Below are 72,089 nucleotides of genomic sequence, written 5' to 3' on the forward strand. Positions count from 1 at the left end.
TCGAACGGATGTCACTGCATTTGCTGTATGTAGATGATGCTGCTGAACCGTGAGCATAATCAAGAGGAGAAAACAGAAAGAAAAAAACTCTAAGAAATTATGGAGAATCGATCATTTGGAGGAAGTATGTTTTTCGGAGGAGGAGGAAGACAGAAGTGAACGCAAGTGAGACTAGTTTTTGAAAGGGTCTGGAGATGAGAGCGTAAGGTTGGTTGGCATAATGAAGAACTGGAAGTCGTCAATGAATATTAGATATTGGTGATTAACGTTGAGCGAGGGGCGGCAGTGAGAGAGTCTTGAAGATGAAAGTAGGGTCATTCATGAAGGGCGAATTCGCAAGTGCATTGAAAGGCCCTGGTAAATATGGTGATATAGGGGGGGAAATGTGCGTATGTTGTACCAAAAATTCTTTGTGGAAGAAGTGTCCGTATGTTGTACCAAAAATTCTTTTGTGGAACGATACTTGTCCAAAAACTAATGGGTGGATACGCAGCACATGCGTATGTAGTTCAGGGTAAGTCAGTGGCAATAGCACTAAGGATGGCTACCTTGCGTAATGTAGGTGGAAGTAGAAGAGACAAGGAAAGCAAATTCTTGTGAAAGGACATTTGGCGTACGGAAATCATTACGGAGGCGTACGAGTTAAATTCTCATAAGAGTAATATGGCCATGTACACCGTATGACAGAGGATAGTTTCTGGATATGGGGCTGTGGCTTCAGTGCATTGCACATGGCAGCAAGACAATGGCTGTGAGGGAATACGGCCTCTCTTCGTTTGCTTCTGGAGCTCCCTCGTCAACGCAGGAAACGGCCGGCAGACATGACAGTAATGTGTGGTAAGACGCTCGTGCAAAAGGATGACGTCAGTCACTTGGTGAACCAGAAGATGTACCACAATAAGTCTTTTTCTACGAAGGTGAGTCGTGTACGACCAGATGTTCGCGGAAAAAGAAAATATAATTCCAATTACATTTTGCCTCATATTTTTCCCGACAGATGAGGTTGAAATACCTTATCATTTATGGAGGACTTTGACATCTACGTGACCCACATGGTAGAAGGAGATGGGAAGACCTTAAACGTTCGCGAATTCGAGTGTGAATAAGAGTTCTTAGAAGAAGACAAGACAGAAGAATGGCGTACCCTTTCGGATGTTCCAGGTACTGCGTCTGTGACCCCCAGCTGTTGGCTGCTGGTGGAGGTGAGATGTCACTGGGAGTCACCGGGACTTGGCCTGCCAGACAGACCAGCGAGTGACCTCTGCCGCAGCGGGACACTAGGCCAACAGCTCCTCCTCCCGTACCCTCTACCTAGGCGGAGTCCCTGTTGACATGTCCGTATAAGACCTATACAAGCTTCAAGTACATCGTCCATGCCTTCTCTAGCATCCAATAGCATCTGTATATATGGGATCGCCAATTAACAAAAGATGAACGACACCGATATTGATTTCAGATACTCTATTTGCAGCCTACAGGGAAGTGCAGATGAGGCATCCCTTTACAAATGACCTCCAGCACCTCACACTTGAAGATTCCGGTGCATAGATTGAACGCAAATCCAGAGCCTCCGATACTCTTCACCTCGAAACACGAATCCCATTCTCTTATGGCGAAATCCAATCCTAACTATGAATAAGCATTAAAAGTGTAAAAGTAGATTTAAGTGACAAAAAGAGTAATGGAAACAACGTTTACCAAAGCGGTTCGTAAAAGTGTAAAACTTGTTTTCCAAGTAAGAACCACATATCTAAATGTCACACCAAAAATAACAAAAGGTATTAATTTTCTCAGTCGTCTCATACAGGTCGATCGAACTTTTACTGTGCTTTGCGTAGCGCAGCAAAGTTGGCCAGTTTGGTCATAAGATAACATTTATCTTCAATGTGGAAACTGAAGATGACACGATACCTTGGAATGTGTCGATAAATGGACAATATTTACGCTATTTTTTTTATTTTCTTAAGACACATCTGCAAATACACATACACACTACCTAGGCCGGGGTCGGATCCGCATGGGTTCGAATCCTGAGCGTGGAAGTCGGCCTACTCCCAATCCAGATGTTCATGATCCCCTTAGGGGCTGGTCGAGAAATGGGTACCTGGCTTGAGCTGGTAGTGTGTGTGTGTGTGTGTGTGTGTGTGTGTGTGTGTGTGTGTGTCCATACATAGGAATAAAGCTATGGTACACATTTACAGGTTATGAGTCGAAGCAAAATGAGGTAAAACACTCTCCCCGTAACACACAAATAGTAGTCACAACTAGTAGTTATACACGGATTTCGGGGCCTAAACATGCAGGAGGGTAAAAAACGTGCATGGGATAGAGTGAATTGGAACTATGTGGTATATAGGGGTCGACGTAGGTTAATAGACCGAATCAGGGCATGTGAGGCGGCTCCGGGAAACCATGGAAAGGTTTGCGGGGCCTCTTATGGACTGAGCAGTCTGGAGGCGCTGGGGGCTCGTGAAATAAGGGTGGGAGGAGGGACGTGGATGGATACAAGGCTGACGTGTATAACCTCAGTCCTCGTCTCGTTGATGGTGACGTTGTTGGTGATGGTCCATTGCAGGCTGTTGCTAAGGGTATTGTGGAATGCGATGAAGTCGAGAGTGCTTTTCTTTTCGTCACTACTGACGCCAATGGCAGTCTTCGACATACTTTTATAGGGCGGGTTCTTCCATCACCTTTTCACTCGTGAGGATGCAGGAACGCGACGGTTCCGCCTCTGGGAGCTGTGGGACGCGACTGGTGAAGGGACCTGGAAGGTGGAGAAGATGGGTCTCTCGTAAGCGCCCTCCCTGACGCCATTCAAGTGAGGGTCGTCTGGAAGGCGTGGAAGGAGACATCTCCCACATCCCAAGGTCACCGGCTTTGTTGAGTAAGTTATGGCTGACTGGGTCGAAAGCCTTGACGAAGTCAGTGAAGGTGAGAGTCACCCAGATAAAGGTTAACAAAGTCAAGGAAGCTGAGGAGACAATGGGTTTTACAGAAGGTCCTCACGTGACCAAGCTGCTGATGGGTCTACGGAGATCGCAGTGCTCGTTTAAACCCAGTTAGACATGTCCCTCACAGAGCAGATTGGGGGTAATGGCACTGGGTCGTGACTACGAGCTTTTGACTTTGGTATTTCTGGATATACTTGAAGTCTCTCAATGTGCGGGGAGTGTTGGTGATGGAACATGAAAGATCTGGCTAGTTCAGGGAGACAAAACCATGTAGAGTTTCACCATAAAGTCGACGAAATATAACGTGCGTGAGAGAAGCAGAAGCGAGAGTTAACATGAACAAAAGTAAGGTTATTAAGTTTAGCAAGGGAGAGGAACGGGTTTGTTGCAGGTTAAGTTTGAATGGAGAATGGAAGGAGTGCATTGTTAAAGCTACCTGGTAGTGGACATGGCAACGAATGGATCTACGGGAGCGGAAGTAAGCCAGAAGATGGGTGGGTGAGCGGGCTAAGGTACTGGATGCATTGGGGAATGTTTGGAAAAAGAAGTCACCTGTCTGTGAGGGCAAAGATACGTGTGTTTAACAGTGTGGTAGTCCTTATGGTGCTGCATGTATGCGTGACCCTCATATGATAATGATCCCGTTAAAGAACAAGTACCCACTTCGCCTCATTGGAGGTAAAGCGTTTGCTGACGAGTTTGTTGTCATTAATACGAATGGAATAAGATGTGTGGTGAAGAGCAAGCCGAGGACTGAAGTTCAGGATCTCTTAATTCCTGGTAGAGCGAGGCAGCGTATGTCTCTCGTCTTTCCCGTCGTCTTTCAACCTTTTTCCCATCTTCACGAGTCAGGTCTTCCAGCACCCGAGCAGTTCTTCTCAAACGTACCATCTTAGCTTTCGTACGAGATACGTAGCTTTTGACCGAACTATGTCAGCTACCATATATATATTTTACACATGACAGCTGTAGAGTGGATGTGAGTGGATGTGGCCTTTCTTTGTTCCTTGCGTTATCTCGCTGACCTGGGAGAGGGCGTTTAAGTAAAGGGAGGTGGAAAAAGAATATATATATATATATATATATATATATATATATATATATATATATATATATATATATATATATATATATATATATATATATATATGTATAGTGAATAGTTCGCTTTCACTCTTCGACTGCTAAGGAAACAGAGGGAAAGAACTGTTCAATGAAAGCGAGCAATACCCACAAAATAAGTTGTTTTAACTCGTGGAGGAAGAGAAACACACACACACACACACACACACACACACACACACACACACACACACACACACACACACAGAGGCATCAGGTTATATTGGAAAAACCTGTGGAATATGAAGACCCGGATGATAAACGAATAAGACCAGAAAGCTTTCCAAACTGGACATGGATCACTTTCTCCACTTTCAGGTAAACCAGTTTGCAAAAAAGAGGCAGTTTACGGCACGGAGCCTAAGGTCTCTTGCAGCTCCCAGTGTCAGTCACCCTGGGTACAGAGGCCAGATACAGCAACGGTACAGTTGTATGTGTAGTATACCATCATGGTATATGTATGTATTGTCCTCTCTTCGTCTAAGCTGTAATCACTGAAGATGGCGTCCACTGTATGCTCTATACGGTCACACAGAGGGTGAAAAGTGTGTCTGTTTGATACGTCATGAGGTGGTCATGCACTGTAGGGGATGTGGCTGTATGGGATTTTGCATAATGGCCAGATTAAGCCATGGAGCGAATGGGTTCAGAGCCCACCTTTAAGTTTCCTAAATCTGCCAAAGAAAATGGGAGATACGCTTCTTTTGTGAGGCGCGCGCTCGCACACACACACACACACACACACACACACACACACACACACACACACACACACACACACCTCAGTTAGAGATCTTGTACCATTTAGTACCATCCACCTCAGTAGTATGCAGGTCAGGGACTTACTTTCATTATTCTGTGATAATAGAATAAAACTGAATACCTAATTTCATCCTTTTTTTCTTCCGGGGTCAGAGGGCCGTCTGGCTCGCTATTAGCCTCCCCATAACTGCGTGGGGGTTCACACACACACACACACACACACCCTTACTCGTGACGTTCCTGAAGGAGGTGTCTGGGGCATGTGAGGTGTTACTGGTCTTGCGAGGTGAGGATGGGTCGTGCAGGACGAGGCAACCTTCCGTGGTGTTATCCTGCTTTGCAGGTCCTCGTCTGAGACGCAGCCTTGCTGTGAAGCTAAACACACACACACACACACACACACACACACACACACACAGAGAGTGAACAGTCGTTTCAAAGAGATGTAGAGACAGAGCAACCAGAGGACATGGCATGGAATTAAGCAAGAAACTTGTGATGATAGACGTAAAGAAGTACTTTCATAGTATAAGAGTGGTGGAAGAATGGAACAGAATGACTGAGGACGTAGGTAAAGCTGACAGTACATATATAATAATGTTCAAGATATGGTCCCCCACACGAGTGTAAAACTCCCTCCCAGTGCAGTACAAATATGTAATAACAAATAGGTTATTACTATTACACACACACACACACACACACACACACACGGGTATGATGACACAGTGATAGACACATGGAAATATCTACGCTGTCACGAATATACATGCGTAAATCTATCGATCTGACGTGACATACGCAGACGATGGTGCCACACAGTCTGAAGGGGAGTCTGACATGTGCTTGGCTGACGCCAACGATGCCTCACATTTGTAAACATATCTTGCCTTTGGTGACCCGACTCTTGCCGGTGATGAGTCCATTTCTTACTCAACTTTCCCGTCTGACCTCTCACTTGATAAGGTCATTAGCCTACCATGTCATACACGTCTGTAGAACCTACAGTAGTTCGTTGTCTCTGTAACCCGGAAGATGTGACTGGTCACGAAAACACTCGGGGTCTTCGAGTTTTCATTTTCCTTGTGGCTACATTGACACAGCTACATTGACATATCAATTTCCTTTTTGATAACTATTGTGTGTCTTTGAGTTTTGCAACACATTTCCAAGAAGGTAAGACGTGTTTCCGCTCCTCGCAAATCTCATTTGACCACCGGATCTATTTCTAAATCGTGTCATGAAAGAAGGTTAGTTGAATACTGGAGGAGTCAGACTGCTGGTCTCCCGTTCATTGAGGTTATACGTTATCTGCCGTTGAGGAATATGATGCTGTTGAACCCTGAAAACAAGTTACTTGTGGATAAGCGCAAAATTGCTCGTATTTTATTGAGTAACAACTAACTTGCGGTTACTATATGCAATCATGTTAAATTATTATAGCACTACCAGTAAACTATGAGCAATAATGTTCAATTTACTAAAGCTGCTTACTTGTGAATATCGTATGTTTTACTGTTAAACTATCGACGTAGATCCCGTACAACGTAACATCTACGTCACCGGGGAAGCCCGTAGCACTATACTACCTCCTCACCCATCTTTGTAACGCTCGCCAAACGTTATTCATTTCGGAAATCTGAGAATTCAGTGGAGTGGGAGGGTTCAGGTATGTGGAGGGGGGCATACGCTTCGTGAAGGCGCTGCGGCACTCGTCTTCCCCCGAAGACACGCGTGCTCTTCGGTTGCTTAATCAGCTCACAACAAAATATCCCGCTTCGAGCAGGCTGGAGTGGATGTATTCATACGTTAAGTTCACTCCCTTTCCCTCGTCTGATGGAGCATGGGGCAACCACCCTGCTTTTTCAGTCATAAAAGCCTCGATTTTATCGATTCTATATATATATATATATATATATATATATATATATATATATATATATATATATATATATATATATATATCAGTCTCACCCTCGTTTATTTCTTGCATTCTTCCTTGGAACAGTTCATCAAAATGTTGAACTCCCTCCGCAACTGAGCTTGCAAAAGGTATGGATGGCTTCACAGCTGCACGCACCCACCTATTCCCAAGGTAATCTCACGTGTTAATCAAAGCACGAGAAGATCAGCTCCGGAAACATTACGCACAATCCTGAGGTGTTGGTTGGCTGGCTGAGTTAGGCCCGTTCACCCACTCCTGTACACACACACACACACACACACACACACACACACACACGCACACAAACCTCTCAACCAGTTTGCAAGTTTCGCCTTGGGGAAATAACCGGCAGGGAAAGTGGAGATGATGATGCCATGAACCACACGCTCTCCGGGTGGGTGTGTGTGTGTGTCTTGGACGCGGGATGATTCGCGCCGAAGCTCTTCAGTTTGCGCAGCCAAAGGGGCACCTTCCCTGGTGGTGCCGGAGTGTCCCGTCCTCCAAGCGGGTTTGCGGCAGGCCAGCCGTGCTAATGAGGGTCCTCTGTCCATCCCCCCCACCTCCTCACCACCCCCAACATCATCATCTAGGCTTGGCCCTGACACCAAGCCTGCGTCATTGTCTGGTGAAAACGTCCTTGTTTCACACTTCTTTTTTTTTTTCTCTTTGAGGTCATTATGATATCAAAAATCTTGCCTAACAACCCCATTTCACGACGGCGCGACCTTTGGGTGCGAAGATCTCCGGCCTTCAACATGACGCGAAAGGGTCTACTTACATGGGCCAGTCCAGTCCATCACGCTCAAGGGTCGTGTCGTCGTGTTCAAGGTCCTGACGTCGGCTGGATTATCCAGTACATCACATGTGGTGCGAGGTGAGTCATGGGGCGATACCCCTGACCCTCCTGGATAACGTATCATTATCCATCGGTCTGCTGTTCTCTTCGGCACCAGCAGATATAACACACAGTTTCCAGGAACTCGCTGGTAGTGTAGTGCGCAACACTGCCGCCGAACACCACCTGGTTGTTGGATGAGTGTATGATGAACGTAAGGCAAAGGCGGCAGACGTAAGGTATAGGCGGCGGGAACTCCACACACACGCCTACATCGTACTGCAGTTGCTGTGTTGGCTTCGTGAAGCATGGTAATCAGCGTGTAAGGAGGATATGAGATAACCTTTGCTCTTCGGTTCTGACCTCTTTGTCGTCTTGTGGCTGACGACCAGCAGAGTGCCTCCAACAGATCCACACCGCCTCACAGATAGCCACACTGTTTGTCCCTTTTCTTTTTTTGTTTTTGGCTCATCTTTGTGCCTCCCTTTGCGTCTCTTATCTTCACGATTGTTCGTATCCATGACAGAGGTTCCAGTGTGAGTCGTGACCACTTTATTGATCTCCACACAACCTTGTTAAAGATGAATAGCCCTTGTGTTGTACGCTCTGTGGCAATCATTATAGTGGCATTATGTCATTGCATATCGATGTTATCGAGATATGTTGTAAGTACGCAGATAATTTTCTACCCCAGTATTTGTGCTGAGATTTAGTGAGAGGACTTTGCCTGTAAATCATATATGTGTGTGTGTGTGTGTGGGTGTGTGTTTATATATTGTACTTTACGTCATTAGAATATCATTCATTTTCTATTTTAATTCTCAACACTGTCTACTTTCAAAGAGAAATATTCTTAAGGCTTCCTCCCTCTCATTTCCTAACCATATCCTCGTTTTCTTCTCAACCACTTACTCGCCGTTCTTGATGGCGATGCAAGTCCAAAAGCGGGAGTTCTTCAAGCACACAGAACGCGTGTTCTATTCTGACCGTCGGGAAAAGTCTTGCCCACCTTGATGAAATAAGAACATGTTTGATTCTGTACAGGGTACAGAATGAAGTGGAACACCTCCACTGTTGCAGAGACACACCACAACTCCTTACTGTTGCATCAATGTTGGGTTGGCATTGAGACACATTGCATAGAAAATATGGAACACAAGTCATCTATAAAGACCATTTTAATTATCTTAGACTACTATAAATAAATATATGTATAACAATAGATTAGAACACTGATAGCCATCTATTCTCGCCACACAGGTTGGTTACAGTAACTGACGTCGCTCCGTCGTGATACAAATTGAAGTATCTGATGTCAGTGCGTCCTTCCTCCTCCCGTTGCTGCTGGATAACCCATCAGTGACGTCTCGATGTCTGCTGCTTCCAGGTTGGTCACGTGTTCTCCTAGTCTGTTGTCAAGTACGATGATACGCAAATTGTCGATCAGGTCAAAGGTTAGGGGCCGTCATATCCAAAGGGTCATACCGTCGTGGTTGTGGTTGTGGGTCGTACAAGTGTCGTACTCAAGGGTGTCGTACCGTCGTGCGTCAGGGTCGTATGGGATCTGAAAGAGGGTCTTTCCAGTTCTCGTGTGTGTGTGTGTGTGTGTGTGTGTAGCAGTCCTTAGTCCTGTCGTATATTTCCGCGTGGGTGTCAGCCACGACACCGGACGCCGTCACCGCTGCCACGCCTGGAGGAGGCGTGGGTCACGAAGCAGTGGATCAGTCACCAGCCATCTCCCTATAAGCTTCGAAGTCGTACCCGAACAACTCGAAGTCCAGCCGGTACTTGGCGTACAGCAGCTCCATCTGTGAGGGAGATGGTTAAGTCTTGGTTCATGATTCGTGATTAATGACTTCCAGTCTGTGACTCTTTCCCCACAAAGGAGCATTAATAGTGCAATTAAGTCACTTAAAACTACTACTACTACTGTTACTGCTACTACTACTATCACTTCTGCTTTATGCTACTACTACTACTACTGTTTCTACTCTTCTGATGATGATGATAATGATAATAATGATAATGATAGTAATAATAATAATGATAATAGTAATGATAATAATAATGATAATAATGATAATAATAATAATAATAATAATAATAATGATTGATGATAATAATAATAATAATAATAATGATAATGATAATAATAGTGATAATAATAATACTTCTGCTACTGGTAATAAGATAATAGTCATGATATTAATGATAATAATAATGATAATGATAGTAAGTTACTTGTGAAAAGACTTCATCATGCAGTCTTTCGGTGCATGATATAGATACCAGCTAAATGGCAACATGTCTGTTCATAGTCACCAGATACAAGAACAGACAGAAGACTGTGTGTTATAACCCAGCACCACCACCACCTACTGCTGGTCCTACCCCTCCACCAACCGGGGCCCTACCTTGTTCCCCTCCATGATGATCTGGAACAGATGTTCAAGCACTTAAGACGAGTTCCATATCCGTCATGATCCCTTTCCCACCACACTTGACTTTTCCTTCCGGACCCTCCTGCTGTTGGTATATCATGTTCATCCCCCCTGAGATCCACCGACCAAGATCATATCTCTCTAACTTCTGATTGTGTTCGCCCATCCCCTTTGTTGTCCCCTCTTCCTCTGGCACTCTGGGAGCGTTCATCGGTCATCCCAGCGGGTCATCATGACTGACTGACCGTCTCCCCCGTGACCTGGTGGTGGTCTATTTGGCTAGGATGCCTCATGCTGTGCTGACAGTATAGCGGAGGTTAGCTTGGCCGGGAGATACAGTCCTACATCCCCCCATCTTCTACGAGATCTCTTCCCTTCCACTTTATCAAGCTGTCTTTGCTCTTGCTCCGATGCCTATCAGAACGTAAACACGACCTAACCATGCCATGAAGCTCTCCATTTCGCCTTGGAACCTAACCTTGCCTTCATTTCTGCTCGGAATCACTGCAAAACCGTGACTTATAAAGTCAGGCGAGTCCTTAGAAAAAAGAAGACAGAGTGCTGATTTGACTTCATTTCTCTACTATCCTGCTTGTACTCCTTTCCCTCATTCTGATATCCGTTCTCGGTCTCGCATTTAGAAACTCTTATATCATATCAAGGTTACAATGTCTGTTTTCCGAATCGTAGCGCTTCAAACATTGCTTCGGATCCGTTCTCTGTCTCGCATTTAGAAACTCTTATACCATATCAACGTAACAGTATCTATTTTCCGAATCATAGCGCTTCAAACAGTGCTTCGGATCCCCTTACCACTACTGGTTCTTTCCATACGCTAGGACCGTTCCTCATGCCTCTGGTTATGGTACAAGGGCATCGTCACTTTTGTTTACCTGGTTGACGGTGAGTTGCGAGAAGTACTTGTTGGCGATGTCTGACGTCCTTGTTCCATCCGTCTTGTGTATCCACTCTACGTGCAGGCGATCCTCCAGTCCCAGCTGATTGATGACGTATTGGGTGTCCTGGGTAGTGACGTCAGAGGGTGGTTGAGGGCCGGCAGGAGGAACAAGAAATGGAACAGTTGGATTAAGCGGAATATCATGGAGGAAAACAGGACGTTCATTTTTTTTTATTTCGTCTCAATATTGGCCATTTTAAGACACTTACAGACAGAGTGTGTGTGTGTGTGTGTGGGTGTGTGTGTCAATGCAGTGAAAGAGATATGACATATGAAATTCAAACACCACTGCTGAGTCTGTTACCTTAACACCAATCTAGTAAATGATGTGTTCTGAGAGTGTGACGAAAGTTATGACATGGTTGAGATGTTATATCATCAACATATGTACCATTATTCCCGTGATTAAGTTTACTCTCATTACACTGACTAGTATCTCTCGATGATCATATCTATTTCTAGTATTTATCTTTTTATGTAAGTCTTTCTTTTTTGAAAAATGATAGTAACTTTATAAGTGGAGTTTAGACCTTTTTTTTTTTATCTCTCTCTGACACTTTACTGTTACTTGGACGTTCAGGCATTGTACCATCCTATGAAACAGCGTAGGTCAGCTGTATCTTACATGACCGAATGCAGCTGCATAATGCAGGCCAGCTGCATGAATAATGCCAGGTCAGCTGCATGTACAGGATCGTACACAGCTGCTTCCACTTGTCGTTGCAATCGGGTGTAAGCTGTGCCTTGTTTTCCACAGTGGAAACTGTTAAGAACTTTGAAAATCAAATGGAGATTTAAAGTTGCCTTTCCCTTTATAGAAATGGTGCACCAACTCCCAGTTCTGGATGGGTGATGGTGATGATTTTTGCTGAGAATTGTGACTTAAAGCCAAGGAGATGTGGATGGCTTGCTGGGTGAAGGGTACGTGGACGAATGCAGGTGGTGAGTGAGTGGACTGGACTGAGGAACGATCACTAGTGCCAAATATAAAGAAAAAAAAGGGAATGATGAATAAAAAAAAAAAATGTTTTGACCTGATGGAAGAGAAAGCTAATTAAAAAAAAAAGAATGTTCGAAAAAAGAGAGATAATGTAGATCAAGAACCATCAGCAGATGGAAAGAAAAAGAAAAAGAAGAAGAGGGGGGAATGAATATATTCAGTGATGATGCATTTCTTACGACATGGCTTGAAAGATGTATGTTTTGAGGATGGCTTAAGAAACCTGGTGGTGGCCTGGTGAATAATGACTGGGCCAATGTGGTGCTGGAGGTTGGTGGTGAGCCACATAATGAACAAGCTGTCACCACCATCCATGTGGGTCAGAATGACTTGTATCTTCAGTTTGTTGTTCAAGATTCTCCACTGACTTCTAGCTGCCATATATGAGGTAAAATCTCTTCCCTTACAACGAGAGAAAATGTTCCTTGGCGCACAGAATCCCTTCCCTTTTATGAATAATGAAATTTACAGTGTAATTACTTGTTATAAGATGAATCAGTTTCGTTTGGTCGGTTCTATGAAACGCTGGGCTTAACCTAATCATATATCTCTACACTCGTGGTGTGGGTAAACAGTACTAAGGTTTATAACCGAAATAAACACGACGGAAACGAACACCAGTTCCTTCTTACCTCGCTGAAAGTCTCCATCTTGGCGATGACGTTGTATTTGACGACGCACGGGGAGCACAGCGTATAGATGGGCTTCCAGTGTTCGTCGAACTTGGACGGAGGCGAACTGATGAGGTACCTGACGAACTCCCTCCAAGTGGGCTCCGTGCGGTTGGCCAGCGAGCGATCGCCGTCATCCCGGTACACGCGTACGATGCTCTTGCCGTACATCGTGTAGTAGTAGCCGTCCCTGGGGAACAAAAAGAGGGACGCAGAGCGTCATGTTAGAGGCTTGACTACCCATCCAGCCAGCGAACGAAGCGCCACTTACCAACGCACACGACGCTGAAGAAATTGAGACTAGGCGGCTAACTAACCTTATTGACGATGCTGAGTATATTTCGTTTTCTGTCGTTGGTGAGACGCCACGGACATCTGAGTGTCCGAATGAAAGCAATCACGTTAACACTCTCTCTCTCTCTCTCTCTCTCTCTCTCTCTCTCTCTCTCTCTCTCTCTCTCTCTCTCTCTCTCTCCGTCAATGCGCCACAGTCACCAGCGTTAACCGCTACACCACACACATCCATATGCTACTGAGAAGCATTTACCGCTGAAGAACATGAAGAAAGCAGGAGCTAAGAATGCAAATTAATTCATACTGGTCACACTAAACAGCCAGAAGTTAAGAATGTAAAGAAACATCTGCTCAGGTACAGAGAGGCACAGAAGTTACAGACGGTACAGGGAAGACCAACCTGAACATAAGATCTCTCTCGTAACTCTCCAGCTTGTCTCTGTAAGCAGAGAGGATCCGTTCGAAGGGGTGTCGAACCACCAGCAACTTGAAGCTCTTCTTGAACACCCTCTTCATCTTGCTGGTGGACATCCTAGGGAGATAAGGAATCACACACACATGAGATAGTCCGGAGCGATGTCTCGGAACACCAACCCTCTCTTTGCCACGGTTCAGAGGGACGATGGTTCTAAAGGCCTTTTTGTACAAGCAAAACAAGAGAGAAGAGCAGATTATAGAGGGGGGGTCCCTACGTGAAGCATTTCTTAAGCAGAATATTTATCATTTACCTGGCTGATTATCTAGGTGAACTCCAGGTAATTTCATGTCGAATGTTGGAGAATTGCAGTGTTGAGGAGAATAGAATATTCAATGTTGGGGAAGACTGCCCCAATGTTCTGAAGACTAGATATTGATTTAGATATTCTGAATGAATGACAGTGTAAGTAAAGAAGTTCATAGATGAAATTATATAGACGAATGTAACAGTTAATGAAAAAAACTCTATACAAATAGGTAATTCGACCAGCTGATGGCCCGCGATTAGGCATTAGAAATTTATTTTCTAAATAGATTGGAATTTTCGGAGCCAAACAGATAACCAATTGTTTTCATTCGTCAATTTGGGGATCAAATTAAGACTTTTAGAGCATCGTATGGACCAAGTAATTTCGTAGAACTAGGTAGAGGAATTATTAGATCAGCCTTACGTTAAGTCTCGTATCAAACTTGCACCCAAGCCAAGCAAAAAGTATCCTAAATTTAATTCTAATTGAGAATTGGTCTCAGACAATGAGAAGTATCGTGATCAAGCAGTTTTTGTGACTAGATCACACGAATGAGAGAAGTGAAAGAAATAACGAATAAATTAACTGAGATCATAGGTCTGTGAAAATCATTTAAAGTCATTAAGAAACAAGATCAGAAGTTAACACACTTGGAGGAGAAAATGGAATGAACTGAGAAAAAAAAAAACAGATTAAAGATCACGAAAGATGTGATCAGATGGCAGAAGAAATTTTACGATCTGAAAAACTATGATCCAACGGCACGATCACAGAATCAAAACAAGAGAAGGGATTCATAAGTCTTCTAACGAGAGGAAAGAAGGCGCAATAAGAGGAGAGCAAGTAGGGTCAGCATGGTCACTTCTGGATGTCTTTGAGAGCGTTCAACTGAAGAGGAAATCATGTCATAACAAAGAGTGCAGAGACTGTCAATACCACTGGGACCGATCAACATGAGTAGAACACAAACACCGACGGGGCAGAAAGGAGACCTGAGGGACGCTGGAACAGAAGGATGTAAGGGATTAAGTTGAAGCTGAAGCTGTCAAGTTAAAGTCCTTTTTCTGTGGGCCAATCAGGCCTCCTGTTGCCTGTCTTTCTCATCTAAACTCATGTAAACATGTTATGCACTATTAAGAGAGAGAATAAGTTTATACAAACGGGGTACGCGTACAGAATATGAAGGATCTTTGCTTGTTGGCAAAAATGGAGATTGTCAGAGAAAAGAGAAAGCCAGAGATAGTGGTATGTGATGAATGGACACTGATGGAGCAGAGTGACGCGTGCCTGGCGTCAGAGTTAGAGAGCTATGTACCTTTTTGGATTGGAACACGATGATCAAATTCCAGATGAAAAGGAAAACGTGGAGAAGGAAGGAGTGTTGAGGTTAGTATATAGGTGTGCCAAGCGCAGGCTCTGTGATGAGAGACATAAGAATTGGAGGATATAGTCATAACTGGGAGACGCCGATCTGCAATCATGTAGTTAGCCATGAGGTACTTAGGGGCAAGCAAGGAAACTCAAAGACGTTGAGGATTCGATAGAGTCTTTATGAGAGGTAATAAACCAAGGAAAGAGAACAGTCCCTCCAGTACTGAAGTCAGGAATGTTAAGTAATGGAAATGTCAGACTTGATAGTAATGTATACACACGGAGATGGATTAGTGTGGTAAATGGTAAAGAGCTGGAGTTCAAGGATCGTATCAGGGAAATATGCACCTGATATTATTAGAGTCAAAGCTCATGAAAGTGATAAGACTTCACCTGTTGTGTCCAGAGGGACACGTGATGACAAGGTAGGAAAGAGAAGACAAAGGAGGAGGAGGAAGATTAGCCCTTTTGATAAAAGACAGGCCGTAGAACAGTGAGTGTAACTTGAAGAACGAGGCACTACTCACTTTGGGTAGTAATCCCTGAGAGGCGGTGGAGGCCGATGTCCGAGCTGATCTGCTCCTGGGGCGCGTTTGCCAGCTTGAGCAGGTTATACACCCAGGTGGAGGAGCCGCTCTTGGGCACCTTGCAGTACACGAAGTCTTCGTTGGGCACGTAGTAGATGTAGTTCCAGTTTACCCTGCATAGGAGTAAATCCATATGACAGATGGACAGTGGGACTTATGGAATGAACCGAGCGTTTACATGTCCCCTATCATCCAGTGTAGATTTACTACACAGATTTACTCGTTCACTTACCTCATCACACAAATGACCCAGTGTATCAGAACCGTCCAGTTCATTGAGAGAAAAGCAAATTAGATGGAGTGGTTGTACATATGGTCGTTCAAACATGATAGTTACTTATCTTTAATACAAATAAACATTAATTCTTTATATGGATAGAAAGTAGCCAACTTGAATTTTCCAGTTCATTACGATGTGTATACTTTATATATATATATATATATATATATATATATATATATATATATATATATATATATATATATATATAGAGCAAAAAGTGTTTACTCTTATACCTCGAAAATCGAACCCTGGACCACTTGTGTAGCAGCCAGGTAGCCTGACTCCCACAGTTTCCCAGGTTATTTACAGCTGTACCTGCTGAACTGTACATGTGTCCCTTTCCTGTCGCGAGTCAAGCTGTGATCCAAGTGTCCACATCACACATCACTCGTGTCCTCGTCAGGAATGGAGCCTTACGTCGATATCTTGATATCGTGTGATTACCATATGTGTTTTCTTTGGTAGCAAATGTTACCTGACTTGGAAGTTCCCTGGATTAGAAAGCTCTGCATGACAGTCTGCCTCACATGATGGCATTTCCTTTGCGGTGGAGAAGGAGGTCAGGGGTGCAGTCATAGATGCAGGTGATGGCTCTGGTGATAATCAGGTTCAGATGATCATTAAAGTAGATGTCACAGAGCGGAGGACCCAGAACACTGCCCTGAGGCACGCCAGCAGCTGATGTCTCGTTGTGGGAAAGCTGCTCTGACGAGGAGGCATCGTGAGAACACGTCGGCGAGGATGATGTCTGCCGAGCTGCGAAAACATTACCGTAGATGCCAAACGACTGCAGTTTGTGGGGGAGTTTCTGATGATCACGCGCTGCCGGAGGCGCCAGCGATGTCGTGTTTTTAATTCAGGGTGGTCCAGGAGTTATATAGACCTTGGTGCCTAGTAGTGTACAGACTGAGATCCGTATCTATTTCCATTCAGACGAAATTCGTCGAAAAATATTCCGTCATGAGATTTCAGGTTTTACCGAGTACTGGAAAGTGAAGATATGAGCCTTTGGTTCCCTACAGCCGATCGGCTCTTCCATCCGGGCCGGGAAGACCTGGGAGTGTTTCCACAAGGCTGATCACATCCCGCGCTAGAGGCAGGAAGGGCGTGAGCAGAGCATCCCGCGGAAACGCACAGCCGTCTTGCCCCAGCAGTGCTTGTGGTGTCTTAACATCTTCAGCGCGCGACATGCGCCTCTTGATCATCTTAACGTCTCAAGACTCTCTCTCTCTCTCTCTCTCTCTCTCTCTCTCTCTCTCTCTCTCTCTCTCTCTCTCTCTCTCTCTCTCTCTCTCTCTGTTGCCTGGTGTGTGTGTGTTGTGTGGTGAGAAATTGGAGAATTAATCTTGTTAAAACTGTTTACAGACCATCTCTGGCCTCAGACTTACGGACCATCCCTGGCCTCAGACTTACAGACCATCCCTGGCCTCAGACTTACGAACCATCCCTGGCCTCAGACTTACAGACCATCCCTGGCCTCAGACTTACGGACCATCCCAGGCCTCAGTGCATGAATAATGTTTGTCACTCCACAGCTGCTTCTGTCATGATGATACTGCCTGTTGAATTCTAACTTCGTCATTGTGAGCTGTGAAAGGAGAGGGTGCGTGTGGCTTGAGAGAACTATTGATGCCATGACAGGCAATTGTGGTACAGGATTTAGGGAAGAGCAAGCATTGGCTCTTGCAAGCAAAATACGTATTATTATCATAGGCTTTTGCCAGTGGTAGGGCGTGAAGGTAATGTTGATCTGATGATCAAGGCATCCGATGTGAAAGGCAGGGAGAGGCAGAGGATGAACAGAGGGAGGGAAGGCAAGGAGTAGCAGAGGATGAGTAGAGGGAGGGAAGGAGTGGTATGTGGAAAAGGAGGAGAAAAGGGGGATGTACAGCTTCGTGTGTGTGTGTGTGTGTGTGTGTGTGTGTGTGTTTATGTGTGTTACGGGGAAAGGGCTATATACTCCTGTTGCTCTATCTCTTAATCTTGTATATATGTACCCTGTCTTTACACACACACACACACACACACACACACACACACACACACACACACACACACACACACACAACATACACAGAGGAGCCTAAGCCAGTTACCCATTTATCGACCATCCCCGAGGGGAGGATGAACACCTAGGGTTGGGTATAACCCAACTGCCGCACCTAAGATTCGAACCCGTTTAGATGTGTGAATATGGATGTACGGGTCTATGCGTGTGTACGTGTCTTTTGTGAAGTACAAATATAGATGATATTAGTATCAGCTCCGCAGGTGCTGCTGGACCTGGCTCGTATAGGTGGAAAAGCTGTAAGAAGTGGAGGAGGCGAAAGAGCTAGGAGACGTTCGAGGGAAGAAGGAGGTATCATGATTAAGGAGACCCAAGAACGTATCTGGGGGAGCTGAGAACGGCATGGGAGACCTAAGGACGTACCTGGGAGATCTGTCAACGGCATGGGAGACCTAAGAACGTACCTGGGAGATCTAAGAACGGCATGGTAGACCTAAGAACGTGCCTGGGAGATCTGTCAATGGCATGAGAGACTTAAGAACGTACCCGGGAGATCTAAGAACGGCATGGGAGACCTTAGAAGGGCATGGGAGATTTGAAGAACGGCAAGGGGAGATCTTTGAACGTCCTGGGAGATCTAAGAATGACATAGGAGACCCGAGAATGGCTTAGACGACCTACGAAAGGTCTGGGAGACCGAGGAACGACCCGAGACACCTTGGACAAACCTAGGAGACCTATGAACGGCATGGGGGTAATCAAGAACGGCCTTGGGGACTTAAGAACGTCCTGGGGGGGGACTTAGGTACGCCAGGGGGGACCTTATAATGAGCTGGGGGAGACCCACGAATGGCTTGAGGGACCTAAGAAGGATCTCGAAGGCCTTAGAATGATCGGAGAGACCTAAGTATGCCCTGAGAGTCGGTGGTAGAGAGAGAGAGAGAGAGAGAGAGAGAGAGAGAGAGAGAGAGAGAGAGAGAGAGAGAGAGAGAGAGGAGGGGGTCGATGTGTTGCTGCTTTCCTGTATTTTCACTTTCAAGTCATAAACGCAGGTAACTTGGGATCTTGTGAGGCGAGAGGGAAGCGCACCTCCCTCTGCCTCCCCTGGTGAGGAGGCATCATTCTACTTTCTCTCCAGCAACAGCGTCCGACTTGCACCACCTGTCTCCTACCAACATACTGTTCTCCTTTTTTTTCTCTCTCTCTTTCTCTCTCTCTTTCTTCTCTTTTTTTTCTTTCTTTTGAAGTCGGAGAAAGTTTTGAGTGAGGGTGGTGGGTTGTGGTGGGTTAAGATGGGTTGTGGCGGGTTGCGGTGGGTTGTGGTGAGTTGGGATGGGTTCTGGTGGGTTGTGGTGAGTTATGGTGGGTTGGGGAGGAGGGGAAGACAGCGGAGTCGTCCCGACGCGAATGTTGATTGACGTCTTATGGATGTTACGGCGGAGGTAACCACCATGATGTTGGCTATAAAAGGAGTATATATATATATATATATATATATATATATATATATATATATATATATATATATATATATATATATATATATATTTATAATAAACTTCTGGAGAGAACTTCATTTTAAGATGTCAGATGCTTCGGGCTGCAGTGTTCGAATTATTGGAGCTGCAGTGTTCGAATTATTGGGGCTTCAGTGTTAGAATTATTGGGGCTTCAATGTTAGAATCATTGGGGTTTCAGTGTTAGAATCATTGGGGTTTCAGTGTCAGAATCATTGGGGTTTCAGTGTTAGAATCATTGGGGTTTCAGTGTCAGAATCATTGGGCTTCAGTGTTAGAATCATTGGGGCTTCAGTGTTAGAATCACTGTGGGCTTCAGCATTAGAATCATTGGGCTAGCAGTGTTAGAATTACTGGGGCTTCAGTGTTAGACTCATTCGGGGCTGCAGTGTTAGAATCTAAACCATAATCCGTCAGGAGTTCGAAGCAGATGTACGATACGTGTAGAACTCCTGGAGCGCGTTCGGCATGACAGGAAGGGCGTGGCGGCCCTTTGAACGCGGCTGCGCTGCCCTTAGGAAAAAATAAAAGGCCCAGGCCATTATTGGCAAAGGGTTTAATAGAGTCGTGGGTTTACTTGTCTCCTCGCATAACATGGTAGGAAATCACATTTTTTCAAGCGTGTGTGTGTGTGTGTGTGTGTGTGTGTGTGTGTGTGTGTCTGTGTGTGTGTGTGTGTGTGTGAAGGTAGACAAGGCTGGCACAATTTGACCACTGGTCAAATCATCATGTGGATATAAGCTAGGTGAAGAAAAGCCACTGTTTAAATATCTAAAACCAACATGTTCATTTTTTCTCTCTCTCTCTTACTCTCTCGTATGTACAGTGAAGACCATCAGTGACTTACTTTTGCCCCTCAGGTGTCGAAGGGGTATGACAGGCCACAGTCGTGACAGAGTTCCCCGTCACTTGTCATAGCCCAATTGACAGGACGACAGAGGTAGTGTTCACTCTGAGGTCTGTCGCACACCAGGGGCGTTAGCAGTGAAAATTTAATCTCTGGTCTGATTGTACTGTACGTTCACTTTGTCTTTCACTGCCGCCTGTGAGCAAATATAACCTGGATACCAGTTATGCCGCCAGATATATCATCCTTCGCCTACAAGTGGATGCCTCTCATACTCAAAGTTCGCGCTCACGGGTCGTACCGTCGTGCTCAAAAGTCGTACCGCCGTAGCTAGGCAGTGTAAGACACACACACACACACATACACGCACACACACACACACACACACACACACAGGCTCGCAAGTGTTCTCATCCTTTTCGAGGCAGTCGGCCCACAGCCAACCCAGCTGTTCGTCCTCCCCCTCGAAGCTACTTGATGAAAAAGAGTACCCGGCTGAGGCTGGGGTGCGTGTGTATACACATTAAGAAGTGAAGACAGGGTGCACAAATACAAGGTGAAGACACGACTACACGAGTGTGAAACTCTCTCCCTGTAATAAGCAAATAGTAATCACGAACAGTAGTCACAGCAATCACACGCACTCACACGCGCGCTTACACACACACACACACACACACACACACACACGTGCACGTGAGGCAACCATAAACTTCAGCATTAAGGCAACACTCAACCCCAACCTCTGCCTTTGCAGACGATTTCTCGAATCCGCACGTATTCGTGAGTCACCTACGAACGATTCATTCGTACTGCGTGTAATGATGTGACACACGAGCGGCCAGAACATCTTCGTTATGCTTGTCTTTGAGTGCGAGCAGGAGCGCAACAGATACACCCAAATACCTCTCATCTTACCTGCTGTTCTAATAAGGCAGCACCACCACTTTCGTAACTGTAAGCTGGGGGGGGGAATAAGGAAAAGAAATGCCTGGGCTGTGTTACGCTGTACCCTCTGGGTTTTCAGTAAAAGTTAGGTGGCCACAGATGACAAGGGGGGATGGGGTTGTACATGGTGGCCAAGACGGTGTGGGTGTGTGTGGGTGTGTGTGTGTGTGTGTGTGTGGTGGCCAAGACTTGGCTGGGTTTTCAGTAAAAGTTAGGTGGCCACAGATGACAAGGGGGGGGGTATGGGGTGGGATGGGGTTGCACATGGTGGTCAAGACGGTGTGTGTGTGTGTGTGTGTGTGTGTGTGTGTGTGTGTGTGTGTGGTGGCCAAGACTTGGCTGGGTTTTCAGTAAAAGGAAGGTGGCCACAGATGACAAGGGGGGATGGGGTTGTACATGGTGGTCAAGACGGTGTGTGTGTGGGTGTGTGTGGGTGTGTGTGTGTGTGTGTGGTGGCCAAGACTTGGGAGGTGGTGGTGATGAGGGGGAGGTGTCTCGTCTCTACTCCGTGCAAGCGCAGGAAGTCCTGGCTACGAGATGGCAAGGAGTGAAATTTACCGCGGCTGACTCAGGAGGATAATTGAAAGGAAAGCCAATAAAAATGTCTTCAAACGATGCTCATAAAACGTGTAGATTTTCTCCTTCTTTTTTTTTTTTTAAACCGTTAAGTGATAAGTTGGAGGAGAATGCTAGTGGTGGCTTGCTCCAGCAGCCGTGATGAGGGAGGGAAAGATCCAACACTGTAGTCTTTTTTTACTCTCTCGTGCGGTGTACACCGCCTCGCAAACACTGGCCCAGTAAACTGTGATATCTTGTGAGATCATTATTCTCCCACATCGCATTGTCTGTCGTATATAACAGTCCTTCACATCATCGGAAAAGCCAAGTGTTTCTCTTCATAGATGACGTAATAGATAAATGGAAGAAGGTAATCGTGATGATCGCTAGAGTAATAAAAGAACACTAGAGATCAATGCAACTTATTCATTTTTTTTCTTTTTTTTGGAAGTACACAAGAAGGATGAGAGATGGCGGCCATAGGGGTGTGGCTTGAGGGTTCTCTGGGAGGGCAAAATCACTTGGTTCTTTTTCCAAGAGGCTGTAGCCTTTGCCTGGAAGGCTACGGCATCAAAATGATAACACAAAAAGATGATGCCCGACCTTTTTCTTTCTTTTTTTTCCACAGGAGGCACTAGCCCTCAGAGTCATATAACAAACAATTGATTAATAAATAGATACATCAGGAAGGCTTCGATTAACTTTCTTTCTCTTCCAGTATTATCAGCCTCTCACGACTGTGTCTTGGTCCCATTTCCTGTGGAGCCGTTGCACAAAAAAAAGAATAAAAAGAAAGAATATTTGACCACATGATATTTTCTTTCTTTCCTTTTTCTTTCTCTATTTTTTTTTTTTCCGCTTTGAAGCAGGTTAGCTCTGACGACCTGCACAGCGCCACGCGCATGCGTTCCAGCCGTTGAAATGTCTTACACAACATCTTTTTGGCTCGGCTGTGGCAGACGAATTACCAAATCACCTGTTTGCACAGTACGTGGGGAGGGTGGGAGTGAGGGAGGGAGGCTGTGTGTGTGTGTGTGTGTGTGTGTGTTGGACACCCTCTCATCTTTGTCTATTCGAGTTTCGTTAGTGTGATACAACTTTCTGATTTCTTGTGTTTATTTTTTTCCCCCCTCATCTACAAACTCAGTTTCATCGTGTGGCCTCTCTCTCTCTCTCTCTCTCTCTCTCTCTCTCTCTCTCTCTCTCTCTCTCTCTCTCTCTCTCTCTCTCTTCCCCAAGCTCTGTAATAACTGTATTATCTCAATCGTGATTTATTTTTCAAGCCGTATGGCTGTTCATGTACCTCATGTATACCCACACACACGCGTCTTCCTCACCTCTTGAGCGTGAACCAGTCTGAGTACTGGAGTTTCTCCTGCTGGTGGTCAGAGCGACGGATGTACTCGTCCTGGGCCATGTAGACGTCGTAGGCCTGACACACCTGGTGGGCCACCTCCCCGCGGGCCTGGTACTCCGCCCGTAGCGACGCCTCGTTCTGGGACGGAGAGGAAATCACAGATCGTCAGCTGCTGATGTCTGCGATGGGTGTGGGTGGGTGTGTGTGTGTGTGTGTGGTTATTAGCAAATGATTTAATTATGTGCATGACGTATATACCACTGCAGTGTATATATATATATATATATATATATATATATATATATATATATATATATATATACGAATAAAGTGCATATGAACGCGCACCTTCATAGAACATACAAACCTCCAACAGCCAGGATCGAACCCGGGACCCCTGTGCAAGAGGCAGGCATGCTAACCGCTAGGCTATGGGACTGTATAATAGGAAACAACTATTCGAAATACTAAGTACTCGAATACCCTTCGTCTCACAATGGTGAGCAACGGGGTCTATATTGGTTATTTCCGAACAGACGCACATAGCCAGCTGATAGCGTTTTACCGAACCTAACTGTACAACGCGGAGGTATATGAATACGAGTAAAGTGCATATGAACGCGCACCTTCATAGAACATATATATATATATATATATATATATATATATATATATATATATATATATATATATATATAGATAGATAGATAGATAGATAGATAGATAGATAGATAGAGAGAGAGAGAAGAGAGAGAGAGAGAGAGAGAGAGAGAGAGAGAGAGAGAGAGAGAGAGAGAGAGAGAGAACGCACACACAAGCTGAAACAGATCATTCCATTTCTTTTTTTTTTTGTTGAAGTTCACGTATATAACATTACATTAGCGCTTTCCAGATTGTTCTTTTCCCCCCCTTGCAGTTCGTGAGGAGAACGAAGCGAAAAGAGAGTGAAAAAAAAAGACTTGCTTCATCGTTCTCTCTCTCTCTCTCTCTCTCTCTCTCTCTCTCTCTCTCTCTCTCTCTCTCTCTCTCTCTCTCTCTCTCTGTTCCTTTATTTGATATAATTGCTTCACTTCCTTTTCACTGTGTGTCGAATGATTTTCGAAAAGTTTCCAGGAACTCACGTTGTGATTTCAGGCGCCAAATGAGCGAGGTTGGCTACGCATAGCTTTGCCTAACACACACACACACACACACAGCGATACAAACGTTTGAGCACGGCGGTACGAACGTTTGAGCACGACGGTACGAAGTGTTGAGCACGACGGTACGAAGTGTTGAGCACGACGGTACGAAGTGTTGAGCACGACGCTACGAAGTGTTGAGCACGACGGTACGAACGTTTGAGCACGACGGTACAAACTTTTGAGCACGACGGTACGAAGTGTTGAGCACGACGGTACGAACATTTGAGCACGACGGTACAAACTTTTGGGCACGACGGTACGAAGTGTTGAGCACGACGGTGCGAACGTTTGAGCACGATGGTACGAACGTTTGAGCACGACGGTGCGAACGTTTGAGCACGACGGTACGAACGTTTGAGCACGACGGTTCGAAGTGTTGAGCACGACGGTACGAAGTGTTGAACACGACGGTACGAAGTGTTGAGCACGACGGTACGACCCTTAGGTGTGATCACGTGACCTATGACCAGGCCATTTGTGATTGGTCCAGAGTCTCTTGACCTGACCTTTATGGATCATTTCAGAGGTAAGGTCATCATGCCCAAAGTAGAACCGTCGTGCTTAAGGGTCGTGTACCGTCGTGCTCAAGGGTCGTGTACCGTCGTACTCAAGGGTCGTGTACCGTCGTGCTCAAGGGTCGTGTACCGTCGTGCTCAAGGGTCGTATACCGTCGTGCTCAAGGGTAGTGTACCGTCGTGCTCAAGGGTCGTGTACCGTCATGTTCAAGGGTCGTGTACCGTCATGTTCAAGGGTTGTGTACCGTCGTACTCAAGGGTCGTGTACCGTCGTACTCAAGGGTCGTATACCGTCGTACTCAAGGGTCGCGTACCGTCGTACTCAAGGGTCGTGTACCGTCGTACTCAAGGGTCGTATACCGTCGTGCTCAAGGGTCGTGTACCGTCGTGTTCAAGGGTCGTATACCGTCGTGCTTACAAGTTGAAAATATCGTGGTGATTAAAAGGGAAGAAAGCAAACCACAAAGCAGACAAGGCAAACTCAGTGGCAGTGTGTCTTGTTTGCACAAAGATTCCTTTCTAGTGTATACCTTCCTGGCGATTTTCCAGAGAATTTGAAGCCCTGACTCAGTCATGTTGCGCTGGGTGATTTGTCCATGACTTACTCTGCTCTGTTTTAGAATGAAGGAAAGAAATGAAATCTTACATTTGATTGAGGATATTGTAGATTTAACTATACAGTATTGTAGTCTTGTATGACCACAAGGTATTGAATATGGTTAGGGTATTGTAGTCTTGTATGGCCACAGGGTATTGAACATGGTTGGGGTATTGTAGTCTTGTATGACCACAGGGTATTGAACATGGTTGGGGTATTGTAGCCTTATATGACCACAGGGTATTGAATATTGTTGGGGTATTGTAGTCTTGTATGACCACAGGGTATTGAATATTGTTGGGGTATTGTAGCCTTATATGACCACAGGGTATTGAACATGGTTGGGGTATTGTAGCCTTATATGACCACAGGGTATTGAATATTGTTGGGGTATTGTAGTCTTGTATGACCACAGGGTATTGAATATTGTTGGGGTATTGTAGCCTTATATGACCACAGGGTATTGAACATGGTTGGAGTATTGTAGCCTTATATGACCACAGGGTATTGAACATGGTTGGGGTATTGTAGCCTTATATGACCACAGGGTATTGAACATGGTTGGGGTATTGTAGCCTTATATGACCACAGGGTATTGAACATGGTTGGGGTATTGTAGCCTTATATGACCACAGGGTATTGAACATGGTTGGGGTATTGCAGTCTTGTATGACCACAGGGTATTGAACATGGTTGGGGTATTGTAGTCTTATATGACCACAGGGTGTTGAAAATGGTTGGGGTATTGTAGCCTTATATGACCACAGGGTCCTGAACATGGTTGGGGTATTGTAGTCTTATATGACCACAGGGTCCTGAACATAGTTGGGGTATTGTAGTCTTGTATGACCACAGGGTCCTGAACATGGTTGAGGTATTGTAGCCTCGTACAACCACGGGTTATAGACCATGGCAGTAGGTACTGTAGTGTTACAAGACAATGGGGTACTTGTTGGTAAGATGTCCCGGGTCTGGGGTTCAAGAGATTGTACAGTGTCAGATACATACCACATTGTTCAAGATCTTGTCTTGAACACGACGCCGGCGCGACCCTTTTTGGGCATGATGTCTCGGCTTTAAAGTGACCATCATGCTCAAGGGTCGTACGGTCGTGCCGAAGGGTTCTACTGTCTTGCTCAAGGGTCGTACCGTCGTGCCAAAGGGTTATAATGTCGTGCTCAAGGGTCGTACCGTCGTGCCAAAGGGTTCTACTGTCGTGCTGAAGGGTCGTACCGTCGTGCCAAAGGGTTATACTTTCGTGCTCAAGGGTCGTGCGGTCGTGCCGAAGGGTTATACTGTCGTGCTCAAGGGTCGTACGGTCGTGCCGAAGGGTCTTACTGTCGTGCTCAAGGGTCGTACGGTCGTGCCGAAAATTTATACTGTCGTGTTCAAGGGTCGTACAGTCGTACCAGAGAGTTATGGTGTCGTGCTGGAAGAGTGGTCGTACCGTCGTGTCCGAAAATTTATACTGTCGTGTTCAAGGGTCGTACAGTCGTGCTCAGAGACTTAAACAACAAGAGAAGACGAGATAACTGCCAGCTGTATTGGCGCTGGAGGCGAATTGTCTCACCATGAGAGTACATACTAGACACCGATGTTAACATCGTGTTATAATTCCGGACACCAAGGCAATGGAATCTAAGTCTACCTGGAGGCAGATGAGAAAGGTGCATTAAGCGATTATGAAAGAGGGCGGTGGGTGGGAGAGAGGGAGTCTAATCCAAAGCTGTATTCATTTTGTGGTATTCGAACTTCTCTTGGCCAACGTCTTAAAGGTTCGAATCTTCTCCAGTAGCCAATCTTTTGTTTATCTCTTTTTTTGTTGTTGTTGTTGTGGGTTTTATTTTGTTTTTACGAGGATCACTGTTTTAGAACTTTTGGTTTAATCGAAGGCGTTTTAGATCTTCATATTAAATCGTATTAAATGAGTACCATCAATCTACCAATCTACCTGTGAAAACATCGGTTTTGCTGATATCTTATCCACTGAAACTTGTGTCGATTCTTTGCATAACATGTTGATAAAGTCCCGTTGTCTTTCAAAAAGTTTTCTTAGAAAAAAAAAAAGGTAATCAGAAAGCTTAATGTAAAACTTTTATAAGGTTCTGTTAGCGCCGGGGTAATGGTTCACACTGCTGACTATGAATCACACACGGGTTTCGAATCGTGTTTCGAATCCTGGACAGGGTAGTGGGCTCACGCATCAACCCAGCTGTTCATCCTTTTTCTGAGGCTGGTCGATAAATGGGTACCTTGTGTAAACTAAGGTATATCTAAGCCACATTTTCCACATGTGTCTCTCATCTGGTAGAGAGGCTTGTTTCTACCCTCTCGCTTCAGAAACTTCGGTACAGGATTCACTCAACACTTGCATGTATGGAAGATCATATGTTGTCTTAAAAACTGGACTGAGAGAGATAGAGGCGTTGTGTGAGCTGATTTGCTTTGCATATGGATGTATGGGTGTGTGTGTGTGTGTGTGTGTGTGTGTGTGTGTGTGTGTGTGTGTGTGCACGTATGCATTGTGGAGAGAGAGAGAGAGAGAGAGAGAGAGAGAGAGAGAGAGAGAGAGAGAGGAGGGGGCCATCATTTCTACAGCGTATAACCTTCATCGGACGTGTAGAACAAAATGCTCTTAACATATTGCTTAACACCACTATCACTTTCTTGTAGGCATAATCAGTGTCTCCCTCGAGAGAAAAAAAAATATATACACGAAAAAAAATGAAAGACGAAAAAAAAGTAGTTACGAAAAGGTGGAATGACTACAGCAATTTCGACTCGCCATTACTCCGTCCAGATCTTTTGGCGTAGCGAATCGCTTTAAGAACCTTTACCTGGGGAGGAATTCTTTTTTTTTTTTCCTCTTCTTTTTCTTTTGTATCATTTCGTCCATGAAACCCGTCGTTTTCTGCCAAGTTAGGTTGTTAATGACAGACTTGGAGACTGATGTTTTGCTGCGTCTTGTTCTGTCATGGTGTGTAGTCTGGCTGGCTGGGAGATCCTTGAAGAAACAACTTTCTCCTGCGTCCCGTAACTGGCGGCCACAACTGCTAGCGACCAATTTACGAGGGAACACCTCGAATCCTTCATCTCTTCAATGTATCTTGTGCTTGGCTTCAGTCGAAAGAGGCGACGAGTTGGTGTCCAGATCCTCTTAGAATAGACGGTATAGGATTACGTCCTGGGGACGAACTACCTTGGCTTATCCTTGAGGGTAGGGTGAGGCTGACGAAGGAGACAGATAGATGCCGCTGATGCCTCGGTCTGCAGCGGAACCAGAGGTCTCTCCTTTGTGCCTCTTTGGACCCCCACAACCACCACCTCTCCACTGAGATCCCAGCTAGTTTTATTCTCAGAGAGTAATTCCATTAATTCGTAAAGCTAACATGCCTCTGATCTATCATGTATAGAAAATATCCGATACTTTCAATTATTTCAGTCATATTATTTTTTGAATATACAGGACTTGTATCTGTGGTTGGAGCCTTTAAGATTAGAAAAATTATTCAATGGCGTGTTACCTTTCTTGAAGAGTAAGGAAGAAGTACAGGATGGAGATCGGTGTATCAAATCTCCCAAAATAATCAGTGGTGAGCAGATGATGATCCAACCCTCTGTAAATAGCTATAATAAAACAACTTTAACAAGCTTTGTATCTGAGTAACTGTGATAACGAAGTACTATAATCACGAGCCATATATGTCCCGCGCTTGACGTGTGGCGTCGTAAGACCGGGCGGGTGGGTGGCGTCGTAAGACCGGGTGGGTGTGTGGCGTCGTAAGACCGGGGGGGTGTGTGGCGTCGTAAGACCGGGCGGGTGTGTGGCGTCGTAAGACCGGGCGGGGTGTGTGGCGTCGTAAGACCGGGCGGGGTGTGTGGCGTCGTAAGACCGGGCGGGGTGTGTGGCGTCGTAAGACCGGGCGGGGTGTGTGGCGTCGTAGGACCGGGCGGGGTGTGTGGCGTTGAGCCCTGTCTTCAGTGTGTGTTGGTCTGGTAAATCGTGAATAGATTATCTACGAGACGTGTAACTCGTTAGTGAGAGAATCGTGTACAAGAATTCCTCGTTGATTCTTAAGGTTCATGTCGTCTCTTTGAGAGGGAAAAATCTTATTTTCAGGTATTCTGGTTCTGAGTGAAAGTTGGCGATGCAAGTGTGTTGAACACATCACGTGAGGAAATTCTTAATGAAGTGGTCCTTCATTTGACGAATTTTGTCAGATGTCTTTTTTTTTTCTTCTCTCTCTCACTCTTTTTCTCCCCGAGCTATAATTCGTGCATGTGCCTGGCGTCGGATGGCATTAGAGGCCATATGCCATGACGAAGGAGGTCACACCGCTTGACCAGTCGTGACCGGCGTGGGGCGCAGGCCTGGCCGAGCCCCGAGAAGCCCCATCGGGGGAGTGTGTCAAGGGGAATATAGTGGGGTGAGTAAGAGACTCCGAAGACTTTCCTTCAGGTCACTTGTCCGCAAGGAGGTCGCAGCCCGTCCGGAGAGAGAGAGAGAGAGAGAGAGAGAGAGAGAGAGAGAGAGAGAGAGAGAGAGAGAGAATGACCACTGAACCGCCTTCCTCTGTGACCACTCACCACCGAGTGTGGTTGTCCGAGTCGCCCGACCCCCCTCTGCCTGCTAGGTTGCCCCACATTCGCTTGGCCAGCTCAGGTCAACACTCACGCCAGGCTACAGGTCACTATATGGTGGCACTCCAGTAGCACCGTCGAGTCATACCATGTTCGTGTTGACTTTGAGGATAATCATTATCACACAGACATATTATATTGATCAGTATATCAGCCATTAATGTTGATATCGTAACTGGGGACATGATAAAGGAAAGGAAAAGAAAAAGGAAATAGCTGTTGATGGCTAAAAGGAGACATATGCTGTGCTGAAGCAGAAAGATGGGCTCCGCTGGAGCGAGGAACTCTCCTTCGACGAGACCGCAATGCGATGGTCCAACTTTGCCGAATGTGACTCTTAATTCCTGGGGTAAGAATAAGCAGACGAAATGCGAAGAAGCCTCCCCACACACACACACACACACACACACACACACACACACACACACACACACACACACACACACACACACACACACACACACCTTAACTCACAAAGAAAACAAAAGAACATGTTCTTCTATTTTCCCTGTGAGTTCTGAAGACTTCTCTTACCCTATATTTTTTCATACTTGTTCGTCGTTTCTCGCGTTAGCGATATAGTGTTAGGAACAGACGAAGAAAGCACGCATTCGCTCACATCCATTCTCTTGATGTCATGTGTTATAAACCGAAATCCCAGCTCGCTATCCACATCCAGGCCCCACAGACCTTACCATGGTTTCCCCTGGACACTCACTACACATGCCCTGGTTCACTCCTTTGACAGTACGTCGACCCCTGTATGCCACATTGTCCCAAATCACTCTATCTATCTATCCATCATCCAGAAGAATACTAAAGTTCTACAAGACTATGATCTAGACCAAACCAAGAATTGTTGAACAATGTGTTGAACACGGGGACAGCATTATAGACATATAAACAATAACAAAATCAAGTGTGTCTCAACAGAGGTGGCCTCAAACTCCACGACAACAGGTTCTGAAAGTATGCCATCGGTGTATTAACAGAACAAAATATTACTTTATGCCGTCGAAGAGCATACCACAAAAGAATGTCCTCAATCTAGAGAGAGAGAGAGAGACAGCCAAGATCTGCTCAATGTTCGCTGGACACGACCATATCTGGGAGCAAATCAGCCATAAGCATTTATACCTAGTCCATCCACGACTGTAAGATTAGACAAAGTAGCACTATGATCAAAGCAGGACCAGTGTAGCGCTGAGAAAACTCGCCTTCACTACCCTTATTTACCCTCTGGCTGTAAGTGCCCATTGCAGGAAATGTGCATAAAAAAACTTCAAAAATGCAGTTCAAAATAGTTGCCATGATTAGCAAGTCCCATGACAAGAGGAGAGAGACTTATACCCCTGGCTCCTACCATCACATGTTGATTCACTGTAACAAAACAGTATACCAGGAGTGGTTAGGACACCATAAGTAGACCGTTACGGACTTGCCAGCACTCTAGATTCAGTACTGGACGAGCCAGAAGGGAGTGTAGTGCCTCAGGTGCAAAGACATTATCACTCAACACTGACCATAAGCCTCATCGAGTGCATATCATCCACACAGCATCACACTGTTGTATCATGGGACGCTATCTACAGAGATATCACCTCCTGTCTCGCACCTGATCTCCGTCTCTCAAACCTGGGAGCACAGGCAACAACTCCCATATATGAACATCTCCAAAGACGATTACAGTTACATAAATCCTAATGAAAAGACAGACGCAGATATTCCTATCGCAAATGACCACGATATACCTCCACCATTCAGAACACCATCAACTACCTATCATCAAGAAACAATAGTCGTAGCAAGAGCAAAATCCATAAGGGGACACGATGTTCACTCGGTGTTGCACGGTGATCAAAGTTATACAACACAACAAGCAACACTGGTCAATCAGGTCTCTCACATTCATGAACATATGATGGCATGAACAACGAGATATCGTTCTGATAAACAGCCACGACCTTCCACATCACCAAACACATCCCCTGGATCACATCATTTATCTAAAAGTCCAGGCTGGGATTTTAGCACTGCTGGACGCAAATGGCTACAGCATTGAATATTCGAGGACTTCCAGTACCCGGGATACCCTTTCAGTTAGATTTATGACCTCGTTGGATCCTGTCAACCTAGCCACAACATAAATACCACCACGCCAGGAGAAACGGACGCCACCAGGCTCCTACAAGGTGCTCGAGACGTGCCTACATCACTGGTGATTTTGATGCTGGACGTACACAAGCATCAGCCATTGCTCAACAGGTAGAAATTCATCATAAACTGATAACTTGCCCCAGAGCACAAGGCCGAACGCTTCGGCATATTGGACAACACCATTGATCAATATGAGGAACCTTCTCAGGAGAGTTAAGGAAGCCAAGGGTACAATGAAACCTGGATCAGGTATGCCAAAATTACCAGAGAATTACCATTTGTTTCCTCGGAGGCAAAAGCCTCTATGAACCTGAATCAACATGGCTTCTGGGGTTTGCACTTGTGCAACTGCGCTCGGCTGGAGAAAGACGTGCCATTACCAGAACACTAGGAATGACCTGCAATCAGAACCCTTGGTAAAATGGCCGAGTGGTCTATGGTATTAACTTGCACAGTTAGAAATGCCAGAAATCACCTAGAGACAACTGTGCAGTTTCCCTAACCAACGTAATCGCCACAGACACCATCACCATTGTCCACAAGACAGCATCTTGTACCAGCACTGCTCAGGGAGAGTTTTGAAAGGAGGTGAATGATGTGAGGAAAACAAGCGAGAAAACAGGAGCATCACTGAAGGGAACAGACGTACAAAAAGGAGGCAGAGAAGATAAAGTATCTTGTAGGTATGAGGCGTAGGAGTCGGGGAGATATTGCGAGTTGTTTGGTGAAAAGAGAAGTGGTGAATACCATGCGGCAGACGATGTGTGGCAAAGCGGCTGGAGTAGATGGGACTGCATTTGAATATCTCAAGAAGAGGTGCTAATAGGGTCACTGACTGGTTATTTGGGATTTTCTTTGTTTCTATGGGTCAAGGTGAAGTGCCTGAGCTCTGACAGAATGTTGTTTGCGCCATTGCATGAAGACAAGAAGGACAAAAGTGAATGTTCCAATGACAGAGGTATGAGTTTGTTGAGTGTCCCTGATATGTTGTATGAGGGAGTGGTGACTGAGATGATGGTGATGTACACAGGGAATCAGAATGGGGAGGAACAATGTGGCCTCAGAAGTGGTAGCGGATGTGTGGATCTGGTGTTTACTTTGAAGAATTTGAGTGAGAAATACCCGGAGAAAGAGAGGAATTTATAAGTGGCATTTATGAATCTAGGAAATGCGGATGACAGGGTTAATACAGATGCTTTGAGGATGGAGTGACGAATATATGGTGGGGGAGGAAAGATGCTAGATGCAACGAGAACAGAGCCAGGCGTGTGTGCGAGTAGGGGAAGACGAGAGTGATTCATTTCACCTGAAGGTATGTCATCAACATGGGCGGGGAGGGAAGGGGGATGATGTCGCCATGGTTGTTTAAGGTAATCATGGATGGGGAGGTGAGGGAGGTGAACGCAAGGGTCATGGAGAGAAGCGCAAGTTTGCATTGTATTGAGGTTAGGGGGCGTAGGATGTGAGTCAGATCCTGTTTGATAATGACAAGACTCTGGTGGCAAATTCGAGTGAGATACTCCAGAAGTTGATGCCAGGGTTTGGAAGACTGTGTGAAAGGAGAAATCTGAGAGGTTAATGTGACCTTTGTGCGAAATCTGTCAAATTTTGTTGGTATCTTTGGGAATGGAGTCTCCTCAAAGAACTTCTCTCTTTGAAAAATAAAGTCCACATTTTCCTGCTACTGGAAGTGTCGAAGCCTTGGGCGTCAGAAGCCTCTGGAAAGACTTAGGGTAAATGGGTATATATATATATATATATATATATATATATATATATATATATATATATATATGAAGTGAGTGAGAGAGAGAGAGAGAGAGAGAGAGAGAGAGAGAGAGAGAGAGAGAGAGAGAGAGAGAGAGAGAGAGAGAGAGCATGAAGCTGCAGGTGCAAAGACAAGTTTTACCTTTCCCTCCATAAGAAGCTTTTAGTTCGTGGAGTAAAAGTTATTGGGACTTGTCCATCACTCTTCATGTTCTCCAGTAGTATACTCGTTGAGTATACTACCTTGATGGAGGTAACTGACTTCAGATGGCAGCTGTGTCTTGAGGTGGTGGTCGAGAGAGAGAAAGAGAGAGAGAGGGTGGTGGGAGGAAGGTTGGTAGTACATGGGAAAGACGTGTAACACAAGACCAGATGATTTAAGACCGAAGGGGATCTGCTGTAGGACAGCAGGGTTGTCATAGATTCCTAAAGTAGACAGAGATAAGATTGTAGTATTCCAGCAGTTCCCTCCCACATACCCACCGCTTCCTGCAGTACACCAGCTGCGCCAATAACACCCACGAAGGAATCGGGTATAGAGAGTGTACTGACTTGGAAATTCAATTTGAAAGGATGATTGGAAAACACGTTCTAATCTAACATCAGCCCAAGGGGTACTCTGGGAAGGAGGTGTTCAACCCCAAGTTTGTATAGAGGAAACAGGTTGAAATACGTTCATATCACAGTCATTTTTTGGGCAGGGTCTATTCACGGGCAATTAATATCACTTATTGATAGTATTACCTTCCATAATATCTACCGATGGTTGACTCCTTCAATGGATAACTTGAAGGATAAAAAAAAGGAATAAGTAATTCACGTGTGTATTACCGATGGTTGACTCCTTCAATGGATAACTTGAAGGATAAAAAAAAGGAATAAGTAATTCACGTGTGTATTACACCTCCCTCTCTTAAATTCAAACCGGTATTTCTGGTGACTGTGTCTCTATCTGCGTGACTCTATTGTATAAATTACAAGACATTGTCAATAGTTTTTTAAGTATTATGAGAATTCCTTTTACTTCCCATCAGAGTCTGTTTTTTTTTTTTTTTTTGGGTGGGATATAACTTAATATCTGAGTCTATCCACATATGGTTTGTTTTTCGAGTAACAGAACTAGTTTTTTGGCTCTTCTCAGCATTCGTTCTAGTTTTTCTTCGTCTTTGGGAAAGTTTGGTGACAGCGTGAGCTAAATGTGGTCTGACTAGGTCTCTGTGAAGGGTAAGTATTGTTTCTTTCGTTTTATTGTTTGTATATTTTCAGATACAACGCCTGACATTCTGTTTGCTTTCTGCTCTATAGAGCAGAGCATTGCTTTATATGTGTTTCAGAACAAAGGTCTTTTTATTCCTCTGGTTCAGACAATGGCTACGCAATATTTCACTTGATCGTGCTTAATATTTCCATTACGATAGTTCATTATTTTCTTATGTTGAAGGCTCCAGTCACGGACAGAAGTCCACTTCAAGGCCTGGCCTTAACTGAAATATAGATAATTATGAAAAGGGAAAAGACAAGGGGAAGTATCTACGAATTTTCAAGAAAGTGAAAAACCTGTCTTTTGAAACGTGCCAGGTCATAGGTACTGGGAAAGACATGAGAAAGTAGAGAGTTCCAAAGCTTTGACGTGAAGGGAAAGAAGCAGGTATCAAAACGGCCCACTTCCCATTGGTCTACATTGAGGTCCATTAACCTCATCTTTGACCACTGCGTCAGTGTGTCCAAATCTCTTCGAGTCGTTGAGACTTTCGTCCTTTCTTTGAGCTCGATTTCGTAATGATGACGCTCGTCCTTGGAGGACATCGGCGCCCGAGAGCTAGGAAGGGGACGTAGGTGCCTATGAAAGAGTCTCACGTGAGGAACGGATATGAGAGAGAGAGAGAGAGAGAGAGAGAGAGAGAGAGAGAGAGAGAGAGAGAGAGAGAGAGAGAGATCTGGGTAAGTGCCGTGGGTAAGGTGGGAAGGGGGCTCCAAGGGCTGTCGGACGGAGGAGAGGAGAGGCTGCAGCGTTGTTCTTTAAGGGAAGGAGTTGCTTCGTGGGATGGGGGTTGGGGAGGCGGAGGGAAAGGATGGTGGGTGAGGGGGGAAGGAGGAGGAGGAGGCTGGATCTTGAAGACGTGCCAAGTGGAAAGGGAAAGGGAAGGAGGGAAGATCGTGTCAAGTGGTGGAGGAGGAGGAGGAGTTGTTAAGTGAAAGATATTAAATAAAAAAGAGAAACATGAGGAAATATTTATTTGGTTTGACGAGTGGAAAGTAGTAGCCAGACTGCCCACTCGGGAGAGCAGAGGAAGGCAGCAAAAAAAAAAAAAAAAACGCGGCTCTGATGATGGATAGAAAAAAATAAAAGATGGATAAATAAAGATACACAAAGGCCTCCAATATGTTTTATGATATAGAAAAAAATAATTGACTCTCAACGCTATATTTGTGGATGGAAGATATTGGGAATAGCTAATAGGAGCACAAATGTGAGAAAAAAAATGTAGAGACGAATGTTTGATCATCAGGGATAAAAGAGGAGATAATGGTGTATAATAGTATTCAGCAGAGGTTTGGATCATGTTAGGATGGCCATAAAATGTTGGAACAGATGGGCATTGAATGTGTTTTGCTTCAGGTTAGACTCATCTTCGTAAATGCTGATTCACTCACTGAATCTTTTAGTAGAAAATACAAAGATGATATGATATAATGTATAAACAAACAAATATATATATATATATATATATATATATATATATATATATATATATATATATATATATATATATATATATATATATACAGTCACCACTGGAAAGAGAAAATAGGAAGCGACGAGTACTTTCTGTCTGAGGATGTAATAGAATAAAGGACTCACTGTTTCTTATTTACTTTCCTGTGGTGATTGTACATATATCTCTTCACGTTGAAGTGAAGGTTCTGCATATATATATATATATATATATATATATATATATATATATATATATATATATATATATATATATATATATATATATGCATTTGTATGTAGCATTTATGGATCTGGAGAAGGCATATGATAGAGTTGATAGAGATGCTCTGTGGAAGGTATTAAGAATATATGGTGTGGGAGGCAAGTTGTTAGAAGCAGTGAAAAGTTTTTATCGAGGATGTAAGGCATGTGTACGTGTAGGAAGAGAGGAAAGTGATTGGTTCTCAGTGAATGTAGGTTTGCGGCAGGGGTGTGTGATGTCTCCATGGTTGTTTAATTTGTTTATGGATGGGGTTGTTAGGGAGGTAAATGCAAGAGTTTTGGAAAGAGGGGCAAGTATGAAGTCTGTTGGGGATGAGAGAGCTTGGGAAGTGAGTCAGTTGTTGTTCGCTGATGATACAGCGCTGGTGGCGGATTCATGTGAGAAACTGCAGAAGCTGGTGACGGAGTTTGGTAAAGTGTGTGGAAGAAGAAAGTTAAGAGTAAATGTGAATAAGAGCAAGGTTATTAGGTACAGTAGGGTTGAGGGTCAAGTCAATTGGGAGGTGAGTTTGAATGGAGAAAAACTGGAGGAAGTGGAGTGTTTTAGATATCTGGGAGTGGATCTGTCAGCGGATGGAACCATGGAAGCGGAAGTGGATCATAGGGTGGGGGAGGGGGCGAAAATTTTGGGAGCCTTGAAAAATGTGTGGAAGTCGAGAACATTATCCCGGAAAGCAAAAATGGGTATGTTTGAAGGAATAGTGGTTCCAACAATGTTGTATGGTTGCGAGGCGTGGGCTATGGATAGAGTTGTGCGCAGGAGGATGGATGTGCTGGAAATGAGATGTTTGAGGACAATGTGTGGTGTGAGGTGGTTTGATCGAGTAAGTAACGTAAGGGTAAGAGAGATGTGTGGAAATAAAAAGAGCGTGGTTGAGAGAGCAGAAGAGGGTGTTTTGAAATGGTTTGGGCACATGGAGAGAATGAGTGAGGAAAGATTGACCAAGAGGATATATGTGTCGGAGGTGGAGGGAACGAGGAGAAGAGGGAGACCAAATTGGAGGTGGAAAGATGGAGTGAAAAGGATTTTGTGTGATCGGGGCCTGAACATGCAGGAGGGTGAAAGGAGGGCAAGGAATAGAGTGAATTGGAGCGATGTGGTATACAGGGGTTGACGTGCTGTCAGTGGATTGAATCAAGGCATGTGAAGCGTCCGGGGTAAACCATGGAAAGCTGTGTAGGTATGTATATTTGCGTGTGTGGACGTGTGTATGTACATGTGTATGGGGAGGGTTGGGCCATTTCTTTCGTCTGTTTCCTTGCGCTACCTCGCAAACGCGGGACACAGCGACAAAGTATGAAAAAAAAAAAAATATATTCCCTAGCCTGAGCCAGCTACCCATTTTCTTTACCAACCCTTAGGGGTGGATGAACAGCTGGGTTGGCTGCGGGCCGACTACCACAACCAGGATTTGAACCTGTGCGCTCCACCCTGGGCAGCCCGTGAATGCGTCCCGGCCAGGAACGCTAACTGCTAGATTTCTGGTGACATTAATTCACCCTTTTCCTTACACATCTTCCATGAACTTCTGGACCAAGTGTAGCGTCTCAGGCTTGGGGTATCATAATGGCTAGCGACTGACTGGTTGGGATCAACAAGCATGGCTGTGTTGCGGTTTCCAAGAAATACTCCAATTACTGGAATTCCTTTTTTTTTTCTTCTTCTTCTTCGTCATACGACACAGAGGAAAGCAAGAATTTATATCCTAGACTTGATAACGGGAGAGATGTGTGCACTTGCGTATATTACTTGTGGAAAGGTAACGCAATGGGAAGAAATCCTAGTGGTGCTTAGAGCGGTCATGGCCCTATCGAAGCGGAGCATTGGACGTGGAATGATAAGCGTGGCTAGCCATGTAAGGCTCTCTCTCTCTCTCTCTCTCTCTCTCTCTCTCTCTCTCTCTCTCTCTCTCTCTCTCTCTCTCTCTCGACTCCCGAGTACAGTAGTCGCACTCCTCCATCCATACAACTACTCCCTAACGAAACAAGTGAACAATGTCTCATCAGCGAAACGGGTGAAGAACGTCTCATCAGCGAAACGGGCGAACAACGTCTCATCAGCGACACGGGCGAACAACGTCTCCCCAAGGCAACGAGTGAACACAGATTGAAGGAAAGTGAGAGAATCTGTATGCATGCAGACGCTGCCCTCTCTGTTGGTCTGGTAGCGAGAGATGATGGCTCTCCATCACTGGCGTTACCAAGGCCGCTCATTACTGGACAAGACGCGCCACTCACCACTACATACAGTGATTATTCTAGTAATATAAGCAAGGATGCAAAACGCTCTCGTCAAGTGTCGTCAGGAATACCAAATCAAACCTTCGCTTTCGTGTTTGCTGAAAGAGGTTGATGTCTGCACGTCCCTCCAAAAGCAATTTAGCTTCGGCTGTGTTGCCTTGAAAGGTTTACTTTCAACAGCTCTTCTTTCCTTTTGTTATATATATATATATATATATATATATATATATATATATATATATATATATATATATATATATATGGCCCTTTATGTGTGATGGCCCGGCCATCACTATGAGCCTTTGAGGGGTAAGGTAAATAAAGTGAGGCACTTATACCCAGCAGTCTTACTGTGGTGCGTGAGGGTTGTACGGTTGGTTGGTCAAAAGTTGTACCGTAGTGGTCAAGTGCTGTAGTGGTCAAGGCCTGTAACAATATGGTCAAGGCTCGTAACATTGTGGTCAAGGGTTGTAACATTGTGGTCAAGGATTGTGCCGCGGTGGTCAAGGCTCGTAACAGTGTGGTCAAGGCTCTTAATGTGATCAAGGCTTGTAACATTGTGGTCAAGGCTCGTAACATTGTAGTCAAGGCTCGTAACATTGTGGTCAAGGCTCGTAACATTGTGGTCAAGGCTCGTAACAATGTGGTCAAGGCTCGTAACATTGTGGTCAAGGCTCGTAACTATGTGGTCAAGGCTCGTAACATTGTGGTCAAGGCTCGTAACAATATGGTCAAGGCTCGTAACATTGTGGTCAAGGCTCGTAACATTGTGGTCAAGGCTCGTAACAATGTGGTCAAGGGCCGTAACATTGTGGTCAAGGGCTGTACCGTAGTTGTCAAGCGTCGCCACACTGTCGTAAATCTTCAGGGTCCGATGGCCACTGCTGCTCTTGCGATAGTACGTACATGCTGCAGGCATCTTGTGTGACCGACCAGTCCCCTAGGGCTGTACCCTCCTCCTACAACAGAGTCCTGGTGGAGCCCAGGTCTCCCCAGGGTTATACCGTGCTGCTACAGGCACTAGCCTCACCTCCAGCTCTGGTGGTCACACCTCTCTCCCACAGACAGTACGCGTCTGGCTGCAGCGAGCGCCCTTCTGGCGGGTCGACCGCTCCTCCTCTCCCCTCTAGGCTGTCACGGACGTTGCTTGCGTCAGGCAGTCATTTTGTCTTCCTTTCACATCTTTTGTTCCCTCAGTCACCTCCCAGGGTCCTCCCACTGCCTCAGACTCCTGTCAATCTTTTCCGCTCATCTGTAGCCTCGAGGAAGATGTTTATCACTCTCTTTGTCAACACTGTTCGCAATATTCGATTTCTTCCTTTTTATTTTTATACATTTCTCTGCAGTCCACCTCCCATATTACCCTTGCAGATATGACAGAGTTGTATAAAGGTGTTTAACACGCAGTTCGTCCGCAAAGAGCCTTTGTACTAGTTCAAAAGTCGCCGTTGCTCGCCCAGTGGCCATCGCTCATTACTCTTATGGTATCTTTGCCATACTTCATCACTGGCAGATCTCGGACGTACCGCTTCCTGCTATTCTTACCTTCCGGATTTACTTTCTAGTGGTTTCACATCCACCGCACACGTACATCTCAAGAAATTACACCAAATGACTATTTTCCCTCCAGTGGAAGCACTTCCCTTTGCACTATATTTCAATTTACTCATTTTGTGTTGTTGTTCAATTCAATATTATCGTTACGTCTCGATTGGTAATGTCAAACGGGATTCATTAAGTTCACGGATGAAAACCCCTCTTCTCTCTTAGGTTACCATTCCACAACTCGGGGCTTCATTCAGAACGAAGCTTGTGAGATAACCGTATTATCCGGAACGAAACAAAGCTTTCGCCACTTGAGTTCCAACCAGGAGTGAAGCGCTTCGAAATATTTCCCACGGGTGCTGCTCGGAACCTTACTGTTCGTAGCAGAGAGAGAGAGAGAGAGAGAGAGAGAGAGAGAGAGAGAGAGGCGAAGTCTGTGCCACAGAATTGCTTTAATTAGTCATAAATTTGCGTATGAGCGTCGGAACGCACACCCCGCGCGTGAGGCCCTCCGTACATTGACAGACGAAGGTGGAGAGCGAAGGTCGGGGCTTGGTCGAGATGGTGTTCTTCTCTCCTGATGACACCGTGGTAGGCGACGCCGCCCGAGATCGGCAGCCACCACACTCGAGCAGTACCTCAGCTTCTCACTCGTAAAGTTCAGATCTCGTGGGTTGGTTCACCTGGAAACAGCTGGTGAGTCACTTGTTTCACTGGAAAGCTTCTGGATCAAGGTGAGCTGGGCGGAACGCAAAAACAACCCCCTCTTCCCCCAACCCCACCTGATATATTAGTCATGAATTTCAAGGTAAATTGTATATAGGAGAGAAATCCATACTCCCCGATGGGAAAGGTCTCAGCATTAAGGTAAGAACGGGAAGAGGAACCGGGTCTCAGAGGGGAACGTCACAGCACGAAGGTAAACTGAGAGGTACATAAAAGTCCCTCAGAGGAAAGGTGAGCTGGGATAGGAAAGTCTCAGCATCAAGGCAAGCTGGGAGGGAGGTTAACCTCCTTTATGACGACCCGACGTCCCAACTTTCACGCACATGAAACAGAAATGTTGAGGCTACTGCTGCTGGTTTTTACCGTGCTTGCTCGCTGGTGCTGCTGCTTTTGCTACCGCTACACCTCCTGCTGCTGCTCTTGCTGCTGCTGCTGCTGCAAGGCATCCTACGTAACATAAGTCTCCACATGCGCCCGATAACGAGGCCACTTAACATGGTCATGGTGGTAAGGCAGTGGTATTCACCCACAGTCTATTTTTGCCACTCTTCTGCTAAGAGGTAGATAGATAACTAACCACCTAATCCATCATAAAAGACGTGATACTGCCAGCAGGAGGAGACGGCGTTCACAGGACGCAATGCTCTCTCTCGCACTGTCTTTTCTACTGAAGAAGTTCCAGCGTTGGTTTAGTGTGAGAGGCGTAAGGTGACTAGGGTACTCCATCTGACGATGAATCTGGCGCCACACCCGTGAATGTATGTTTCACGTCATGGAACACAGCCGACGCTCCTGGTGTCCGCATACTACAGTGAGCAGCGATATACCTTAGGCGTTCGTATCAGACACCGAGTTATTTATGTTCAGATTCGTCAACATGCGATCAAAAGACACAAGCTTGTAGCAAGTGCCTTAAAGAAGACGATCTAATTTCCAGCCGGGCTGGCGTTACGAGAACCTTTGTTTCAGGGGTTGGATCTTTTTAACTGGCTTGGGGACGTGGGTTCGGTTAGATGTGAGTGTATGTGTCTGCTATGAGCTGTTGCAGAGCCCTGATGCTGTATCTATGAAAACCTCGTTACTTATACGATGTTCACATATAGACATGGGATTCTTGCAGGCTGGCGCAAGGTAGCTTACTGGCGTTCGTAGTACCCCGTATCCCAAAATAACTCCTCTCTCTCTCTCTCTCTCTCTCTCTCTCTTGTCCCGAGCCATATCCTCAGTGATTTAACATGCAATGTCTCACATGCTGGGATTCATATGATCTAGTTATGATCTAGTGAAATCTCAATCCACGAAACACATTCTCGTGCATATAGGGACCTCCGTGGTGTAGTGGTTAACGGTACTGACCATGAGTCGCTGGGGAACAGCCCGGGGTCGGACTCGCATGAGTTCGAATCCCGGGCGTGGCAGTCGGCCTACAGCCAACCTAGCTGTTCGTCCTCCCCTCGGGGCTGATGTGTGTGTCTGTGTGTGTCTGTGTGCATACATACATAATGGTAAAGACACACACACACACACACACACATATATATATATATATATATATATATATATATATATATATATATATATATATATATAAGGGGCAACACGAGTGTAAAACTCTCTCCCCATAACATACAAAATAGCAATCATATATATATATATATATATATATATATATATATATATATATATATATATATATATATATATATTTCTTAATCTTTGAGATATGGCCTTAAAGAATCTTTTCTGAGAAGCAATAAAAGTGACATCTAGGCATCTCCGATCTCATAATGTAAAAAATATTCTTCCTGTAATCCCCAGCAGTGAAGTCATGCTACTGGCCACACACACTACCCTGACGTGGCCAAACATTTATCCAGGGAGGAGAGAGAACGGTCGACAGTCAGCCATCTCGGACCACAGTGGAAAAAAAAAAATGTGGTTTACATGCATGAATCGCGTCTTCTACCTGGACTTCATGTAGTTAAAAGACGATGAACTACGAGAGGGATATATATATATATATATATATATATATATATATATATATATATATATATATATATATATATTTCGTGCCATTACAGAGGTGTTAGAAGAGAATTACATTCCCTAAACCTCCACAAGATTTAGGATTTGTAATACGAACAGCGAATGAGTCGAGTGAGCCACAGGAAGGGACTACCCGCTAGAACACAAGACTCGAGGACACTCGTCTTTTATCGGAGACATCTCGTGCCATTTCTCTTGGCTTCTGGAGTCGAGGCCAACGTCAGGTAAAAGCGAGGACTCACCTCCTTGACCCAGTGCTCGAGAGTGATGTCGTCGTCCACGAAGGGCTGCTCAGGCTCCAGCAAGAGGGCCAGGCCGCAGTAGATGACCAGAGCCGTCAGCCAGACCCGCCAGCCGGCGACGCGCGTCCACGCTGCGCCCTCCAACCTCGCCCTCATCAGCGCCACCCACCCGGTCGCTCCGTCACCTCCTCCTCCCCGCGGGAGTCTACCCGCGCCTCTCCTCCCGCCACCGTAGTCAGATGTCCGGCCAGACATGGCTGGGGGCAGCAGGTGCGCCGTGTTCGGCAAGTTCATATCTGAACTGCCAGGGTGGCGACATGTCCCTCCGGTGCCATAAGACGCGACGCGCACGGGGTTATGGCGGCGCTGCCGTAGGCTTGTGTGTCTGGAAAAGGAAAATGGGAAATACTCAGGCACTCAGGTTGCCACTGATGTTACACCGAACACGAATGAATACTCTCTCTCTCTCTCTCTCTCTCTCTCTCTCTCTCTCTCTCTCTCTCTCTCTCTATACAAGGAAATGAATTCATAACAACATACACGTCCGTCTATTTTGATATAAGAGTCTTCATGTGTTTGTGTGTGTGTGTGTGTGTGTGTGTGTGTGTGTGTTTGTATATTCCAAAAAGCTTGTTTATCACAGCTGTTCTCGATTCGTTAACCGTCACTACGCAAAATGAAGTAATTTCTCTCGTTAGTCCGTTCACTCAAGCACGGGAAATGGGGTCAGAGGTTAGCGCCCGCACCCAAAGTGATTTCAAGCAGGTCACCCACTGTATGATCGAGCGCCTCCCACTGTTTCATGCTCCAGGTAAGTGGTTTTCTATGATGCTGCTCGCGTTGCCTCCCATTTTCTTTTCCTTTTTTTTTTCCTCCATTTTCCCCGCTCCAGAAATATCAAACGTTAGTTTCGTCAGTGTGTAGATGTTTCACTGCTAAAGGCACATTTTAACATGATTTCAACTTTACTGGTTTCATATATATTCAATATAGTTATACATTTATTTTATACATGCTCGCCATTTCCTGGGTGAGCGAGATAGCGTCAAGAACAGATGACAGAGCTTCAGAAGGAAGAATCCTCACTTAGCTCCTTGCTCTGTTCTTTCTTTTGGAAAATGATACAGGGAGGGATGATTTCCGGCCACCTACTCCCATCCATCTTAGTCGCCTTCTACGACACCTATGTATATATATATATATATATATATATATATATATATATATATATATATATATATATATATATATATATACCAAGAGTAAAGATGTAGCATCAAACACTGACCTTTGAAATGTTGCTTCATCTGTGAGCAGTTCTGGGGCCACCCCCATTACCCAGTAACACTCACTGACGTTGAGATATATGAAGACAAAGAAAAATGGTTGCTGAGCATTATGTTCAAAGCCTAGAATCACTCACGCAACCCCTCCTCCCTTGCTGTGGGGGTAATGAGCGTAGAGCTCCGCCCTAGTAACACACTTGTGACTGGTAACCACGAGAAAATAAAAGCAAAAGAAAAAAAAAAAAACCCTCACTTCTCTCTAGTGCAACCTGAACATTTGCCGCCACTTCCACATAATTAGTGATGTCAAAAGCCCTCCATTTATATTTTTTCTTTCTCCTGTTGTTGGCATGACTTCCCAGCGCAGCTTAGTATCATATAAATGATCGTAAATTCACTGGGAACGTAGCTGGTCTCGTGTTTAACGGCGGTGGGAAAGGTTAGAACATATCATTGCCAATGTGTTCATGTTAGACGCCTCGAAACGTTCTTGCATCACGCAGTAAACCGTCTCGTTCTTCATTCCTCCGACATCCGTTCGGCCCGTTACAATCCCTCCTACGGTGACTGGGTGAGAATCTATCAACCTGCGGAAGAGCAGCAGCAGCTCCGGTAGAGCGGTGCTCCTGTGCCCTCCACACCAGCCACACCGATGGTACAGCGGTGCCCACGTAGCCTCCACACCAGCCACAACCGTGGTACAGCGATGCCCACGTACCCTCTTCACCAGCGGTGCCCACGCACCCTCCTCACCAGTCACAGCCGTGGTACATCGGTGCCCACGTACCCTCCACACCAGCCACACCTATGGTACAGCGGTGCCCACGTACCCTCCTCACCAGCCACAGCCGTGGTACAGCGGTGCCCACGTACCCTCCACACCAGCCACACCTATGGTACATCGGTGCCCACGTACCCTCCTCACCAGCCACAGCCGTGGTACAGCGGTGCCCACGTACCCTCCTCACCAGCCACAGCCGTGGTACAGCGGTGCCCGCGTAGCCTCCGCACCAGCCACACCTATGGTACAGCGGTGCCCACGTACCCTCCACACCAGCCACAGCCGTGGTACAGCGGTGCCCACGTACCCTCCTCACCAGCCACACCTATGGTACAGCGGTGCCCACGTACCCTCCTCACCAGCCACGGCCGTGGTACAGCGGTGCCCACGTACCCTCTTCACCAGCCACGGCCGTGGTACATCGGTGCCCACGTACCCTCCTCACCAGCCACACCTATGGTACAGCGGTGCCCACGTACCCTCCACACCAGTCACAGGTCTGCTGCAGTGCCACCACCGCCTTTCACCGACACACATGATTGACGTCCGTGACTTGCGAGGCTTCTCGGCTGCCCAGGCGAGGGAGTACTGCCGGAGGTGTACACACTCCCGTGCACCACACTCCCGGCGCTGGTGCTCTGCTCCTGTACTGCCCCGGAACACACACACACACACACACACAGTCGTCCTCACTGATGCTACGGGTTTCATCGTGAGAGACCGCTGTCTTGGAAGTGAAGACTTACGGTGTGTTTCACATTGAGTCAGTCTACATTTTGCCAACATTTTTAGATACTTTCTGATGATACTTTGATTTAGTATTATGGATGGTGTTTAGTTGATTTCTTGTTGTTACTGGATGAAATTTCATGCTCTCATTCCTAAATCCTACAGGGAATAAATGTGGTCTTAGGCACACATTGTGATGGTAACCTTAAGGTACTACTAAACCCTGGTAGGTTTATTGGACCTGTCATGAGATGGTGGTGTCCCTAGACATGGACATTCCTGGTAGGCTCATCCGGCCTGTCGGTAAGGACCAAGTCTACGGACGTGGTCATCCCTGGTAAACTCATCAGGTGTGTCAGCCTGCATCAGGATTCGAACCCTGGGCCCTGTGGAACTGAAGGTAGTATCACAAACCACTGTGCCATGAGTACATAACCATGAACATTACAAATATTGTGTTGTATAACCTACTCTTATGCCAGAGGTATGTCACCACGGGTGTTATATTCCTTATATACCTACTACTACGTCCATGATAGTCTAATTTTACGAATATACTTTGAAGTATATATCAGCAGAAGTACACCATGACTGGTACATCTACCAACAGCACACAATGCATTGAGATTAAGACCTTATCTATAACACTACTCACGATCTGTTATCGTCAACACACCACCGTGGTGGATATTACATTACCTGCTGAGGTTGTTATAACACACAACACTAAGGCTAGCAGTTGACCTATGATGTAGTCATGGATAGTTCAACATTTGGCACCACCATTCTATTGCTCTCTAGGTATCATCATGCAAATCTATTGTGCATTCTCATGGCCTGACATTAAACCTGACCCCCAAAGGGAACGGGTCAGAGGTCGCTCTTATCACATTCAAGGGTATTACCGTGGTTTTCAAGGGTATGGAAGACGGTCTAGCGTATGGCGCTATGGTTTCAAAACATCGGTGCACTGTGGAACAACATCAAGGGGGGAAGGACGCGGTTACCTTCGTCAGCGTGGCTGTCATCAGTTGAACGATGGCATCAGCAGCGCCAGCATGAGTGACAGACACCAGATGATCATCTGCTCCAGTTTATAGTACCAGGAGTATGGGAAGAGGAGGAGGAGGAGGAGGAGGTGAGCACCTGCCGTTGCAAGCTGCTTCCAGTGTCCAGGAACAGACCCGTCAAGGCCTCCCGGTGAATGACCCTCACCCTTTTCACAAATCCCTCAACTGTTCTTTGCCACTACGCCTCCGCTCCGCGCTGCGTCCACTGCTCACTACGTCGCACTTCACTTCACCGACATCACGCAGGGTATAAAGGCATCACTACGGTAGATACACGAGAAATAACGACACTTAGAAGTCAGTATATGGAAGCGCAGGAGACCGCAGCAGCAAACCCATGGACACCACCGTCTGCTCGTCTGTCGAGGGGGCTATCAGTTGCCATGTTCGCCTCCCCGCCAAACCTGTTACACTTAATTAAAAGTTCTTAAGAAAACCTTCAGCTCAGCCGCCCTCAACCTACACGCTGGGATGAAGGTCTAGACAGAGTTAATGATCTGTGTATTCCTTTAGAGTTTAGGGAAATAGAATAAGAAATAAATATGGTTTTCATAAAATCACCGTTTGCTAACTCGTCCGGCTAACGGGATACGGGTGAGGTTCGAACGTCCGAATCAAGAGACGAGAATCCATTACCATTCAGTGGCGTAGAATTGAACTTCATTCCAGTTCATATAACGATGTTTGCGTAGGTGAAGGAATTGAGGTAACGTAAATAGACAGCATTATGGTAAATGATTTTGCCTGTCTTATTACGAACGACATCTGACGGTGACTTTGGCTAGGTGTGTATCAAGAATACTTGCTCGTCTGTAAATTACTTGGAATATAGCGGATGACCATTTATCATTTATCTGACTAGTAAGCCGTTAAAGCTCCACTGAAATGGCGGTGGTTCAGAAGAATGATAAAGGTAACTGGAAGCTGTGGCCTTTTTTTTTCTTTCTTTCTTTCTTTACGAAGTGAGGAAGTATCTTGACCATGACGTCAGCTGCCTTGGGCAAGACCAGTCCTCCTCCCCCGACCACTCACCACAACCTGATCCTTCTGCAGCCAGTGTGTGTGTCCACCTCCAGGTTCATTCACCTCACGTCTTGAACTATTTCTTCGGAGGAGAAAATTGAGCGCTAGATGGCAAGTTTATTATCATTATTGTTACCTGTTACTCGAGATGTCTGACGAAAATTTCTGTGGTAATATACAAGAAACACTTTAGGGACACACACACACACACACACACACACACACACTCAACGTTAGCGTTGCAACGTACCAAGCTAATGGACCAGGATTTGGGTTCGGGGCAGGGGCATGTGGCTCACAGCCAACCCAGCTGATCATCCCCCTTATTCTTTTTTTCGACTGGTCGATAAAATGACGCCTGTCGTAAGCTTAGGTGTGTGTATATATATATATATATATATATATATATATATATATATATATATATATATATATATATACATACATGCAAGGTTGAGGGGCGTGGATACTGGAATGAAAAAAAAGATAGAATGTTCTTTTTAAGATTAAACGTTGATAGAAAATGATGCCGGAGGGTCTTAAGCTGAGCGTTCAAATTGCAACATTACACCAGCAAATTATGTTGAAGGTACAACGCTGTGATAATGATCTACTAATGAGTATTATTCAACGACATTATATTGATTGATAGCTGGCGGCGTTCATGCTCATCTAAACCCTTACATAATTCATATGCCTGAGGGTTGCAAGGTCATTTGTGGGTTGCAGATTCTAATGAGTCCCGGCGAAGAAATGATTGGTAATCGCTGGATTCTGTTTTGGATAACCCACTCTACACAGGACGGCTAAGTCGGTCGCTGTGAGACTGGGAATCTTGCTAGGTACAACCCAATGACTCCCTTCCACACGGAGATGCAAGGCTGCGCTGCATTCAAGTAGCAGGGAGAGGATGGATGATCGTCAGAAGTGAGAATTTCTCTGGCTAGATTGTACTCTCTTTCGTCAACTGACGATGACGCTGTGTAACTTTAAGTAGGAGTCCGGTAACACCTTCATACCTCTCTCTCTCTCTGTCTCTCTCTCTCTCTCTCTCCCTTGTAACCCATCTCGCTCGATCCTGGTACCATCTGCCCTCTTTTGGACGTTCTCTATTAGTTCAATTGTGCTTCTTTAAGTGAGGTGACCAAACTTAGGCGGCATTATTCTGATTTTGGTCTAGTCTTAGACGTGAACAGCCTGCTGGATATTTCCTTATTCATGTACTTGAATGTTCTCATATTTTCCGCTGTTAATTTGTCTCCATTGGTTAGGGACGATGTTGTCTCTCGCGTCTCTCTCCCACACATATTTCTGCGTCTTGATGATATTCATATTGAGGCTTGCCTTCACTGTGACCCATCCATATTACTTTATATCTACTTGGGATGAATCTCATCAGCCACGTATCAGACCAATTTTGGAGTCTTTTTGAGTTCCCTTGCAAGTTCATGCAAACCCCATGTGAGTTCATGCAATCCTCTTCATTTTTCACTTCATTCATGCATGCAGTGTGTGATGTATGGACACGAGCACGTACAATACAAGACCTCGTATATAGCAGGAAAGTTACAGAGTATTACAGGTGCAATTGAATGAAGTAGTGACATGAATCAGGTTCACGGGTATTCAAAACCCGTGTTGTAGAACAAAGTCACGTGTATTGGTGTTAACAGAGTATTTGAAAGTTCATGAAACATGAGATCTTGAGGCCTTATAGTTAGCGGGTATAGGGGGCACTCTGTCATGCAGTGTTGTTACGTGTACTTACATGGCACATGACAGCCTACACCGAGTCGTATTTGCTGTGGGATCAACGTTCTGTCCGTCAAATCCTGGTAGCTATAAGGGTCCCGAAACGACGCACATCTCCGTTTAGAAGATAAGCTTCGTAAGCTGTGTCTCAAGCTCTCCCAGGGCCTTTCAGCTCTTCCAAGCTGTGCAAGAGCGGCGTAGTTTACAACGGCTCTAACTTGATTTTTCGTATTATCCCAAAATATCCCTGTTAGGCCCTTCTGCTTTTTTTTTTTTTTTTAACCCGTCCCGACGAACTTTATCCCGTCCCTTAGCTCAATACAGACAGACAAACGTGTGACCTCGAGTGAGGCGAAGTGCTTTTTCGTCAACGGGATTGTCAGCTTATGGAATGAATTCTCAGTTACAGTGGTTGAAAGCTGTTACGACACGCACGTTTCAGAACTGTCTCTAGGAATATTTCGCTTCAAGTCCACTACTTTTCATTCCTCCTTAAGCCACACTGACAATCTACAGGTCATTCTCTCTGAAGTATTCGTATATCTTCTAACTTTTACCGCAATGTTCTGTTTCTGAAATCTTCAACCGCCACAAACAGCCTGTAAAGGACCCAATGGTCTGTTGCGGTTTGAAATCCATTATATTTCCCTTTAGTATCTGAATCAGTTCCCTCAACCTGGTCACGTTCGCCAAAGCAGCTCTGGGAAAGTCTAAATTGCCAATACTCTGTGGTGAAGAGAAGGTTGAGAAGACGTGGGCCGCTGGGGGTCTGCATGATGGCCAAGCCTCCGCTCGGGCCATGATAACCCAAGTGACTCATTGTGAAGTGACTTTACCTGCGCGGACCCTCTGAACCCACGGTTCTCAAGGACCATTATCCTGCTCGCGGCAGGAAGAGACGCCCTGACCTCCACCTTACTGACTGGGTCAGCTAACATTGACCCACATCGGTGTTCGACACTTGAATCCTCTATCCGCGGGGTCTCTGTGTTTCTAGAGGTACACATGGAGAGAAAACTTGCTTTCACTCGTAGTTAATAAACAAGAGGGAAATATCTCATATTTTTTTTTCCAAAATGAGCATCGTCTTTTTTACATCTTGTGTTACCAGCCTTGAAAAACGTTGAAGCATTTTTTTACCCATAGGAGGAAAGTTTTGTTTAAGTTATTCGTCTATAGTATTATATCATTATCTTTTTGAGAAACGAGAGGAGATGAGTTTTAGATCCGAACCCTGGCTCTTCGTGTGACCCTACGCATGTTGTTCCAAGCAGCCACCTGAGAGGCACCGTATGTCTCTCGACTATTATGTTACTTGCCGGGTTGCTGCTTTTTCCAGCTTCCCTTCAGCTCCATCTGCCTCGCACCTTTCCAACGGCGGCAACACTTCCATTCATCCAGAGCCTTCCCAGTCAGGGTAGCTCCCTGGCGGCAACTCCAGAAGGCGCATGCCCAAACACATGTAACATCTCGCAGTGCATCGAGCCTAAATCTGGAGGCACAGTCACTGGTCAAGAACATACCCTACCTGTAGGAGGTCTCACTTGACGTGGGGGAGTATCCATCAGCAGGCCCCTGCCATTGACTGCAGCCAGAGGCAACATGTCCCAAGGCTTCACCTTCATTAGATAATCAGGCTGTATCATCTAAACCTCTTCTTCATTTCCAACCCTCCCAGATAACGACCTCTCTTTCCACACATTCTTCAGTGCTACCAGAACCTTCAACCCCTCACCCACCCTATGACCTACTTCCGCTTGCATGGTTCCCTTCGCTGCCATGTCTACACCCAGGATACCAAAACTATTCACTTTTAAGTCTTGTCCATTTTCTCTCTCGAATCTGGCACTAGTATTTTGTCATCAACAAATAACAACTGACACACTTCTCAAGCCCCTTTACTCCCTGTGTAAACAAATCAAACAGCCATGGTGACATCACACACCCCTGCCGTGGACCAATTTTCACCTGAAGCCACTACTCTCCTCTCTTCATACTCGTACTCACGTCCTACACTCTTGAGAAAAACTTCGAACTGCTTCTAATTGCTTTCCTCCCACACCATACATTCGTAAGACCTTCCAGAAGGCATCTCTTTCAACCGTATAAGATGCCTTCTCCAGGAATTATAAATGCCACAGAACAAATCCCTCTTTTCCTCAAAGTATTTCTTACACACACACACACACACACACACACACACACACACTTCATGTCAAACACCTGACCCACACTGATGATCTAAGTGGTCAGTGTGCGGGTTACATTCTCCGAGCAGGAAAATTCTAGGGAAGATTTACATGGATATCAGTGAAGGAAATGGACTTGGCCGTATTCAGGGCATCGGTGTTGAATCTGGCAGCTTGTCTGTGGTGTTATCTTGATTGAAAAGGACATCTGGGATGTCAGATAAAGACTAGGGCATTTTTTTTCTTTTTTTTTTTTTTTGGTTTCCGCCGTTGTAGCAAATGAATGCTGACAGTGATGAAGGTTGGGCGAAGCGTTCAATCGCTTTGAGTCTTCGGAATTCAGTCTTCGTGGTCATAGTTCAATTGTTGTGAGTCATAGGAGTTCAGTTGTTTTGAGTCATAGGAGTTCAGTTGTTGTGAGTCATAGGAGTTCAGTCGTTGTGAGTCATCGGAAGATGGCAATATAATCGAGGTGCAATTTCGTCGAGAAAAGCCTCACTCCAAAGGAGTACACACATTTCTCCTGCTACTGTTTGTAGCGCAACATTCTAACTGCAGGAGCTTCTAGAGAAGGGGTCCTGGAGATGATAGTAATGATAATGATGATAACAACAATGATGATAATGATAATGATAATAGTATGATAATAATAATAATGATAATGATTTTCGAACAAAGTTTCATATCGGGTTCAAGAAAAAGAGAGAAAGATTCGTTCTCTATTATCGGAAAGTCACCTGTACAGTATCGGAACCTGTACAGTATCGGAAGCTTGACCCTATAGCACAGTGAAAGTCTGGATGTCAAGGAGGAGGTGCCCTGGCTGGGGACTGTGGACACACACACACACACATACACACACACACACACACACACGAGACCACGCTCGCAACGCCATCTCGCGCCCTGAGGAGGAAGCTTTACTCCCCATCCTGTACCACAAACACTCGCAACCTCTTCTGCAACACTTGCCTGGCTGGATCAACACACAGAACAGTGTCTTTGTGCAGGAGCCATGGTGGACCTCCTCCATACCCGATACGCAACACACACACACACACGACAAAAAGGAGAATGAAGGGAGCATTCGTTTTCCACAATCTCTCTCTCTCTCTCTCTCTCTCGACACTGCACGTTGCTAGCAGTGACCGAACCTTACGAATTCCATCACGACCATGTTGCGCGGCCTGTGTAATTTCCTTGCGTACGCCATAGTCTCTCGTTCGTCACGATTCGTGCCTCCCTCAACCACTTATTTCCAGCCCCTTTCTCCACCGCACGAATATGTAAGTCTTCGAGAACATGTTTCTTTTTCTTTTCTTTTTTTTTCGTTTATGTCACTCCGAACATTTATCTATTTACCCACAGTCAGGATGTGTGTGTGTGTGTGTGTGTGTGTGTGTGTGTGTGTGTCTTTTAGAATACCTGTTTTCGTGTGCCAAAATGAGACAAATATTTTGCCGTGACAACACTTAAGTCTGTCGGAAAGACATTGGTTTTTAACAGAAGGGCGACTGAAGCAAGCGCCCCCCTCACCCCTAAGTCTCTTTGTCTCATAGAAAACGTGAGGTTATGACGACGATGAACATGTCTGATGAAAACATTATAAGTCTTCCTTCCCATCTGCGGATGCATGTATAATGATACCCGTTAAATAAGACGTTTGTATACACATCAAGATGCTGTTCACAGTGCCGACCTGCAGTGTCTCCCAGAATATCAACAATGGTCATGGCCGAGTTCCCTCGTCTGAACAGGTGTGGCGTGAAGACACGATGTTGCTTCCCCAGAGCATTTCGGACGCGTTCATCCCCTCTGGAGTAATGGTTTATGGTGACGGCATCTTGAACACCTTCGTCTGGCTCCATCTGAACCCGGCCGCTGGTTCACAACAGCTCTCTCTGTCTCTCTGTCTCTCTCTCTCCGCCCACGCGCGCACCCTTCAGAAAATAAGATTGTATTAGCCTCGTCATCCGTACGTCCAGCCCAATACACTTGGGCCTTCATCCGATATTGTGGGATGGATGTACTGCGCCAGGTGTCGCCGCCATCACCTCCTTTGCTGCCTGATATCCCTCGTCCCCTTGTTGCAGTTCGTCACCTCGAGCCTACAGGAGCTGGCACAAGCACCGAAAAGAGCAGTCCCATCCCAGTCATAGTGGATGTTGTCGACAGCCAAGAGATTACACATTAATTATCGCAAAGACAGTGCGCAAAGACAGTGCGCAAAGACAGTGCACAAAGACAGTGCGCAAAGACGGTGCGGAAAGATAGTGCGCAAAGACAGTGCGCAAAGACAGTGCACAAAGACAGTGTGAATATCAAGACAGTTGCAGCTGCCAAGAACATATGTCATTGTTTGTCCATGGCGCTAGTAACTATTGTAGTAGCTGTGACAACCGTAGCATTGTTAACCTTTAATGTAACTGTGACGGCAGTAACATAGTTAACCACTGTAGTAACTGTGACAGCAGTAACACTGTTAACCACTGTAGTAACTGTGACAGCAGTAACACTGTTAACCACTGTAGTAACTGTGACGGCAGTAACAATGTTAACCACTGTAGTAACTGTGACGGCAGTAACAATGTTAACTACTGCAGTAGCTTTGACAACCGGGTTCAGCTACTGACGTAGACCTGCGTCTGCCGTCCAGCAGGAGAGACATCTGGAGTGAGGATGGCATATCCTTCTCGTCCACTGCGTCCAGTCGAAGATAATCAAATCAGTCTCATAAGGAATAGAATGAGGGCGGTGTCTATGCAGGGGCTGGCCGGCATAACTGGCCATCCTTTGAAACTTCTATTGGCAGTAGTCATATATGCATTGTAACAGACGGGCCTCCGTGGTGTACTGGGTAGTGTTACGGACCACGAGTTGGTAAGGGATAGTAGCCCGGGTTGTTCGGACACACCCTCGCATGGGTTTGAATCCATGGTGTGGCCGTCGGCCTATACCCAACCCAGGTGTTCATCCTCCCCTCGAGGAGGAGGTTGGTCTATGAATGGATACCTGGCTTAGGCTCGTGTGCGTGTGTGTGTGTGTGTGTGTGTGTGTGTGTGTGTGTGCATACAAAACGTAGGAGTAAAGTCAAGGTATACATATATACATAATTAAGAGAAGGGACAACACAAGTGTCAGATTCTCTCCCCTTAACACCCCAAAAAGATTGTAATCACACACACACACACACACACACACACACACACACACACACACACACACACACACAAGGGTACGCCGCGAGCACCTACACATAAACCCAAAAGAACATAAAAACACACCGTAACGAAGTCCCCCCTCCCACCACTGGTCAAGCTATTGCAGCAAGTCTGCGGTGTTACATGGCCAGGTTTCGGAGGTTTCCTGTGACACCAGACCAACACCTGAGGATCGAAGGATAGGGAGAGTTAACCCATTACAGAGGGTTGGGAAGACGTGACGTCTCTACGAGGTGGCTCACGAAAGATAAAGGAAAGACAGTGAAAAGGAGATCATCATTCCTCAGAAGGAGAGGACAGGGAAGGGAAGGGAGGAGAGGGAATTATTTCTTTTTTCCCCCCCAGAGGCGTCGGGTATTTCGGTGAAAGTTATTGAAGAGAAAATGAAGATGAGAAGACTACGAAGTCTCTAAAGACAGAAAGAGACGTGGAGAGAGACAGATATATGCAGACTCAAGACCACACAGACCTACAGAATTAGAAGTGAGGGAGGGAAGGTGGTCGAGATAAGGGAGGGAGTGGAGTGGGGGAGAAGGGATCAAGGTGTGTGTGTGTGTGAGAGAGAGAGAGAGAGAGAGAGAGAGAGAGAGAGAGAGAGAGAGAGAGAGAGAGTCGAGGTATAAGATGTGTAGCGTCGTGGGGACTGTGTGCTGGAGGCGGGCCCAGGCAAGCGAGGGTCTCTGCTCTCTCTCTCTCTCTCTCTCTCTCTCTCTCTCTCTCTCTCTCTCTCTCTCTCTCTCTCTCTCTCTCTCTCTCTCTCCCCGAAAACTGGTTCCGGTAACGTTAGAAAGTAAAACTGGTTTTCACCCTTTTCCCTTGATCCATTTTAACAGTATTCTCCCTTTTTTGGTGAGGTAATTTGCACAAAACATAGTTCTTTATTGACAGTATCAAAACGTGAGTTACTTATTCGTCCAATCTGTATGATCTCTTGCCATTTTATAATTTCTTTTTTCCTTTTCTCACTTTCAGACTTGTTCGCTGTTTCCCGCGTTAGCGAGGTAACGCCTGGAAAAACTAAGATTTTGTTTCATTTGTTTACATCCATTCTCTAACTGTCATTTGTAATGCACCGAAACCTCAGCTCCCTACTCACAACCTGATCCCCACCTCTACTACTTCACATTTCTTGGTTCAATCTATGGGGAATACGTCGACCCCTGTGTACCACATCTCTCCAATTCACTCTACCCCATGCATACCTTTTAGCACTCATTCTTCAGCTCTCTCAACCATACACCTCTTATTACCACACGCTGTCACCGATTGTTCTATCGATTCTTTCTACACTACATATTGTCCTGAACCAATTAATCAAAAGACATTTTCCCTCTACTGTACATGCCCATGCTATCTCTGGGACCACTGTACCTTCAGACATACCATCTTTCAGAATTCCAGTTGCCGACCTCTCTTTCCAAACATTTACCCAATGCTTTTAGAGCCTTCGCTTCGCCCCCTTACCCACCCTATAACGCACCTCATCTTCCATAGTTTCATTTGCTGTCACGTCCACTCCCAGGTGTTTAAGATACTTCACTTCTTCCAAGTTTTCTCCCGTCAAACTCACACCCTAATGAACCAGTCTCTCTGCACTGCTAATGCTCTCTTTTCTCTACACTGACTCCCAACTTTCTCCTTTCGCACACTCTTCCAAAGTCAGACTCCAACCTCGGCAGTTTCTCTCTCGAATCTGCCACCAACTCCGTTCCATTATCATTTTTTGTTATCATTATTCATCTTTATCATTATCATCATCATTATCATAATCATATAACCCCAGGATCCCTTTTTTTCCCCTAAGAGAGTCATGCATCTTCATTAACCATCTGCTGTGAGGGGAATTCATTCTAAACATATATATTACGGTATATGTATGTGTTGTAAATCAAAACTGTTTTAGTCTGTGGGTATATGTGGCGTGCTACATATAGCTTGTAGTTCGAAAGGTGGGTTCCTTGTTATACGAGTGGTGGTGGAATCAACTGAAAACAGTAAAGGGGAGGTTAAAACTGGTGGATGATGTACCTGCTGATGTAAGGAGAGGAGGTGGGTGATGTTGATGTAGGGAGAGGAGGTGGGCGATGTTGATGTAGGGAGAGGAGGTGGGCGATGTTGATGTAGGGAGAGGAGGTGGGCGATGTTGATGTAGGGAGAGGAGGTGGGCGATGTTGATGTAGGGAGAGGAGGTGGGCGATGTTGATGTAGGGAGAGGAGGTGGGCGATCTTGATGTAGGGAGAGTAGGTGGGCGATGTTGATGTAGAGAGAGGAGGTGGGCGATGTACTTGCTGATGTAAGGAGAGGTGGTGGGTGATGTTGATGTAGGGAGAGGAGGTGGGCGATGTTGATGTAGGGAGAGGAGGTGGGCGATGTTGATGTAGGGAGAGGAGGTGGGTGATGTACCTGCTGGTGTAAGGAGAGGAGGTGGGTGATGTTGATGTAGGGAGAGGAGGTGGGCGATGTTGATGTAGGGAGAGGAGGTGGGCGATGTACCTGCTGATGTAAGGAGAGGAGGTGGGCGATGTTGATGTAGGGAGAGGAGGTGGGCGATGTTGATGTAGGGAGAGGAGGTGGGCGATGTACTTGCTGATGTAAGGAGAGGAGGTGGGTGATGTACTTGCTGATGTAAGGAGAGGTGGTGGGCGATGTACTTGCTGATGTAAGGAGAGGAGGTGGGTGATGTAAGTAAGGTGAGTGCATGTGAAGGAGCAGGTATGGGCAGAGGGGAGTAAGGGTCATGTGGGCCCGTGTGGCTGCCCCCACGAAATGTGGAGCAAAGGGTGGTTGCTTTCACCCTCTCAGCCACACCGTGGGATGATACGTCACCACATTCCCTCCTCCCAGGCTCTACCACGTAGTGGGTCGTGGGTCGTGTCAGGCGTCGTCCCGGGTGTCACAAAGGGACAGGTCATACAGGAGTGTGTACTCTGGGTTGTCATCTGTGGTCCTACAAGGTGCACCAAGGTTGATGGTGGATGCGTCACTTTAACCCGGGAATAAGTAATAAGTAGATACCTCTCCTCTCTCTCTCTCTCTCTCTCTCTCTCTCTCTCTCTCTCTCTCTCTCTCTCTCTCTCTCTCTCTCTCTCTCTCTATGGCACACACACACTCACATAAATACCCAAACCTAAGTGTGTGTGTGTGTGTGTGTGTGTGTGTGTGTGTGTGTGTGTGTGATTTGACATATTTATGTTGAGGCCAGGTGTGTGTATGTGTGTGTGTGTGTGTCGAAGCGAAAAAGTGCTGTGGTTGTGAGCTTGTGTAGATTTTTGTCCTTATGGGTTTAGTATTACGTCAAAGCTTTCACACTCTGTTCGAGGCGTGATCACCTTTACTGAATTATGTGATAAATGATGTTAATTCAGGAGAGGACTTTACATCTCTGGAAGGTCAAAGAAAACGAAATTAAAAATGTCATAGGAGAAGGTGTATTTCAAGAAGGGAATGTCAAACATACCAGAGTTGCAGGGCTGACTAGACATTGCACGAATGCAGGTCCCTTTTTTTTTTGCAAAAAAAATAAATATTGATATTTGTGGTCACAAGTGCAGGAGAAGAAGATGGTGAGGAGGAGTATTACTCGTGGTCACGACGCGTCTGGAGGAGGAGGAGGAGGTGGGGAAGGCATATCTAGGGTGTTTGGTATAGGCCGGAGGGAAGGTTGCCTCCGAACGCCCCGTTGCCGCCACCGCCGCTGAAGACGACCTCATCGCTGAAGTCGCCACCACCGACAAAACCACCACCACCCACACTACCCACACCACCAACAAAGCCGCCACTGCCAGCTCCACCTCCGAAGCCGGGGCCACCACCTCCGAAGCCGACGCCACCACCTCCGCCGCCCACAAGCTGGCCACCGCCGGGTGCGGCGGCGCCGAGAGCACTCTGGAGGTCGACGCCGTTGGGCAGGACGGGGTTTTCGCCGTCTCTGTAGTTGACGTAGTACACCTCCGGTTGTGTGGGTGGCGGCTGGGGAACCTGGATGACCCTCTGGCCCTGATTCGCCTCACTCTTGTGAAGGACGTACACAACACTCTTCTCCGTAGGCGGTCCCACGATGAGAGGTTCTAGTGGAGGCGCTGGCTCCGGAGCGCGAATGAACAAGAATTTAGTGATTATCTCCGGCGGTGGAATAACGGGAGGAGGGCCGACCACAGGAGGCTGCTCGGGCGCTGTGAACACGAAGACCTGCTGCGAGACTTTAGGGAGGACGCAGGTCCCGTCGATGTTGAGGACTTCTCCATTCCTGCAGCCGCCTCCTGAGGGGCCGTAGGAGTAAGGCCGAGGGCTGGAGGATTCCGCCGCGGCCACCAGCAGCGACACTAGGACCTGTGACGGGAGAGTTCAGACATTAATGATAACCCGCGTCCTACAGTGTACGAATCTCTGAATACAAAGGGCAGAATATTTTCTTCGGGTCTGTATTAGAAACAAGAAGAGAGGAAGTCAAGCATCTGTTTACATCTCCAGCTTGCTTGCCGCTGAGGTAGAAAAAGAAAATAATAGAAATGGTTGTATTACTTGAAAAGTTGTACGGAAAATTATGTACAGTTCATCTAATACTTTTTGATATTGGGTATCGACCAATAGTGACTCAAAAGTCTTAAAGTTGGAAGTAAAGGACAGTAGAACGAAGATGGACTGACCTGATTTGATTTAGTGGAAGTTGCAAAAAGCGCTGAAAACTAACATTTATTCACCGCTTTGCAGAATGAAATAGAAAATATGTACAAACCCAAGATCACATATATAGACTCATATATATATATATATATATATATATATATATATATATATATATATATATATATATATATATATATATATATATATATATATATATATTGGCTTCCTTTTCTAAAGAAAAAGTCCCGATCTATTTGCAATTAACGTTATTGTCTGAAATTCTTCAAATGTTTAGAGAAGTTAATGGCGTCTGGTAGAGCGAATGACGTCATCTATCTTTTTTTTTATCTTTAGTTGAAGTTGGGTCACGTGCAAGAGATAGTGATCTGTACCTCGGTGGCCTGAAAGACTCGCTGAGTGGCCATAAATTTGGAACAGTGACTCATGGTCAAGTGGTGTGCCCCAGGGATCACTCATGGTCAAGTGGTGTGCCCCAGGGATCACTCATCGGACCGCTCCTCGTTCTCACATATATATATATATATATATATATATATATATATATATATATATATATATATATATATATATATATATATATCAATGACACTGATACTAAGCTGTGTTGTAAGCTATCAAAATGAGGCAGACGATTCTAAGCTGAAAAAATGAATCTACTGCAACGTCTGCAGGCTGACATAGTCATACTAATTGCTTGGGCTTGTAGGTGGCAAAAAGAAGAAAAAAAGTTTCCAATGTCGATCCGTGTGACGTTTTACATACAAGCAAGCTATGGTATGCATTCTGCCGAGCTACAAAATGTAATATTCTCTGGTGACCCAAAGCCAGGCAATCAGTGCACAGAAACAGTATAAAGGATGTGTGATATCATTGGAATGATAGATAAGGCATTCAAATACAAGCCTGTGAAACTAATCCTCACTTCTCACAGTTGAATCGTTCGTCTCCGCCTTGAATGCCCTGTTCGGGTTTTGAACAACCTACTCGAAATATCAACAAAGGGTGTAATGAGAGCAGTAGAGGGCAAGCAAGAGGACTCCCAGACTGAGAAATAGATACTTTAAAATCTGGTTCGAAGACTTGAACTTAGTTCGCCTTGAGAAGAGAAGGTTAAGAAGTGAGCTAATGCAGGTACTCAAAATTATCAGACTTTGATAATCTCTATCTAGAACAAGGAAAAAAAGATGTATATATAAGCTAGGCTTGCCTGGTTTCACTCGTAGTAATGGATATAAACTCGTGGGCAAAACATTATATACTTCGACCGTGTCGGAGTGCTTTTTCTTCACCAGGATCATTAAAATATGTTTTACCAACGAGTTTTGTTGAGAGTAACACCCTATACATACCTTAGAATAGGCTTGACAGATATACTTTGACCTCTAACCAACACTGAAATGATCTTCGCTTCCTTATTTACACGTCAAGTTTGCAAATATTCCTATGCAACTCACCCGAATGTTTTCTCTACCCTTGCCTACACTAATCCCTTAAGGCTGCCAATACCAGAGCCTTCTCGAAAGGACCCAGTGGTCTCTTGATCTTTGACTTACTCTGTATTTCTATGTATACTCTGTGTATCTGATGTTATCATCATTAATAGATAATTCTAATTCATGTCTCATATTCATATTCGCCGAGCGAACATGAGGCCACGATAGTCTCCGGGCGCCACTGCTCACTCTTATCGGGTTCTGTGTCACGCTGGTCCCCAATCATCCTCGTATGATCTCCAGTATGTAATCCAATCATCCTCGTATGATCTCCAGTATGTAATCCAATCATCCTCGTATAATCTCCAGCATTGTAATCAGCCTCAACTTCACGTACCGGGTCTGGCACCTTGGATGTAACCATTTGAAGAGATTCAGACGTCACTTGATGTCATGAAGTCTATAGTTTAAACAAAACGGAGTTGGGGAACTGCAAATCGTATTTAGCACCGAAGCTGATCGAAAGTTTAGGTGGAATTGGGTGTCGACAATGCAGCTGTGACGGGGGGCTGTAGGTAACATAGTCTGACGTTCAGAATTATGGAAACTTAATGATGAGGCAGTTGGACTGAGAGAAGCTGAATCACTGCCAGAAATTGGAAATTCATCACGCGTGGACTTTGGTGAATTCAGCAGACAGGGTTCGACGTGAGAGTTTAACGAAGTTCCTCGTCAGAGCTGAACGTGAACTTCAGGAACGTGCGTTAGGTGTGAGGCGGCTTGGACGGGTTGTGTACACATTCTTTAAGTTCGACCCGCTTCGATGAGCTTTTGAACTGATGGAATGACCGTGAAGTGTAGAGGGTGGGTTGTCAGGCGGGGAGGTGGGTGCGCAGGGAGAAGGAATGGGGAAGAGAGAATGGCTCTTGACGATTAATTCAGCTGTGGCAATTAATTCAACTAATTTGATTAATTCAGGATGGCTTAGGCTTCAGGACCCACAAGGGTCCTACCCACACTTTGGGTCAAAGGAAGTGCTCAAACTTCATGATGTGAACTCGCACAAACACGCATATCCGTGAGTGTTCATGGGCTTGATGTGAACTCGCATATCCGTGAGTGTTCATGGCTCGCCCTATTTTGAACACTTGTGGACCCAAAGGGACTTTGGTGAATTCTGCCCGGGTCCGCCAGCAGCGCTTAGGAGCCGCGGGTGTATTGAGTTGCTGCGAGAACAATGCAGTTGAGCTGGAGGATGTCACAGCTCGGTCAGGGAGGTCGGTTAAAGGATGGGTAGAGAAAGAGGAGAAGGAGAGTAAGAGAGAGAGAGAGAGAGAGAGAGAGAGAGAGAGAGAGAGAGAGAGAGAGAGAGAGAGAGAGAGAGAGAGAGAGAGAGAGAGAGAGAGTCAGTAGAAAGTGGCTTAAAGCCAAGCCCTCCCGCCCCCCGACCCACTACACGTCTGAACTTTCTCCATTGTGTCTGGAGAGTTCGTGGCATTTCCATCTCCGGGATAACGTCGGAGAGACTCTTGCGGCACACGTGAGAGAGAGAGAGAGAGAGAGAGAGTCCCTGGCGGTGAGAGAGAGAGAGAGAGAGAGAGAGAGAGATAGCTCACAGACTCAAGGCACAGGAATGCCTGGATGGTTTTATTTTCAACACGGAAGTAGCCGCATTAATCGCTAGCCTCAACCACCGACCTGGTGTGTATAATCATGACTATGATTACGGGACACGACCTCAAGCACCAACCAGTTCCGTGAGGCCTCCTGCAGTGTCACGGCTGCGCTCCAATCGAGAGCAGGGGGCGGGGAATGATGCGTCCTCATCCTCCCCACTTTCTTCGAGAGAGAGAAGTTCCGCGACGGAAACTAGACTACCCACCTCTCGCCCATGAACGGGAAAACGACCTTCCCAAAGGTGACGTTCCACTTCGGGTTGCAACTACATGCACACGAAGTCTGGTAACACCATTTTAATATATATACATATATATATATATATATATATATATATATATATATATATATATATATATATATATATATATATGTGTGTGTGTGTGTGTGTGTGTGTATGGGGGTGGGTTGGGCCATTTCTTTCGTCTGTTTCCTTGCGCTACCTCGCAAACGCGGGAGACAGCGACAAAGCAAAATAATAATAAACAAAATATATATATATGTTATTGAACATGTAACTTACACATATCTGATGTAATCTGTTTACCACCGCGTCCCGAGAGTCGAACCCCGGTCCATCTGTGTGGCAGCTAGGTTAGCCCAATTACCACCTCGTCTTAAGGATGCGTGAAGCGTCAAGTGTTCATGGATTGACTACAGAGAAGAGGCTGTTTTCAGCTCACTGTGGCCTGGTGGTTAAGCTATCTGGCTGCCACATAGGTGGACCAGGGTTCGATTCTTGGGGTGTAATGGTAAATAGCTCGCATAAATAGATGAATAAATAGGTAGATAAATGAATAAATGAATATAGTTGTATATCCTTCGTGTCTCAGATGACTCAGAAGGAGGGAGCAAAGGCTGGCAATCCTTGCCTCTTGTATTATCACTTTCTGAAATCAAGAATGGAAGTGGGCCAGCGAGGATTTTTCCACGAACTCTCAGTCAACTGCTTTTTACCCTGACTTTGCTCAGACGGCAAAAACAATTGTGACGTGGCTGATAAGTTGATGTTTGCTGATGATGCCATTACAAACATATCGTGACGTGTTTGTATCTACGTTGCAAGATGACTGACCCTAAACCATTGTTGTTACCGAGTGCTGGTAGGGGTCATGGTAGGTTGTCTGGTGTCGCAGATACCAGTCAGTCAGTCAGTCAGTCAGTCAGGTCAGGGTGTTAGGAGTGGAGAGTCAGTAAGTCTGTCAGTCAGAGTGTTGGGTGTGACTCGTCAGTCACTCAATCAGGGTGCTGGGAGTAACCTTCCGGTTAGTCAGTCAGTCAGTCAGTCAGTCAGGGCGTTGAGAGTGACCAGTCCGTCAGTCAGGGTGCTGGAGGTGACCAGCCAAGTCAGTCAGGGCGCTGGAAGTGACCAGTCAGTCAGTCACTCAGTCACTCAGGGCGTTGAAAGTCACTAATTAGTCAGTCAATTAGCCAGGGCGTTGGAAGTGACCAATCAGTCAGTCAATCAACCAGGGCACTGGAAGTGACCAATCAGTTTGTCACTCAGTCACTCAGGGCACTGAAGGTCACCAGTTAGTCAATCAGTCAGTCAGGGCGTTGGAAGTGACCAGATAAGTCAGTCACTCGAGGCGCTGAAGGTCACTAATTAGTCAGTCCAAGTCGGCCGGATACACACAGACACACAGAGGCGTCTGATCCACGCGGCCGCCGCCGCTCCCCCTCCGCCACACAGTGAGACGACCTTTGATCAAGTGTTTCCGTACTTATCATGGCCACAGCTTCGTTGTCTGAGACTTGCACTTATGTCAACTGAATATCACTGTTCCCGTAGTAGTAGCAGCAGCGGTAGCCCTTGGTGGATTGCAGTGGCTGATGGATTATTAAGTGGGATGATAATTATTACTGGTCGATTTATGGACAATCAGGGGGCCGTGGCCATGACAAGATCGAGACACTACAGGAGGAGAGGAAGGAGGGTGTCTAGAGGGGTGGGTGAGGTGGATTAGGGGTCGACACTCACCACAAGCTTCATGCTGAGAGACGATGTGATCTTACAAGTCGTTGTTCGCCTTATATACCTCAACTCTCTCTCTTCGCTCAAGTTTTTTTTCCATCCTCCACCAGCCAGGTGTTGGCCCCTCCCTCGGGATCGCCACGCCCACTTGGTACCAACCAGTTCTGCCCCCCCCCCCCCCCCTTCCCCCAAACCCTAACCACACCACACCACCACCCCCACCTTGCTCTAGCCAACCTCAACCCAAGGCACATACCTCCCATCGACGGAGACCCTTCCTCGTCCATAGCCAGTGTGTCTCATCCTTGCTCTCGCTCTCTCTCGCTCTCCCTTTTCGGGGACCAGACCTCCTTGTTCCATTCCTTCTCCAACTAGACCAACATTCTGAGTACATATGGAAGGGCTGTGCTCTTATAGGTCGTGGATAACGGTACTGTGTCCGTATTATGTGACGATATTTACTTACGTAACACGAGCATGTTGGGGAGGCCATGGGAGCCGGCACTGGGGAGGAACACCGGGCGACAGCGACGCTGCTGAAGGGTCGTTGAGGATGGCTCGGGACTGGTGGAAGGCGACACTGGCATGTATGTATGTGTCTCATGGCATAGGTGAAGCTAAGGCAGTGGGCGGTAATGTTAGACGATGCTGTAGTGGTGGTGTCATCCGTGTGGAGCCAGTGTTGTGGATGTGGCGCTCGGAGGGCCATAGCATCATGTGTGTGACACTTGTCATGTAGTGTAGGGGAGGGATGGGACCACAGCTTCATGTCGTATGACGCTGTCATGTTATGACGTAGGGTGGCACTGTCAGGTCGTGAGGAGTGGCACTGTGTGGTCATGGTTGGGATGCAGTCAGGTCATGAGGAGTGGCACTGTGTGGTCATGTCAGGTACACTTCCAGAGCATGATGTAGTGAGTTAGGCTGTAGTGTCAGGTCGTATGGCACTCTGATGGTGGCACGATCGCTGGCTCTACAAGGACATGGAGGAGGGGGGCTGGCTGGCTGGCACCTCCATCCCACGGCGAGGTAGAACACTGTTGCCAGGGACGGTGGCACTGCGTTGACGTTACAGTGGCAGACTTGGGGTCATCAGTAGGAAACGTTGCTTCAGTAGAGTCGGAAGTCTCCACTCAATGATGATGGTAATGGACGGTATTCAGTAACAACAGGAGGGGGTACTGTGTGTGTGTGTGTGTGTCTGTCTGTCTGTCTCTCTGTCTGTGTATGTTGTCCGGACCAAAATCTGTCGAGACCTTGTCTTGTGCATGATATATGACGATTTTCAATAAGCCTTTCATGAGACCACATTAATTCATTTTCTTTCATGTATTTTCGATATTTGACCCCCTGAGCACGATAGTGCAGCCTGTGGGTACCATAGTCTCTGGCCTTTGACCTAACTCCTAAGGGTGAGGTCAGAGAGCAGTCTATCATACCCAAGGGTCGTACTGCTGTGTTTGGATATCGTACCGTCGTGCTCATGGGTCGTACTGTTGTTCTCAAGGATCTTACGTTTTCTCAAGGGTCTTACCATTGTTCTCACGGATCGTACGTTGTTCTCAATAGTCGTACCGTTGTTGTCAAGGGTGTACGTTGTTCTCAAGTGTCGCACCTTTGCTCTCAAAGGTCGTACCGTCGTGCTCAAGGGTTGACATACCGTCGTGCTCATGGGTCGACGTACTGTCGTGCTGAAGGGTCGTACCGTCGTCCTCAAGGGTCGTACCGATCGTATATTGTCGACATTGAAGTGAGCAGGTTCCATACATCCTGGCACCCTGGTCTGAGGCAGCCTCGCGTATCCGACCGACTCTGTGGTCGTTCATGTATCTGGTCGAATCTCGGTGCTCTCATGTATCCGGTCGAATCTCGGTGCACTCATGTATCTATATGGTCGACTTTCGGTACACTCATGTATCTGGTCGAATCTAGGTGCACTCCTGTGCCTGGTCGAATCTCAGGGCACTCACGTGTCTGGTCGAATCTCGGTACACCCATGTATCCAGGTGCTCCTCGTTGCACCCGCGTATCCGGCCGACCCTCGTGCACTTCTGCATCTGGCCGATTTTCCGGCCGCATGTTTATCCGACTGCCTCCAGGTGGAGCCGGTATAGCCCGGATAGTGGCAACAAATCCGGCTTCTGTTGGGGGAAACTGCCCGCCGGCTCCTACCCCACATGCCCTCTCCTCCCTCTCGTACTAGTTCAACCCGCCAGCAGGTCACTGGTGCCTGTGTTTATCTGTCTGTCTCTCTGTCTGTCTCTGTGTGTGTGCCTATGTGTGTGTGTGTGTGTGTGTGTGTGTGTGTGTCTGTCTGTGTGTCTGTGCCTATGTCATATATGTATTACGAATTTTACACACACACACGCACACACACACACACACACACGCACATACCATCCTAAGCCAGGTACCCATCTATCTGCCAGCCTCGACTGGAGGATGAATACCTTGGGTTGGCAATGGGCCGACTGCCACGCCTAAAACTCGAACGCCTGCGGGGTCATGTGTGAAGTACTGTTAGCGTTATCAGCGACGCCCAACTTAAGTTACTGAATGCTCTCTGCATGTCCTTAGTCATCTTATTCCATTCCCCCCAATGTTCTTATACTATGAAAATACCTCTTCATATCTTTTTTGTGATGAATTTCTCGTTTGTTTCATACTGTGTCGTATGGTTGCTTTATCCCTACATCTCTCGAAGGGCTTATCACTGTCTACGTCATCAGTTTGGTTTAAAAACGTGAAGTCCATGATCAGGTCGTCCCCTTACCCTTCTATCTACCAAGCTGGGGAAAGTTGAGAACTCAAGCCTTTCCCTGCAGCTCGACTGTCTTAATTCTGATATCATCTTTCTTGGTTTTCTTTTTGACCTTCTCTGTGAGCTGTTTTTGCTTCTTTAGGTACGGTGACCAGACTTGAATTGCGTATTCTAGGTTTGGCCTTCTGTATAATGTGATAAGCTTACTGGATCTTGCTTTGTCCATGACCCTGAATGCAATTCTAGCGTCTGTTTACCAGACACTTGGTCTCCAACTTCATTAACTTTACATTTACTCGGGTTAAACTTCGTCTGACCAACTTTGGAGTTTGTCAGGGTCCCCTTGTAAGTCAATGCAGTTTTCTGTTTCCCACCATAACCTCTGCATCGTCTGCAAATATATATTCCAATAAGAATCAATACCTTTTGGCAAATCTTTCACATGAATCTAGGTACAAGCCAACCACTTAGTCTTCCCTTTTGTCATAGACAGAGCTCACTTTCCAGTAGATATCTAAAAAGATTAATTTCCTCATATATCCTTCCGTCTTCCTCTACGCTTCATCCCTCCGATTCCCTCAGCCTGACTTAACTCAAATGAATTTAAGGATAAGTTTTCAATTCTCTCCAACCTTGTATACAGTATAGTTTTCAAAGTTTCATTTCTTATCCTGGTTTATATACTTGTTCTTTGTCCACTCATACCTTGCAAATGCTGGAGTGTTGGATTGATTTACTTTTTGATATCTACCATTAAACCATCTTTTCCTCTTTTTTTTACCATTTTCTCAGTACTTGAGGCTAGAGGTACTCGAATTCCTACGCCTTCATTTTGAATTCCACAGACCTTCTCAAAGAACAGCCTTAGTTCCTAGTCCCTGAACTTCATTTCCCAGTCCACGTTATAATTGAAATTATTGTGGTTTGTGCTGTTTCCACCATTATATCTCCTCTGTTGTAAGTATCTCGCTTCTGGTCTTTTGATAGATTCACTGTCCATGCTGGTACAAGTGAAGATAAATTCTAGCAATGATGAGGTATCAGTCCCGTTCATCCTAATTTGCTCACTGACATATCTTTTTGGGACACATTTTCAAAACTTGACTCTCTTTGATACCCTGTCAACATGAGAATCCATATATCCCGAGTCTGACGCTAGAAATGAAGTTTCCATAATCAGAGCTTTTATCATATCTGGGAAATTAGTGTGTTACTGCTTCATGTACCATCCTGATTGTTCCTTTATTGTTATCTCTCTGTGTTTGTTCTTGATCACTGGAGTTCCGTGATGGTTCTTATGTGATATCAACACAACCTATCCACAGCCACTGCTACTGCCACTCTACCTTTCCACTTAGCATGTATTGTGTGAGTGGATTATCTTCCACCATTTCTTGAAAGTTGAGGCTATCTATAGTTATCAAGAAGACCATTATTCTCCCTTATTTATTACCTTCTATTTCCATTCTTACTCTCATGTAACCTTTTGACGGAGGAGTTGAGACCTCATCTCTTTAGCAAGCTTTAATTTCCATTCATGACTGTAGCATATCAAGTGTACTTTCTCAGATACGATTCTTGAATTCCATATCATTATAGCATTAACTGTTAATCCATCGACATTTTATCTTTCAATCCGACGTTGCTTAATCTCATAACACTCCTGCAGTGTTGGCGTGGCTGCTCCTTCCTCGCTTGCCTCATTTGGCATTTCCATAAGTTTTATCTTATGTTTTCCGTCTGTATTGTTTCTTCTTTTTTCCACTTCGCTTCTTTTGGTCTAATGACATTTGTCGAGGGCCTTGCTAAACTCCACCGTGTTTCTGAGTTTCCCAGTTTCCTAAGTACCTCCTGGCTAAAGGACTCCGAGACAAATGCAACCATAATTGATCCTCTGGATTCATATCACAAGTTCTCCTAAGATACATTTTGCCACCGAAATGCAGTTCTATAGCCTCCTGCATTGTCTTGATAAACATTTCTCCTTCCTTTTTCCCATTTCTCCTTCCTTTCCTTATCCGGTATGTAATCTTGTTCCAAAATTAGTATAATTAGTGATATACGTCTGTCTTGTCCCTACTTTAATGATCTTTCTAATTTTGTTGCCATCCATTTATGGTTGAACAGTTAGCCTTCCATGAGTCTGACTTTCTCTAAGATCTCTCCTCCAGCTAACAGGCACTGATCCTGCAGGACCTGTACTTTTCTAACTTAAGTCATCAGCCAGGCCATATACTTCCTTGACTGCCCTATGCCTTACGATATCATTTTTTTCCCCTACAGTGTTGCTTGATTTCTTACTTACTTCTGCTTGTGTGACCTGTGGTCCGTAACTCACAGGGTCAGTCTTAATGCTAAGACCATAGCCTACTCCACTTTCCTGTCGTGGTCCGTGACTCACAGGGTCAGTCTTAATGCTAAGACCATTGCCTACTCCACATTCCTGTCGTGGTCCGTGACTCACAGGGTCAGTCTTAATGCTAAGACCATTGCCTACTCCACTTTCCTGTCGTGGTCCGTGACTCACAGGGTCAGTCATAATGCTAAGACCATTGCCTACTCCACTTTCCTGTCCACTCTTGTCTCTGTAGGTGCTCTAGTCCTTTCCTGTAGCTGAACCACCTCTGGGACATCTCGAGAAAAAAACATCCTACGTTTATTTTCTTTTTATTATATGTACCTCCTGAATACCCTCCATTAGATACACATATGAAGCGTGTTAAGTGACGACTTTCTTTGGCGTAAATGATTAATACATAGGATCATCTTTTATGGTAAATTCAGCTGGAAAATTAATGGAAGGGAATGACTGAAATCTCCTACAGTACTGTGGTTAAAAAGACATCATGATTATTGAACCAGGAATTAGATGGGTGAATTGAAGCGATGTGATTGTGGGGTCGGTTGAGTTCTGTCGCGCCAGAGCGTCTTAGACATGGGTTCCTTGACCCTAACCAGGGGGATCTTTAGATTAGCAAGTACTGTGAGTCAGTACACCCATGTCCTTGTCCTAGATACATATAACACCTCAAGTACTGTGAGTCAGTACACCCAGGTCCTTGTCCTGGGTACATATACCATCTCAAGCACCGTGAGTCAGCACACCCAGGTCCTTGCCCTGGTTACATATACCATCTCAAGCACCGTGAGCCATTACTCCCAGGTCCTTGCCCTGGTTACCGCTACCTCAAGCACTGTGAGTCAGCCAGCAAAGGTTCTTGCCTTCGGTTGCTTCTACCACCTCAAGCACGGTGTGAATCAGTGCACCACCCGCGTCTTAGGTCTTTTGCCCTGGGTACCTGTGCCACCTCAAGTACCATGAGCGCCCGTACATCCTAGCTATATATAACACCTCAAATACTGCAGTTCTTTGCCGTGGGTAGCTGTACCACGTCAAGGGCCGTGAGCCAGTACAAGTAGGGTCCTTGCCCTGCGGCGTCTTGGACTCCCTCACCCCCTTCAATCGCCCCGGGGTCAGAACGCTGAAGAAGTACTCGTTCTCTCGCTATCATGCAAGAACTTTACTTTCCAAAACTCTGGTGTTATTTCACTGCCGATGCAGCGCAGGTTCAATTGGTTGCGTGCCAGTAACATTTCCAGGTTCAGAGTTCATGTTGATATGTACATTCTCAAGGTTTTTACAAAAAAGAGGGAGCAAAAAAGAGAGAGAGAAAAAAAAATACTCACATATCGCTGCG

At 45.8% G+C, this 72,089-nt stretch overlaps 1 protein-coding gene and 1 pseudogene across 1 annotated transcript; both read right to left on the minus strand.

Annotated features, from left to right (window-relative positions):
* Positions 1–8,778: 8,778 nt before the first annotated feature.
* LOC139762448 (carbohydrate sulfotransferase 11-like) lies at positions 8,779–48,082 on the minus strand (annotated as a pseudogene).
* An 11,221-nt stretch (positions 48,083–59,303) lies between these two features.
* LOC139762449 (uncharacterized) lies at positions 59,304–65,678 on the minus strand. The gene is made up of 2 exons (XM_071687342.1): positions 65,637–65,678; positions 59,304–60,227 (listed from the first exon to the last, which is right to left on the minus strand). The coding sequence occupies exons 1-2, from the start codon at positions 65,646–65,648 to the stop codon at positions 59,529–59,531; spliced, it is 711 nt and encodes a 236-aa protein (XP_071543443.1). The 5' UTR covers positions 65,649–65,678; the 3' UTR covers positions 59,304–59,528.
* Between the last annotated feature and the right edge of the window lie 6,411 nt (positions 65,679–72,089).

The sequence above is a fragment of the Panulirus ornatus genome, chromosome 43 (genome assembly GCF_036320965.1).
Source record: "Panulirus ornatus isolate Po-2019 chromosome 43, ASM3632096v1, whole genome shotgun sequence".
Lineage (NCBI taxonomy): Eukaryota > Metazoa > Arthropoda > Malacostraca > Decapoda > Palinuridae > Panulirus > Panulirus ornatus.